General features: G+C 46.8%; 2 protein-coding genes across 2 annotated transcripts; one reads left to right on the top strand and one right to left on the bottom strand.

The window, feature by feature from the left end:
- Nucleotides 1–11916: 11916 nt before the first annotated feature.
- Nucleotides 11917–42392, top strand: DTX4 (deltex E3 ubiquitin ligase 4). The gene is made up of 9 exons (XM_033119653.1): nt 11917–12154; nt 20212–20935; nt 27035–27096; nt 27428–27589; nt 29386–29447; nt 30336–30488; nt 32718–32879; nt 40555–40644; nt 42128–42392. The coding sequence occupies exons 1-9, from the start codon at nt 11944–11946 to the stop codon at nt 42359–42361; spliced, it is 1860 nt and encodes a 619-aa protein (XP_032975544.1). The 5' UTR covers nt 11917–11943; the 3' UTR covers nt 42362–42392.
- Nucleotides 42393–46399: 4007 nt separating this feature from the next.
- Nucleotides 46400–50396, bottom strand: MPEG1 (macrophage expressed 1). The gene has a single exon (XM_033119652.1). It carries the CDS (start codon nt 50291–50293, stop codon nt 48140–48142), a length of 2154 nt encoding a protein of 717 aa, XP_032975543.1. The 5' UTR covers nt 50294–50396; the 3' UTR covers nt 46400–48139.
- Between the last annotated feature and the right edge of the window lie 6254 nt (nt 50397–56650).

The following is a 56650-nucleotide window of genomic DNA, read 5'->3' as shown; positions in this document are numbered from 1 at the left end:
GCTCCTAATTCTTCTACACAGTGTCTCAAAGTGTAAGTTGGAAATAATAATGATCTAATAATTAATGGGGTACCCCAATTCCTTTTCCCCTTGTCCTTCAAATTCTCAAAGCAGTGATTTTATGAATCATCTTGATTTGGGTTGGATTCGGAGGTTTGGTTTGAGGTCTGAAGAACACATCTAATATTTTTTAGAGTTGTACATGGACTTGGGAGAAAGGGAGGGAAAAGGATGGGAAATTCTAAAGGTGGGAGAAAGGACAATTGCTCTTTGGAACATCTAACCTCTGATAAAATCCATTGGTCTTTTATCAAACTTTCTCCAGGCTTGCTTTCTTTTTCTTTTTTTTTCTTTTTCTTTTTTTTTCAATTGGGGCAGGGGAACAGGACTTTTATTGGAGAACAGTGTGTACTTCCAGGACTTTTCCAAGTCAGGTTGTTGTCCTTTCAATCTTGTTGTGGAGGGCGCAGCTCAGCTTCAGGTCCAGTTGCTGTTGTTAGTTGCAGGGGGCACAGCCCACCATCCCTTGCGGGAGTCGGGGAGTCCAACCAGCAACCTTGTGGTTGAGAGCCCACGCTCCAACCAACTGAGCCATCTGGCCACCTGGGAGCTGAGCAGAAGCTCATTGACTTCATTCTAGTTGCGGAGGGCACAGCTCCCCGGCCCATGTGGGAATCCAACCAGCAGTCCCGTTGCCCAGAGCTCGTGCTCTAACCAACTGAGCCACCCGTCCGCCCCCCAGGCTTTCTTTCTTATTTCTTAATTGATACTCAGGAAAATGCACTCTTTTATTTTGTCATACTGTCTTATGAATTTAACACATGAAAGATTCTTGTTACCACCACTGCAACACCAACACTCCAAAGAATCTCCCGATGTTACCCCACGGGTGTCTGACCCTTTCTCTCTCCTAGTCCCTGACAACCCCTGGTCTTCTGTCTTATAGGGTCTTTTTATTCTTAGCTTTTTAGGACATCTTGATTTTCCTTCTATCTTTCAAACCGTTCCTTTCTCTTCTTCCTCTTCATAGTATCCAAATGTTCCCTTGGAGTCGCATCTTCAGTCCTTTTCACCCCTTATTCCCTGCTTGGCAATTGCAGCTTCAGATTCCCGAGTACCCCTCTCTCTGGATCACTCTAATTATTATTTTAGCCCTGATATCACTCAGGAGCACAAATATGCAATATCCCTTCAAACCCAACTTGTTGAAAACCCAGCCACGGAGACTTCCCCAGACCCGCTGCCTGGATCTGCCCCTTTCCCGGGACCTCTATTCTGTTCACAGCCCATCATCCCCACAATCTTCACACCAGAATCTTTGGGAGAATTTCGGGTCCCTCCTTCCCCCTCATAGCCCATGTCTACACTGCCAACAAGGTGGGTTGGATTTTTGGCTCTCCCCAAACACTACCCCTCCTCTCTAGTTCTTCATTTCTTTCCATTCTCTTTCATGATCAATAACGATCATGCACAAACTTATAAACACAGCACCACATTTAAGCTTTGCCACAACTTCAGGAGGTAGTTACTGTCATCATCTCAATTTTACAAACGAGAAAATAAGTCAACTACGGTGGAAGGTCACCCTGAGCAATGGAGTGGGTTTTGGCCCACAGGAGTCTCACTCCATAGCCTGAGATAGAGCCACAGAGCTCACTCAAGAGCCACCTGGAGCTTGGAAATCCATTCCAGATCACCAAGCACCTTAAACCCAATTTTGTCTCCTGGCTTCCCCCTGGGATAAAGCTTCAGAAGGTGTGAAGATCTGGAGCATTCTTTTTTCCCTTGCCATGCAAATTGCTGAAGGAGGGGGGCAAGGTCAGTGACCCCACCTGCCCCAAGGCTATTATAGCATGTTGAATTGAATTATCTTTCTGGTACTTTTGAGCTCTGAACTTCTGAAATCCAGAGAGGAGACCACAGACACAGGGGAACTATTAACCGGGTTCTTATATGAAGGGAAATGTATTAATATTTAGGTTACATAACAGAAACACTTACAGAGGTTGTAATGGGTTGAACTATGTCCCCCAAAAAGATATGTCCAAAAGTCCTAGCTGCTAATATCTGTGTGACCTTTTTGGAGAAAGAGTCTTTGCAGATGTAATTAATTTAAGGATCTCTAGATGAGATCAACCTAGACTTAGGGTGGGCCCCAAATCTAATGACTGGTGTCTTCATAAGGGAAAGAAGAGGGAGGTCTGACCCACAACAAGAAGAAGGCCTTGTGGGGGGAAAAAGAAGAGGAAGACATGAAAATCGGGGAAAAGCCTGAGATGGGCAAGCTGAGGTGGTGGGCGAAAGGGCTGAGGAGAAAGAAGACTAAGAAGCCCACCGGGTGTCTGACCCTTTCCCTCCCCTTGTCCCTGACAACCCCTGGTCTTCTGGTCTTCCCTCCAGGCTGGAACCCTTTTCAGAGCCAGTGTTCATTTAGATCCTCTTCTCCCTCCCTTCTTACGCAGCAAGAGCTAAACTTTGTCACTTGTTTGTCAGCCCCCAGATCTCTTCAGTCCCTTCAATTCCTCCACTAAACCTCTGGACTGCCCACAGTGCTCTCTGCAAGAAAAAATGTAGGCATCAGTGAGTAGGGAATATGACCCTGTCTCCACTGCATGGCACAGGCATTTGGGAGCCCAAGACTTGAGGTGTCACCAGGGCAAAGTATGTGTGAAGGGGCACAGAGCTTCCATGCCCTCTCCAGGGGCACCACTCTCCCAGGACCTCCACGTGTTCATCAACCCATCTTGCTATTTGATAGCAATTGCTCCTGATTAGCTTTGAGTGAACTAAAACATTAGAAGTTCATTTGGTTGAACCCAAACCTCCATAGCCTTTCAAAACCAAGAATAAAGGCATGTAGTCAGTCCTGTCTCCCTCCTCACCCACCTTCTCGTCCCTCTTTTCCCCTGTACCAAAACCTCAGATGCTTTTGGAGAAAGATAATTAGAGATGGAGCTGAGATCTCCCAGTCTGCAAGGGGGACCAAAGGCCATACACACTTGTGTGAATATGGCAGGGAAGGACTCAAACTTGGCCCACTTGAATTCAGGCACCCAACTCACCATGCTACTATCCCATGAGAGGAAAAGATTCTGGGCACAGGAGTTGGCAAAGGCACCAAGAACTGAGGGGTGGAGTTAAGGCAATGTGGTGGGTGGGGGTGGAGCAGATAGGGATCCCTTGACCTGAGTACTCCCCAGACACTGAATGGTACATGGGAGAGGAACTAGCACTGGTGCTCAGGTGCTAACCCAGGATCAAGAGGACAAAGGCAGGAAGGAGACTGACAATTAAGTTTTCTTTCCTCCCCTGTCCTCCCTTTCCCACTCTAGCTAGACTTATCCCGTCGTCCTGAACTTCCCTGGGCTCCTGGATGGAATCTATGACTTGCATTGTGTTCTTATAGGAGGAAAGTCACCCTAATTCAATTTATGAGGTTTAGGCAAGATTTGAGGTGGAGAAGGAAAGCTGAAGTGATCTTGCAGATGGGACCCTTTGCATGGATTCAATGCACTGTTGTGGAATTGATGTGTCCTGTGCCTACACTCCCCATCTCATAAGTACCAGAGGGGATTCTCTTGCTCAGGAACTGCTTCACGTGGAATATGTCGACTGTCCCCAAACTATTTCACTGTCCCCTTGGAATATTCTATATTAAATAAAATTAATATAGAATCTTCAAAAGAAGGGAAATCCCAGCTTTGGTTAAACACTGAAAGGCGACCAGGCACTCAGAGGTCATTTCCTGGTACAACATCGCCACCTGCTGGATGCAGCCAGTAGTGTGCCCCTTTCAAAAAAAAGGCAGCCATTATTATTAACGCGTTGCTAAACTGTATTGAAACTGACCGCTAGACCCAAGGCAGTGTCTTCTGTCTGGCATTCCCTTTCTGGGGTGGTTCAACTCAGACTCACTGACTAACAAAGAAAGGATCCAAAACACCTTGGTAGTGAAATATGAATGTTATATTTACTCAGGAGTTCAGCCAGCCAGGCCTTGGCACCATCTTGCATTTTACATGAAAAAGTGGCAGTTGCCTTTGCGGGGAAGAGGTGGGTGGACACTTTTTCCCCTACTTCATCACCTGGGTTTTGTTGTTTTCCTCCAGGAAACAGTCACCCTGTCTTCCGACAGACAAAGTGAATAAGATCGTCTTAATTCAATCATGGAGGAAAGTGACTTGAGACTCTGTTCCAGAATGTTAAGGCCCTGTCCACTTCTGTCTCTCCACTTCTGGCGTTCAGCCCTCCAGGACTCCCACCCAAGAGTTTGGTATGTTTACTAGTGCCTCCTCCCTTATCAAATCCTGAACTCTATAATTTTTATCTCATCAGCACTATAAGTCTTTAGGGAGTTCTGCCCCACTTTTCATTGACTAACTCAGGGGAGGTTGCTGAAAATTAGTGCAATCCTTAAGGATCTAAAGAACATAGGAATAATGGTGTCTATCAGATATGAATTTAAGTTATCCGCCTGGCCCCTGCGGGAACCTAGTACGTCCTGGAGAGTGACAGTTGACTACCGCGAAGTCAAACTAAGCAATAGGCCCAGTTGCAGCCACTGCACCAGAGGTGGAAGTAGCCTGCCCTGGGTAGAGGGTGGCCCCTGATTGGATGAACAGATTATTTCCTGTCACTGTCAGGAAAGGGGTAACTCAGGTGGACTAGACAATAGTATACATTTTTAGTTTTGTCCTAAGACTATATTAACACTCTCTTCTTTTGTCATGATATAGATAGAAAAAGTCTGGACTATTTGTATTTCCTGCAGACCACCACATCAATCAGGCCAGATGAGCCAGAAGTAGCCAGCACATTAGAGGTCATGGCACACACACACATTTCAGATGATGGCAGATGAACCCTATGAAGAATCCAAGGCCCATTAAATCAGGGACATGCCTGGATGTCTCATCCAAAGGAAAAGATAAATGAATGAATCTTGCATACCCACGATGAAGAAGAAAGTACACCGCCTTTTTGGTTTCTGAAGGTAGCATATTGTATGCCTGGGTATATGGCTTCAGCCCATTGTCAGGGTGACACAACAGGCTGCCAGCGTTAATTGAGGCTTAGATTAGAAAGGGTTCTACAGAATATCCTGGCTGTGGTGAAAACAGTGCTGCTACATGGACAGAGCAGTCTAGCTGACTCAATGGTATTAGAAGTATCAGATATAGGAAGAGACACTATGTGGAATTTATGACAAGCCCACATAGGAGAATCACAGTGCAGACACCTGAGGTTCTGAAGCAAAGCCATGCCATTTGCAGTGGGAACATATGCCTTCTAAATAACGACTCCTGGTGTGCTATTGCCCTGGTAAAGATGGAATACCTGCCTTGATACATCAAGTGACTGTGTATCCAGAACTGCCCATTATGCGATGAGTCCTATCAGACTTACCAAGTCATAACGTCAGGTGTGGCCAAAAACTGTCACTTGTAGTATGGAGGCGATGGCCCAGGAGTGAGTATGTATAAGCAGGACAAGTGAGTTGCATGAGCAATGTGGGGAGTGTCCCTGCAAAGGCATCCACATTCTAATTCCCAGAACCTGTGAATATGTTAGGTTACAAGGCAAATGAGGGGCATCTCTGATTGTCCATTTTAGCTCCTGAGCTCCTTATTGGCAAAATTCAAGAGGTCCCAAAGATCATCTTCAGGTTCAATAATTTGATAAAAGATTCCTAGGACGCAGAAAACTGTTATATTCATGGTTATGGTTTATTACATTGAAATGATACAGATTCAAATCAGCAAAGGAGTGGAATTTATTCCATTCCAGGCACATAAGGCTGATTCAACATTAACATTTATTGATGTAATTCATCATATCAACAGGCTAGAAAGAAGAAAAACCATATGGTCATATCAATAGATGCAGAAAAAGTACTTGACAAAATCTAACACCTATTTATAAAAACTCCAAACAAACTAGGAGGGGAACTCCCTCAAATGTACAAAGAAAATCTAAATAACAAAAAACAAAACAAAACAAAACAAACAAACAAACAAAAAACCAAAGAAAGAAAGAAAGAAAACATCTACTACAGCTAAGATCATAGTTTATAGTGAGAAACTAGATGCTTTCCTGCTGAGATCAGAAACAAGGCAAGGATGTCTGCTTTCACCACTCATATTTAATATCATACTAGAAGTCCTAAAGAATGCAATGAGATGAGAAAAGGAAGTCAAAGATATACTAATAAAGAGGAAAAAATAAAACTATCTTTGTTCACAGATGACATGACTGTCTGTGTACTATGTACAAAATCCCAAAAAATCAACAGAAAAACTCCTGAAACTAAAGTTGCAAGATACACAGTAAATATGCAAAAGTCAATTGCTTTCTTATACACCAGCAATGAATAATTGGAATTTAAAACATAATACCCTTTACTTTACCATCACCACCACCCCCCAAAAAAGGAATACTTAGGCATAAATCTAATAAAATAAGTATAAGATCTATATGAGGAAAACTCTGATGAAAGAAATCAAAGAGAAATCTAAATAAATGGAGAGATACTCCATGTAAAGTAGAGGAAGATTCAATATTGTCAAGTTGTCAGTTCTTCTCAACTAATCAATATAATGCCAATCAAAATCCCAGCAAGTTGTTTTCTGGATATTAACCAATTAATACTAAAGTTTATAAAGAAAGCCAAAAGACCTAGAATAGCCAACACAATATTGAAGGAGAATAGCAATCTAGTTAGAGGACTGTCACTACTAAACTTCAAGATGTATTATAAAGCTTCAGTAATCAAGGCAGTGTGGTATTGGTGACAGAATAAACAAGTAGATCAATGGAACAGAATAGAGAACCCAGAAATAGATCCTCATAAGTGTAGTCAACTGATCTTTGACAAAGGAACAAAGCAATACAATGGAGCAAAAATAATCTTTTCCACAAATGGTGCTAAGACAATAGGACATCCCATGCGCGCGCGCACACACACGAAAAAGTGAATCTAGACACAGACTTTACACCTTGCACAAAAATTAACTCAAAAATGGATTATAGACCTAAGTATAAAGCATAAAACTACAAAATTCCTAGAAGCCAACAAAGGAAAATCTAGGTGACCTTGGATTTGGTGACGTCTTCTTAGTTACAACACAAAATCATAATCCACGAAAGCAAACATCGTGATGTCTGACTTAAAATTTAAAGTGTCTTCTCTGCGAAGGACACTGTTAAGGGCACAAAGATCATCGCTGCATGGTGCAGAGGTAAGTGCTGGGCCAGGCTGGAGAACGTCTGGTGAGCCAGAGTACTGGGGTGCCAAGGCACTTCCTGCCACGCCTGGGCCCTGTGGCACCTGCAGCAGCCCAGATGGGGCAAGCACCCATTCCTTAGACAGAGACAGAGTGAGAGAGAAATAATGAAAAGAAAAGCCACTGATTGAGAGAAAATATTTGTGAAAGACACATCTGATAAAGGACTGTTTTTCTAAAATATACAAAGAACTTTTAAAACTCAACAATACGAAAAATAACAACCCAATTAAAAAGATGAGCCAAAGACCCTACCAGACATTTCACCAAAGACAAATAGCAAATAAGTAGGTCAAAAGATGATCAGTGTCATGTGTCATTAGAAAATTGCAACTTAAGACAGCAAAGAGATACCACTACCTGTGTTCTATGGGTTCCATGACAAAACCCACAGAATGTACAACACCAAGGGAGAACTCTAATGTAAAATATGGACTTTCATCCATAATAAGTATCAATATTGGCTCATCAATTGTAGCAAATGTACCATACAAAAATAAGAGGTACATATTTCATGATTCCATTTATGTAACATTCTTGAATTGACAAAATTATAGACATGAAGAACATATTACTGATTGCCAGAGGTTAAGGACAGGATGGTAGGGGAGGATTGGATGTGGTTATAAAAAGGCGACATGATGGATCCTTGTGGTAATAAAACTATACTGCACACATCTGTGTATGTTGTTGTATGTTGTAGAATATAAAATATATACTAGATATGTAATATATAATATGTGACACTTAATATAGAAACAATAATATAATAACATTGTATAATATATGATCAATTATATTGCTTCAATAAAGGAGCAGAATTGTATGTAACTACTCTGTATTTTCACTCTGTCAATATCAATAGTGATGTATTATAGTTTTGTAAGTATAGTTTTATAAGATGTTATCTACCATTGGGTAACATGGGGGGAGAGGGTAAGTGGTATCTCTCTGTGTTATGTCTTACAACGGAATATAAATCTACAATTATTTCAAAACAAAAATCGTAATTTAAAAAAATAGCAGTGCAGCTTCTGTCCAGCTCTTTCTCTTGGGTCACGTTCATCTGGATCCCAACTACCTCTATGCTGTGAAGAAGCCAATCAGCAACGCAGACAGGCCATGAGTAGGTGCTTGGGCTATAGCCCTAAGCTGAGTTCCCAGGTGACAGCCCTCATCCAGCATTAGACATGAGCAAACCTACAGGTGATTCCAGCCTCAGCCGTCCTTCAAGCTGCCTTGAGTTCCATATGGGGCAGAGACTAGCTGTCATCATCAAGCCCTCCCCAAATTGCCGATTTGTGTGCCAAATAAATGCTTGTTGCTGTTTTTAGCGACTAATTTTAGGGCAACTTGTAACAGAGCAATAGGTAACCGGGGGTGGGAGGAGGAGGGAATGAAGGATGACTTTTGTCTATGAATGTTCCACAGAAAAAAAAGAGGAATTTTTTAAATTGAAACTTAATGTTAAGCAATTATGGCATTTTTTGAAATATCAAATTATACCTTTGAACAATTGAGACTGGATTTATTCCAATCAGTCTTAATTATTGGAGTTTTATTATAGCTGCCATATTCCAAATTATGAATTGGGCACACCATTTGCTTAAAGATTATTCTGCCACTTATGGGTGGGAGCAGGAGGCAATTTGGGAGGTATAGTTTGGATATCAAAATGAAATGCCTGAGATTTTCAGGCATGGTACAGATTATTTAAAATTAGGATGGTTTTGGAAGATCTAAGAATTATAAATACAAATATGTTACTATTATTATTGACATGTAATTATAAATTATTAATGCCAAACGGGCTATTATGAATTATAAATTATCATAGCTTATCAAAAATATACATATCTTGGGGAGCTGACTCTGGGTGGTGAACACACAGTGTGATTTATGGATGATGTGATACAGAATTGCACAACTGAAATCTATGTAATTCTACTAACAATTGTCACCCCTATAAATTAAAAATAAATAATAATAAAAAAATAAATAAATAAATAAAATTAAAAAAAATATACATATCTTACAACTGTAATTGATTACTAATGTCAAGTCATCTAAATATTCACTTCCACTTGCAAATGAAGCAGGTTGCATACAAACCCTCTCGTGTGCTTTTAGGCATTTATTTTTGTTCTGTAAGACTCTGCCATGTTTAACATGGCAGCTATTGGAAGACCAGATGCAAAATCAGGCTGAACATAGGTTAGAGCCAGTTTATTCCTGCTTTACATTCATCTCTTAAACAGCCTGTTTAATATTTGTCAATCACCCCCTTATCTTTTCCTACCTTGGAATTTCTGGTTTAGCTGGTCCGGTGCTATTTTCTCCCTGGTACTTCCAGCATCTCATTAAATCACCACTGATAGTCTCTGGATGTACCTCTACCCACACCACAAGAAAGTGTACAGAGTTTCTGCATACTCTCAGTCTCATGATTGGAAGTAAAAATAGTTTGGTAAACATAGATTACCTTTTCTTCAATGCTACTTATGTTCTTCCAGAACACTTTAACCTCATTGTCTCCCTTCCTTTCTTTTACATCGAGACACGTTGACATTGCCACCTACCTTGCCTGTTATTGCAACACCTCCTCACCATAGAGCACGTGTTATTTTTTTCTGGGAGCCCAACTTAGTTGCAAATATCAATTTCCCTTCCGGATAAATATGTAATCTGGGGCAAACTGCATAAATTCTCTAAACCTTGTCATTAGTGAAATGGGAATAATAACGGCTCTTGGTAGGATTAGGTTAGGTATGCTTTACTTGTTTTCCTTTTGTCCTTCATGCCCTAAAACTTGAAGTTTTAATGAATGGTGTTGATTGGAATGGAGTTGGCTTGGAAGACTGGCTTTAAGGGACAGTGGAGTTTCGGAGGTCATGCTGGGGAGATTTCTGGGCAAGGGTATCACTAACAAGGACAAAACTCAGAGGTAGCCCCAGCCTGTGCTTTTGGAGGGTTGAAGAAGAGCGTGTATGCTATTTTTTCTTTTGCTTTGCAGTTAAAACTCTGTGATGAAGGAGATAAGGAATGAAAGAGGTATAGAAAATACTAATAATGATTAAAAACAGGACAGCTGTCATTCAAGGGAGCACAAGAAAGAGAGAGGGAAAACCAATCTTCCAGAAACAAAAAACGATTATATGATATTATGAAAGGGAATGATTACTTTAGAAAGATTCATAATCCCAGTCCCTAACATTAATCTATTTTCATTCTTCCATATCCTATCCTGGATCTCTATCATATAAATTCACTATTTTATGTGGTTGTAACCTCAGCAAAACAAAGTTTATGTTCTCAGGCAATGTTAGCATGTAATCCGGATGTTAATCTGCCCTTTTAGATTATTTGACACATTAACTATTGGCGACCAAAATAACCAAGTCTACCTTGTGTCTGTCCTAGTGTCTCATTACTTTGGTTACAGAAACCCTGCAGAATAAATCAATGTAGCATATGTCTTCTTGACGCTAGTGACGTCGGAGCAGGCCAAAAAAACCACATTTGCTCTCGACATAGACGATATAAGTCCATCATTCATCAAATTCCTGCATCCCTTTGGACTGGATCTCATTAGCAAAGGTTGAAGTCGAGCAGTATAATTAATAGTTGTGTGGCCATTGGCCGGCACGCCTCTCCTTGGGCCAGCAGGGGGCGTGTGAGCTCCAGGGCACCTGCCGGAGCAGTCGAGGGGTGTGGCTCTGCATGCTTGACAGACAGCTGAGGATGCGGGCGAAGATGAGGTAATAGCAGCGGGAGCAAGGAGGACTTGGGGGTGTGGGCGCCTGTGTGTGCGAACGTGAGTGTGCGAGTGCGTGTACAAACCGGAGACACTGCGTGTCTCGGGGCTCGCGCTGCGGAAACCGATAACGCTGTATTAAATTAAAAGAAAAGAAAAGAAAATTCCATTCCTGGAAAGGAAGCTGCAAAGTAAAGGCCGGGCGACAGCGGCGGTCCCGGGGCGGTGTCATGGCCGGTAGCTTTTCGTCGTCTAGGGACTGGGGAAACCCTCGCAGACGCGGGTTTGCTTTAGCGCCCCGCTGGGAAGGGGCGATTCATTCTGGAGGCGACTAGGCAGAGCCACAGAGAGGGGGAGCTCTCGCAGAGGCCGCGACAGCGTTTCGGGCGGTGAAAGGGTGGGGAGAGAGAAAGAGGAGCAAGGGGAGGGAAACACAGCGTGCCAGTCCGAGCGCGAGCGCGCGGCGAGATCCCACCCCGGCGACTGCAGAGCCCGAGGCGCAACTGGTGCGACGGCTCAGTCCTCGTCTTGCAGTCCGCGCCAGCTCGCGGCCGCCGGGGCTCCGGCCGCGCGCCCGCAGGGTGGCTTTGCAAGGCGGGGGCCTGTTTGCGGAGAGCCGGATATTTGCATGAAGCCACTCGACCCCACGGAGCAGCGGCAGCAGCGGCGGACCCCGGCAGCGGCGGCGCGCGGTGGAAGCCAGGCGGCCTCGGTTTCCGGGCCCCGGTGGATGCGCGGCTGGGGAGCGGCCCATGGGCCGGAGCTGAGGCTGCCCAGGGCGTCGGGGCGCGGGGCTGGGGGCGCGGTCGAGGCCCGGAGGCGGCGGCGCAGGAGGAAGCGGAGGAGGGCGGGCGTGCCCGGCCCGGGAGGGGGACAGCGCAACGCCGCCGCAGCCCGGGGCTCGCCATGCTCCTGGCCTCGGCCGTGGTGGTCTGGGAATGGCTGAACGAGCACGGCCGCTGGCGTCCCTACAGCCCCGCGGTGAGCCACCACATCGAGGCTGTGGTCCGTGCGGGCCCCCGCGCCGGGGGCAGCGTGGTGCTGGGCCAGGTGGACAGCCGGCTCGCGCCCTACATCATCGACCTGCAGTCCATGAACCAGTTCCGCCAGGACACGGGTGAGCCTGCCACCCCTGCCCCTCCCGTGCGCACCTCCCCTCCCCGCCCTGAGATCTCCCGTGGTGCGAACCCACCGGGGCCCACCCAGTCCGCACCTCCGTGCAGTGGTGTCACCCAGAGGTGGTCGTGGAGGGGACTCTCTCCTCCCCATCATCCTCTTAAGATACCCTCTGCAATAAACGTCCGTGCAATTAGTATCTATGTTCTAGTTATGCAAACCCAACTGCACCCTACCTCCTAACAACCCCCGTTTTACGTCCCCTTTTAAGCGCTTGGCAGCCCCAAGTCCTCCCCTGTGGAAATTCTGGGCCCACCCCGCCCTCAAGCAATCCCAGCCCGGAGCAAAGGCTTCCTGCTCCCAGAGCTCAAGCGTCGGTTGACCCTGCTTTGTCCCCCGGCACCCTTGGGCCTGCCACCTGCCACCCTCATCACCCACCTTACTGCCTCTGCCCCTCGTGTGTGGGGTGCCTTTCCACAGTGGGTTCTGGGTGCGGGAACTGGGGGGGAGAAAGAAGGGATTCCCCGGAGATTCAAGCTGTAGTCTCGAATGGGAAGGGCTGGGCTCCCGGGGAGGACAGACTGGAGTTGGGAGGATTCCAGGGCATGAAGTACCCTGGATGCTGTGGCATTGGCGAGTGCGGCTGCTTGTGCACTCCAAGTGCTGAAGCAACAGGCCAGAGCAGATGGAGAAAGGAGGGGGAGGGACCCGGCTTCTACGGAATGCCTGGCAGGGAAGCCGCTCAGCTCCCTTTGTCCGCGGAGGGGGAGGAGGCGGATTCCTAAGGAGAAACTGCCCCCGAGCTTCCTCCCGAAATCCTCGCCTATGAGGAACACTCTCGCCTTCCCGAGCGCTAAACTCCTGTCTTTTCATGAGAAGCAAATTGCCACAGCAGCTACCACAGCCCAACTTCCCAGCTGCCCAGTTTTCCCATGTCAGGGCAAGAAAGACAGCCTGCTTGGGTGGCGGGCCATTGGCGGGAGGGGCAGGGCAGAGCTGCATGTCTTTGCTTGGCCCCGTGTGTCCAGGCTTCACTTATGACTCGGGACAAGTATGTCTCCATGTAGTCTCCTCATGAGGGTGGGGGGTGGTTTCTGGAATTCTGGCTTAACTTTCCGAAGAGAGTGAGGAGGAGCCTGGAGAGGCAGGTGTGGGGAGGGGAACCGGAGAGGATGCCTGGAAGAGTCCCAGAAGCCGGGAGAACAGCTGTTGGGGCAGGGCATCTAAGCCCCCTTGGAAAGCCCCCACGTCCTGTGTGCTAATTAGGATTGTCATGGGAAGGGGGCATCTTTCCACTCTCATGGCCCCATCTTTGGTCATGACTCCAACAACCTCTTTGCCAAGGGCTTTGCACACACTGGCCCAATGAGTCAAGTTTTCTGGGGAAAGGCTTCCAGAAGTGTTATCATCTAGAGGGGCTAAACCCCAGTGGGAAAGTGAGAGGAGGAGGGAATAAGGAGGATCTGGGGAGATTGAGAAAGAGGATTAAGAGTGGCTGAGGGGGAGGGAGAGAATGAAATTGTGCAATTTGGATAGAGGTTGTGGAGGTGAGGGAGGAGGCCTCAGATTGGGGGGAGGGTATGTGTGTGGAGAAAGGGACAGCTGGGACATGGAGGTGGGACTAGAGAGACCAGCAGTTAAGACACCTGACAGGGAATTTCAGTGCTGCTCAAAATAAACAGGCAAATGTGAGCTTTTCTAGTTGCAACAAAAGCTCCACAGCATATGGAGAACCACCCTGGTGGCATAAAGGTCCCAGCCCTTGTCCCACATTTGGGAAGGGAGAAACTTTAATCAGTGTTTAGGGATATCTAAGATGGGCATGGTGCCTAGAAAAGGTCATGGCCTGAAGTCAAGTGCTGGAGAAAACTGGGTGGAAGGACGGAAGCTACCTCCCCCAGGTCTGATCCCTCTTCCCTGAGGACAGGCTGACCACTACCTGGTGGCTCGCAGTTCAGTCCATGGCTGGCCAGGCAGTGGTGAGCCTGTCCTCAGGGAAGAGTGACCGGGCTCCCCAGATTTTAGACCAGAGGCAAGGAGCTGGCCCCAGATCATTTTAAATACGGCCTCAGCGTGTGTTTCACATTTTTGTCTGTCTGAGGCTCACATTCAGATTGCTTAGGTCTCCCCCCCACTGGTTCTACTGGTCAGTTGTTTGCATACTGAGCACCTCCCTCCTCAGCGCCAGGCGCTGCACTGGGTGCTAGAGGCACTGGGCTGAATTCCCAGGAATGCTGGGTCTGTCGGGGAGCTTGTCAAAGTAGAACAGGATCTCTGGGTTTCTGGGCTTAGCGCCCCCTCCTCTCTCTTCTCCAGCAGACACAGAGTTCCTCTCAATATAGCTCATTGATGAGGCTGTGACAGAGTAGGAACTTTAAACCACTGGCTCCAAGGCAACCTCGGTCAGCACTGGCAATGTTTAATTAAATTACCCACCGTGCCCCACCACAGTTTGAAGCTGGGAACCAGAAACATCCCCATAAACAAAGGAGAGCTGGAAGTCCCCTGCCTAGAGGCGATTCCTCTCTTTTTTCTTGGCTCTTCTATGTGAGGACATTCCCTGACATGGGAGCTTTGTTTTTTCAGAAGTGGCCTGTCCTGCTGCAGAGGGGGTCCTCAGACTCTTCGCTGCCCTGGACTCCCACCTCATCCAGCCTGTCTCCAGGGAGCTGGCTAGAAGTTTGCAGACACCCTCTGCCTGCCTGTTTGCCCTGGGCCCTTGTCTCCAGATCACCTCCCAGTCTGAGCTTATTTGCATTCTGTGCTAGTCTCCTCTCAGCATTTTGAGCTAGTCAATTTGGAGGAAGGGAAGAGATGGGGAAAGATGGAGGTGACTGGTCCAAGAGCCTTGGTTGGGTCCTCTCCACCTACGGTCATTTACCTTGACTTGGCTGACCTTTTCCTCCTGTAGGACAGTGACTAGAGCTCTGTACTTCAGCATCAGTTTCCGCTGTGTCTTCCAACACACCCGGGCCCCTGCCATCTCCAGGGCCCCAGCATCAGGATGCGGGAAGACCCAGGCTGGGAGGGAGAGACATGACTCAGGCTCACATCCCAGACTCTTTGGCTTGTGATGTGACCTTGACCAAATCCCTTAACTGCTCAGGCCTCATTTTCCTCTGTAGAATGAAGAGCAGCCTTAAGATCCCTTCTGGCTCCTTTCTTCCCATCATGCAGGTTGGCAGGTGAACACTTTTGGCCCCTGCACCAGTGATGATGCCACTTAGAAGCGGCCTGGTGTAAGGGAGGGATCTTTCCAGCTCGGTTTTCTGTGCAACTTCGGCTTCTTTTGTGTATTTAATGTGGTGAGAGGGTCCGATGGAGAGAGATTAAAGGATTTGTCAGAAGCCCATTTTTAGCCAGCCCCTGCCCCCCACAGTACCCTCCATCCTCTGTGAGCACAGAAGTGGAGGAGGCAAAGGTCATGATGACCACCTGATAGTTACAGTGTGGGGAATATGCCAAGCACATTGCACACATTATCTTGTTTAATCCTCCCAGCAATCTTATGAAAGACTTATTGTTGTTTCCATTTCATAGGAAAGGAAGTGAGTTGAAAGACATTAAGTTGCTCAAAGGTTTCCAGCTAGTCAATGGCAGAACTGAGGTCCCAAATCAAGAGCCCCGTGCTCTACTCCAATATGTGGTGAGCACGTACGGGGCGCCAACTTCATGTAGGCTCTGTTCCAGGCATGTGGGGTACAGTGATAACAACACCCAAGTGTTTGTCCTCCTGGGACATTCCAGTGGGGGTGAGAGATGCTGGTAAGAGAGGCCGGGATTTCTTGGGTACAGCATATGCTCTAACACAGGGTTGCACAGATGTGGGTGAAATGCCCTGGGGACCTCAGGTCATGCCCGAAAGGTGTTGTCTCCCATCACCCAGGAGCCAAAACATCTTGGGTGCTTTGGAGTGCAGGTGTCTGGGTTGCCAGGAAAAACTGATTTTCTTTCTTTCTTTCCTCTTTAGTCTGGGAACATCTTTATCCCTATTATATTAGAGGACTTTTCCTTGGGACACTGAACCTTAGGACCAAATGGATTTCCTCAGATCTTCTAGGTCATGGTCCTGATTATAGAAAGGTCCAGGACTACCCCATTCCAGATGGAGCGGGCTCTGAAAATAACCAGATCATTAAATCCCACCATCTCTCTTTGTCCCACAACTTTGGTTCTGAGATCTGCTTCTGTCTCTAACTAACCCGCTAGGGCTGTATCGAACTCATCATTTTTCCCTCCCAAACCCAGCTCTTCCTTTTGACACCCCTCTGCCTCTTAATGGTGCCATCATTTCACCACGTGCCCGTAGTCAAAGCCTCAGGACTCTGACACATGATGTCATTCAGAATCTTATTCGGGTGCCCATGTGGCCAAACAGTGGAGACTTTAGTGTGCATGATGAGAACTCAGGGGGTCGTTCACATGCAGGTTCCCAGAGCCGGTCCCCGGACACACTGAGCCTCGGGGCTGGAGGGCACTGCTGCTTTGTACCCCAGGAGAATCTGAGGCAGATTCTGGAAGCCCTCTTGGAAAGCATTCAGCTACGCATGGTCAAGTCCTACCCATTTCCTCTCTGTAGGTTCCCTCCAATCTGTCACCTCCTTTTCATTTTCACTGCCAACACCCTCATTACTTCTCACTTAGAACTGATTAACAGAGCAGTCCTGGTCTTCTCACTTCTGTGTCACAAACATCACTGGCTCCTCATTGCCTACAAATAAAACCCATCACAGTCTGGCAGTCCAGACCATCTATGCCCTGGCTCTCACATACCTTTCCAGGTTTATCTCCTTCCATGCCTTATATTTTCCTCTACCCCTGACAAACAGAGGTCCATCCTCATGCATTTGCCACAGAGTTCTCTGACTTCCCTCCCCCACAACTATTCACAAAGTCCCTTCTTCGGAAATGTCCTCCTTTGCCATCTTCCCTATTGAAATTCTCCTTATCATTCAGGTCTTATGCTACTTGCCATCCATTTCTTGAAATGTTCTCCATCATTATTTCATTTATTTAGTTGAAATTTATTGAGCCCTTAGGACATGCCAGGCATGGGGGATACAGCCAAGAGCAAACACCCCTGGATGACCAGTCTCGTGGGGTTGGCAATCCAGTGAAGGGAGAATTAATCACACAAATAAATGTGTAAATCAAGATAAATGCTATAAGAAAAATAGGAATGGGAGTTGGACCTGGTCAGGGCAGCCAGAGGGAATCTGAAGAGTGAGTAGTGAAGAGGACGCCACAGTGTTTGGGGGGGAGAGACTAGCATTGTGAAAAGGCCCAGAGAAGCATGGCAGTGGGCAGAGACGGAAGGGGGCCAAGGTGGCAGAAAAGTGGGCAGAATATATGAGGTGTGAGGGGGCCACAGAGGTTGGTGGGTGGAGGGGATCCCCGCCATGACCTCAGGAGAAGTCATGGAAAGGATTTAAGCACAGTGAGGATGTGGTCAGAGTTTCTGCCAACATGCATTTTGTTGGCCGCCTTCTGGCGGCCGGTGCTGCCTCCTAAGTAGTCATTTGCATACCTGTCTTGTTTTAGACTGTAAACTACTTGAGGCGTGCCTGGATCTTGGCATTCCTCATACAGCTGGTGAGTACTCAGCAATATGTGGTAAATGATGAAATGCCGAAGTAGCAAGAAGTCGTCCGTCAATCACAGCTCATGACGGAGCCCTCATTGCTGCCAGTCACCACACTGGGCACTAGAATGCAGAGATACGGTGTAGCCTCCACTGAAAACCCGGGTGTGAAAAGTGCCAAGATGCTGGTGCACATCGGGCATAAATAGATGTGCACCCCAGACTTCGGGAGCGTGGGACCTGGACTGGGAGAACCTTTCAAGAAGTGGGTGGCGAATGGCATAGCACCTGAAGGACTGGGAGAATTTCAATGTAAAAATGGCCAAGATGGGCATCTCTGTAGAAGGGACGTGGCCGAGAGTGGGAGAGGAGGTCAGGGAACTCCGAGGGAAAGCATGAGGATCGAAGGGGCATCTGTTTGTCAGGAGTGAAGGAAAATACCAGCACAGAGGACGATCAACCTGGGAAGGTATGTGAGAGCCAGGGCACAGACTCCAGGAGTTCTGGGGCAATCCACAGCATTTCCGGGATTGGTAACATTATTGTAAAAAAAAAAAAAAAAATGCCTTTTAAGCACATCTGTGAGAATTGGTCAAGTACATTGTCCCTGCTACCCTGGAGAAAATATTAAATAGTGTCATTTAAGCTTTTTATACTTAACTTCTGCATCTGTAAAAGATGTTCCATAGGATTGCCAAAGAAGTTCATATGGTTTGGGATAGGTGAAGGTGCTCTCTAAATAATAAATATTGTACAAATATGAGTTATATATAAACTTTCCTCTCTCTCTCTCTCTCTCTGTCTCACACACACACACACACACACACACACACACAGCCTCCCCTGAACTAAACTTTTCTATGACTCCTCCATCCTGCTTAGACATACAATAGAAAATAAATTACAATAATAATCACCAACTTTTATGGAGTTCTTGCCATGTGACAGGTGTTATTTCAGTGCTTTATATTCATTCTTTCATTGAATCCTCAAACTCACCCTTTGAAGTAGCTACCCAGGGCCCAAACAGATGAGGAAACTGAGGCTTGATCACACAGCTGGAGGGGACACCTCCACTGTGGGACACAAAGCCTGCGCCTTTTGTTCCCCAGGGAGCTGGCTACTTAGGAAGGAAATGGAGGCGAACCAGGGGACTCTTGCCCCCCTTCCTCCTCTCATCCCCCCTCATCGGCTTCCCTCATGTCCCCAGCAGAGGTCCTGGTGCTGAATAGGGGATTGTTCTGCCTTTCCCTCCTGCCTCTGAATGTTGATGTTTTGGGTCATTAACGGGCTTGGAGATGGGGTGGGGGGTGGGTTATGACCCTGGCAAAAGCCTGAATAGCCATTGTTCCTTTTCTTCCCCCCTTGAATGGGATTCTGTCCCCGGTCTTGGTGTCTCCCTCTGGGATGGAAGAGGGGTGGGGTAAGAGGCCAGAGGAGGGGAGCCTTTTCCCACCACTTTGATGGATAGGGCTCAAGGCTCCTTGGAGCTCTCCAGGCCTCCCCACCCTGCCTCAAGCCAGGTGTCTTCAGCCTTGATGATGACACCCATGAAATGAGCCCTGGTGGGCATGGGTCTGAATGCGTGTTTGGGGTGAGTAGGGGAGAAAGAGGCGACAGCTACAGGCAGGGATAAAGAGCCATGGTGGCAGGCTTAGTTTCCCCTTCCAGTCCTGCTCGCTCATTTCCACTGTGCTATTCCTCGGCAGCAGCAACAGCAAGACTGTAAAAATTAAAACGGTCCTCTCTTCAGAAGAGTTTGAACTTCTTGGAAGAAAGACATCGGATAAACAGAAAATTATTTTTATGGCCATTACTGTTGTTGATGTAGGAGTTAATGCCGGGAAACGTGAGAGAGTGCTCTCAACCTGGTTTTCCTTCCATCGCCACTGCCTCTGCTTCCTTCCTGGAAGGGGGCAGGCTTCCCCCGCCCTCTGGGCTTCCATGGCACTGTGTCCTTTTCCTCTCTAATCCTCAGGGCAGGGGCATTTAGAGGAGCATTGAGAGAAGGGATATGATATTTACGAGCACTTCTGTGTGCCAAGGGCTTTATATGCCTTCGAACCTGGCATATACTAATGCATATGTGTTGAATAAGTGAGTGACGATTAACTTTCACAAGAACTCAGCAAAGTCACTATTATCCTGTTCCTCAGGGGAGAAAAGGGGACCAAGGGGCCTATAGTAGCTAGTAAGTGAGCGAACTTGGCTGCAGACCAAGGTGTCCGGAATCCAAACCAGGAGGTGCTCCTTCTGGTGTCTGACACTGCCTCCTACATCCTCTTCCTCTGTTTTCACCCTTGTGTGACTGCAGTCTCCTAAAAGGCACGAATGAGTCTCATTCAAAGCTGATACCTCAACAGGCCGCCTAGTGTCCGGCACACAGTAGGGCTCATTTAATGTTGGCCTAGTAATGAAACACAATTCAGTTTCACTCCTTGCTGACCCTGACCCTCTCCTCTGCCCCCCTCTGGCAGGGACCCTCCGCCCAGTTCGCCGCAATTACTACGACCCGTCCTCGGCTCCCGGGAAGGGCGTGGTGTGGGAGTGGGAGAACGACAATGGCTCGTGGACGCCCTACGACATGGAAGTGGGCATCACCATCCAGCACGCCTACGAGAAGCAGCACCCCTGGATCGACCTCACTTCCATCGGCTTTAGCTACGTCATTGACTTCAGCACCATGGGCCAGATCAACCGGCAGACCCAGCGCCAGCGCCGCGTCCGCCGGCGGCTTGATCTCATCTACCCCATGGTCACTGGCACCTTGCCAAAGGCCCAGTCCTGGCCAGCCAGCCCCGGGTCGGCCGCCTCGCCCCCGGGCCCGCCCTGCTCCTGCCCACAGTGCGTCCTGGTGATGAGCGTCAAGGCGGCAGTGGTCAGCGGGAGTGCCGGGCCCCTGCAGCCCCCAGCGGCCCGCAAGAACATGCCCCCATCTGGAGCGGTCAAGATGCCCCCCCTTCCAGGCCCTGGGGCCAAGCCAATGGACAGCACGGGCACCATTCGAGGCCCAGTAAAGACCGCCCCGTCACAGCCAATCCGGCGACAAGCCTCCAGCACAGCGGCAGGGGCCACCGCGGGCTCTCCTGCCAGCCCCCCAGGGGCCAATAGCAAGACGGGAAGGGTGGCCCTGGCGACTTTGAATCGTACCAACCTGCAGCGACTGGCCATCGCCCAGTCCCGGGTGCTGATCGCCTCCGGGTAAGGTGCCTCCGTGGCTGCCTCCAGCGTTTACTCACCTGGGGCCTCGCCCAGGGCTGATCTTGCATCAGAGCTGGAGGAGGGGCTACCAAGACCTAAGCTCCCATCCTCTTGTCGTGGCTGCAGGTGGAAGGTGGTATGGTGTGGTGGGTGAGGCAAGGTTTGGCCTTTGGAGGCCCACAGCTCTGGAGTCTGATTGAGGCTTTGCCTCTGACTAGCCCTGCGATGGGGACAAAGCCCTAGCTCCCTCCTCGGTAAATGCTGGCTGTAATACTCACCTCAGGGTTGCTGTACAGATTAAAGGAGATCATGCATACTCAGTAATAGCAGGCAACATTTACTGTGCTCCCACCGTGTTCTAGCTTGGGGGCTTTACAACCTCATTTAATCCTTACAGCAACTCTGTGAAGTAGGCATTTTGATCCCATGTCACCGATGAAGAAATTAGAAGTTCACTTGCTCGAGGGCATGTAGCTAATCCTCGGCAGAGACCAGGAGTCACACTTTAGGAAGAGTGACATCTGAGCCAGACTTTCTGACTCGGTGGTGCCACTTTTCTGTCCAACACGCCCATGGTGCCTGGCATACAGTAGGTGCCAAATAAGTGTTTGTCCCTTTCCTTTGGTCTCTCTGGAAACCGGAGGGCTGCCTCCAGATTGGAATAACAGCCCGTGTGCTGGACACTCTCCATGCATGGTCTCAGTTACTTCTGTGACAACCTGGTGATGTTGTAGATTCTGTGATTACTGCTTTTTATGATCTTGGTCTGGCCCGATCATAAAACGAGAGTGACCCAGGTGTTCACAGCCTTTGCCTGCCAGCCCCTGGTTCCTTGTGAGATTGGCCTCTCATAGCCGTCCAATCTTCCCTTTCTTCAGAGGGCTCTGGCCCTGCCTGCAGCCCCTGAGTCCCAGGAGGTAGGAGTGGTTTTAGCATTAGGTTGGACACCTGAGTGTGGAATTCAGGCTGCCCAGAAGCGGGGTCTCTGCTCATAGAGATTCAGCACTGGGGGGAGAGAGGGAAGAAGGTCCACTACAAACTGAGAGGCCCAGCCTCTACTCCTGCCTCTGCCACAAGGATAAGCCGCAGAATCTGTGTAAGGCCCTCATGTGTGAAATGGGGGTCTTCATGCTTGCCCTGACTACCCCATGGAATGTTTATGAAAACCTCCACTTAACAGTTTACAAGGTGCACTCACCAGCATTATCCTGTTCCCTTACCCTGTGATGCAAGTGTCAAGCATGACACTTAACTTGGAATTAACTCCCCAAGGAAAGCCACACAGCTCGTGTGTTACAGAATGGGTGCTGACCCTAGATTTTAGTCTCCCAGTCTACTGCTCTTTTTGCTTGAGCCCAGCTACTTTTTGTATGTAAAGGCAATTTATAAATGGTCAAAAGCTGGTCAGATGCATAGGCTGTTTATATGACTGCCTCTGAGTGAGCAGAAATATTTGGGAGAGGGGACTGTGTACTTAAATGGTGCCTCTGCTCAGTTTCTCCACATTGTCACACAGCATCCTGGGGCCTCGGGCAGACTTCAGTGTGATTGCTGACGTGGATAAGAACCCAGCCACCAGAACCTGGGCTTCAACCCAAGTTCCTTGCTGTGTAACTTGGGGCAAGTTTTGCATTCTCTGAATTCAGTTTGCTCATCTGTAAAATGGGGATAATAATGGCACCTTCCTTATATAGTTACCATGAGGATTAAATGCAATACTTGATATATAGATTTAGCACAATGCTTTGTACATAGGAAGAGTTCTGTCATAGTTAGCCACTAGTGTCGTTAGTTGTTATTATTCACAGGTATCTACTGAACGACCACTGTGTAATTATGTAACTGTTGAATTGAAGGCAAAGTTGAGCAGCCCCACCTCATTTCTGGCACCTTTGACAAATGCCAACTGACCCCACGCCATAATTGAGGGAAAGGAACCCCAGATCGCTTTAAATCCCAATGAGGGAATCGGCAGCTCTTTATCTCTCTGCTTTATTCCCTCTGCCAGCCAGTAGAATTGGAGCGAGAGAATAGGGTGGAGGGCTGGGCAGAGCTGTTTCAAAAGGGCTATAGAAACAAGTTGTTTTTTTCTCTGCTCTGTTTTCCTGACAAGCGAGGCCCCTCGCTACCCCTCTCTATCTTCCAGCCCTTTCCTTTTCACCTCTTACCACCTCCCTCACCCCCACTACCATCTTCTCCTCCAGTCTTTCTTGGCCATTTAATTAGCATGTTTATTCCTTTGTCTGGTATTGCCATCAACCTTCTGTCGTCCAATGGCCCCTTCCCCCTCCTCTCTCTGCCCGTGACCTCTTCAAGTAACTTTCCCACGGAAGAAAGGAAGACCAGGGAGGGTGGAAGAAGTGGGATGGAGAGAAGGGTTTGGGGGGAACAAAAGATCCTGTGAATTATTCAGAGACACAAGCAGGGGGCTTCTAAAGGGAACAGAGAGGGGGCTGTACAGCAGAGGGCGGGAGTCACCCCTCTGGCCCTCTCCTCCAGAATTGAGGCTCCTCTATCTCCAGCGAGGCCTCGGTTGCTGGAGAGACAAGACCATTGTTCTGCCTGAGGATTCCTGGGTTGGCTCATGACTCCAAGAAAAACACTGCTTCTGCAGAGCCATGCTCCTGCCTTTGACCCTCCTCCCCGGCACCTTGCTGGCTTTTCTCTTTCCTTCGTTTTGTGTTTGTTTGTTTGTTTTGTTTGTTTGTTTTTAATTTGAGGGAAGGAAATTAAAATGTGCACACTCCATAACTGGGATCAGCCCAAAGGAATGTGGGTAGGGAGGAGAATGTCTTCTGATTGGCCAAGTGGTTAGGCAGATAGCTTTGGCTGAACTGAGTTCCTGGAGGATGTGGACACATGCCTGCCGTAGGGTTGCTAATTTCTAGAAGGAGGGCTCAGGCATATGAAGTCGGGGCCCCAACGGGTTGTGATCTGTGTGGACTACACAGGCCAGTCAGTCTCCAAGGTTTCCATTTTACCCAGTAACAGTGGGGGAGGGGTGATCAGTCCGTGTCAGCTCCACAGTCCTAAGTACTGCCCAGCGCTCAGCGTGGTACCTGACATTTGATGTCCTCAAGAATCTGAGCAAATTGAAATATTACAGCAGGAAAAGACTATATCAAGCCCAACTTCCTCTTCCAGTTGGGAAACAAAAATGGAAATAATCACCCAAATTTGCATAGGGTTTGGCTATTTACAAAGTATTTGATCTGGATCCTAAATCCTCACAGGGACCCCCCCCCCAACAGAGATTTAGGGGGCCCTGTTTACAGTCGTGGTGACTCAGATGTGGTCAACTGCAGAGAGGCTGTGTGGCTGTCCCAAAGCCCACGTCAGTGCACAGCCGGATTGGAAGCTGGACTTCTACATTTCTGTATTTCATAAACAAATATGCCCGCTCTCCCCCAGCCCCAGTGTCACCCGGAGCCCACTGACAAGTCCTTTCGCCACGCTGTCCCTTTCCTGGCATGGCAGGGACACCCACCTCTCTCACAAAATTCGCGGGGCTCCTGGGCCCCATGTGTGCAGACCCTCCCTCTCGTCAGAGCGAGTTCTTGGGCTGCCTGGGGGGGGGGGGGTGCTCTAGGGGTTGGACTATTTCCTGGTTAAGCAAATTGGGTGTGGAAACCTGCCAGTCCAGTTTACGGGAACAAAGGTAGCTTTTGTCACCCAGATCACAGTTACTTATCAACGGGAGGGAGCGGGGGCCTTGGAGCTGGTGAGGGGGACAGACAGGCAGGTGCGGGGCTAGATGGCACGCTGCCCCCTGGTGGAGAGCCGGGGGACAGGCACAGGAGGCCGGACCTTCACTCCTTATCTTCTCCAGACCCAGCCCGATAAGGAGGCGACTCACCTGTGGGTAGGGGACCCAGCGCTTAGGCTGTCACCTGGTTCTTAGGTACTGGGGTGGGAAATCGTCATGTAGTCACCTTGGCATCTTCTAACCCCAGACCCTCACAGGTTTATAGGTAAGGAAATTGAAGCTCAAAAAAGTTAACAGACGTGAAGGCATTACTGGCAGGATTGGGATTCGAACCCGGTGTTCCTCACTCCCCGTTCCAGTACTGGGTCAGAGCCCAGGGTTCAGATGGTGCCTCTTTTCTTGGCCGACTTTCCCTTGTTTTGAATTCTCCTCCCCCATCTGGGTTTGATTTATCCTGGGGACAGTTTCCTAGGAAAAGTAGCTTTCGGTGGCCTGCTGAGACACAAACACTCCCACATCTGTTATTTCCACATCCTTCTCATAACCCTAGTGCACATGTCAGGGTCCCTGGGAAGGGACAGAGGCCCTGGAAGACTCAGCATCGCTGGGGAAGCACCCCTGGGTATGTGGAGGACAGAGAGACACTCCACTCAGCGTTGAGGTCCGTTCCGGCTCTCCCCTGTCTTAGTTGTGGGTTTATTCCTTTACCCTCTGAGCTTCATGTTCTGTGTCTAAAGCATGGAGTGGTGGAAGAATGGCACAGAGTGGCTAAAACAATGGGTTCTGGAACCAGATTTCCTGAGTTCAAATCCTTAGCTGTGTGATCTTCGGCAAGTTTGCTTCACCTCTCTGTGCCCTCAACTTCCCTGCCTATTAAAATGGGGTTAATCATAACAACACCTCTTGCACAGATTATTGGAAGGATTAGATTACATGTTGTGAGCAGTTAGAATCATGCCCGGTATGAAGGCTCTGCATGTTCAGCAATTGTAACACATGGATGAAGTCTCAGGGGCTCTCGTGTTCACCACCGTGTCCCCAACATCTAGCAGCACGTCCAACAGAAAGTTGGGCTCAATATAAAGGAACAAATAAACAAATAATAAACTAAATAAATAAACAGACCAACACACTCTTTCCCCCTCCTCCTGTTTTTCCAGCACCACCCTACCCCCGTAGCAGAACTGCTGGCCTCTCAGGCTGTCTGGCTCCTGGAGTCATCTGTGACCCAGGCCCTTGGCCTCTCCAAGCCCACATCGCCCTCTGAGCCCAGCTGTGGAAGCCTGGGTGGCAGGGAGAATGGCGCAAGACCCAGCCCTGCACGCCCCGTATTTCTCCGTGGCACCGTGGGAGGCCTCGTCTTTCCCAGGCAGTTGTGCCGTCTCCTCTCCAGCTTGGCTTGAGGTGCTTGGGAGAAGGACAGGAGAGGAGGAGGCTTTGCCTGGTATTTCTATTTCTCAGGGAAAAGGAGAAGTGACAGCTGTTAGAGCAATGGTTTCCAAATGTTGGACTGCGAACGGGCTGCCTCTGCATCCTCTCAGCAGAAGCTGTAAAAATGCAAGCTCTGGTGCCCCACAGCTGGAAATTCCCTTGCAGGCCTGGGGCTCTTTTTTGAAAGCTTCTTAGGTGACTATGTTATGTACACCCAGGTTTGAACTTGTTTCTTTTTTTTTTTTCATTCCATGAGTAAGTATTATTCATTGAATTCTTACTAGTGTCAGACTCTGAAGAAAAAGATATTTGCCCTTGTAGAGCTTCAATTCTAGAAAGGGAGATAATAAGCAACAACTTATTTTAAAAGATTATAAGTTCCTTGGGAAAAACAGTTTTTTTTAAAAAAAGAGCAGGGTAAGAGGGCTTGGGGGTCCCAGGGTGGGATGGATGAGTGGACAGCAGTATTAAATCAAATGGTCTCAGGAACCTCACTGAGAAGGTAAAATTTGAGCCAGGAGTGAAGGTGTTGTAGGAGGGAGCCAGGCAGCTATCTGGTGGAAGAGCATTTCAGGTCAGCGGGAACAGCATATGCAAAGGCTCTGAGGCAGGAGCGTGACTGGCATGTAGGAGAAACGGCTGGAGCCGAGTAAAGAGGGGAGTGAGATGAGGGGAGGACAGAGACAGGAGGACCGGGGTGGGGAGTGTCGGCAGGTCATGCCGGGCTGCGTAGGCCTTGCTGGAACTTTGCATGAACTGAGGAGCTCTTCTGAGTTTTGAGGTTCTGAGTGGAGGAGTGACATGATCTGACTTCGATTTTGAAGGTATTCCCTCTGGCTGCGGAAGGATAAGTAGTTTCTATAAGAAAGGGTGAAACCCTTCAGAGGGTGAAATTTTGGGGTCTCAACTAATGAATTTTGTCTCAACTTGTCAAAACCATAATGCATCTGCTCTTTTCACAGGGTCCCCACTGTTCCAGTGAAGAACCTAAATGGGTCTAGTCCTGTCAATCCTGCCTTGGCAGGTAAGAGAAACCCTTGTTTCAGGTAGAAATATGAAAAATAGGTAGTAAGTATTTGTAAGGGAGAGAATTCAGATGTTAAAACAAACAGGGATCTCAGGAGTTGGGTCTGAAGAGCAGGAAGAGTTTGGGGAGAACTGATTGGGGAGAACAAAGCATGCTGTTGAAGATGAGTGAATGGACCCATTTCTGGGAAAAGTAGAGGGTAAGTACAGAATCCATGAGTTGTGAGAACTCTGCTGGAGAGGAGGAGAGTGGGTTGATGGGAGCGAGGGCCCGGATAGGGGCTGGAAAGCTGACTGTCCCCTTCCGCACTCATCCTCTCCCTTTCCAGGAATCACTGGGATACTCATGAGTGCAGCCGGGCTGCCTGTGTGTCTCACCAGGCCACCAAAGCTGGTGCTCCACCCGCCCCCTGTCAGCAAGAGCGAAATAAAATCCATTCCAGGGGTTTCCAACACAAGCCGCAAGACCACCAAGAAACAGGCCAAGAAAGGTATCAGCCACCTTACCTTCTGGGGGACTGAGAGTCAAGGGCTTGCTCGGCCTCCATTCCTGCGGGTCACCCCCGAGGCTTACCCCCTGTGCCTTCATTTCTGCATCTGCTAAGCCGGCCTAACTTGCCCTTGTTCTGATGACCATACCAAAGTGAATTGTTGTGTATGGATCCGAGGGAGACACCTTGAGAAATACAAGAATGCAGTGCAAAATTATAGAAATATGAAGTGTGACGCAAACAAAATACATTAGCAAGATCGCCTTGGCACTAGAACCCAAACAGACTGGATTCAAATTTCAACTTTGTCACTCGCAAGTGTGTGATCTCAGAGAGCCTCTGTTTTCTTAATCTTTACAATGGGGTGAAAACACTCACAAGCAGGATCCAGCAGGCATGGCCTGGAAAGCATCCATGACAGTTGGCAAATATGCAGTGTCTTGTGTCCCTCTAGAGTCCCCAGACACTGTGGACACTTGAACCCTCCTTCAGAAGTTCCTTCCTACCTGTTCACAATCCCACAACTAAGGGGTCAACCTGTGCCTGCCATGGCACCAAAGGACCCTACCTCAGCCCTGTGGCTGGTCTTTCTGGTACCTGGCACTGGCAGGTAAATGTTTTGACCTTCACCCCTAAGCCCCCACCTTGCAAACGTGTGGTGAAGTTTCAGTTTGATCATATGTGTATTGCACTGAGCCCAGAGCCTGGCAAGTAGTAGGCTCGCAATTAGAAGCTTAATTCTTATAAGAGAAGCAGGACAGTGGGAAGGAAGGGCCTGCATCCAGCTTTGGGCTGTTGCGTGATCCACTTCCTCAAACCCTTGTCCTACTTTTCCAGTCTATGAAAATTCCTCTGCTGAAATGAACTCGATTGCCTTGCTCATAATCTGATAGGAAATGACAGGATTTTGCACTTTCCCACTCGTCCTGTGATTATTAATAGCACATACCATACCCTTAGCCGGCAACGTGTCAAAGGGCGATAAGTCCATTAGCTCATTTAATTGTCAAAGCAATTCTTTGACTTAAGTGCGATTGCACTTCCCCGTTTTATAGGTGAAAAACAGAAGCTTAGAGAAGTCAAGAGAGACTCCCAAGGAGGCACTGACACTTTTTTCTTTCTATGCCTCCTTGTGAGGCCGTATCATCCCATCCCCTGCTTCCAGGCTGGGCTGCCTCCTAGGAGTCCAGTCCTGGGAGGAATTCCAGGATCATTGCACCTGTCAGGACGTTTCCAAGAGTGTCAGCCTTTCCCTGCTGCTTGGCTACATCTGCTGGCAGTGACTGCACCATCAACAGCCAAAGGAGACAGTTCTGAAGCTGTGGTCATAACTTCCTGGTTTCCCATGAAAATAATATCACTTTGACGCCACATTATAGATGGAGACAGTACTTAGCACATTGTAAAATAAATGTGATAAGCCGAACAGTGCACAGAGTGCTTTCATTTCAGTTATCTCATCGCATCGTTTGGGCAGGTCCAGGCTCTCTGATTAGATGGAAGAGAAGCCCACTCAGTCTTTCTCAGCTAAAAGGTGGGTTTGTTGCAAATAGTCAGGGAAATGACTGCAAGGGGAAAAGGAAGGTGAGAGCACCTCCCCCTTCCTCACGCCACCTCTCTTGCTCTTTATCCCCTGGTCCCATTTTAAATTCTTAAATCCAATTGCAGAATGAATTCCTCCCCTTTTCTGCTGTAAACCTCGCTGATAACACTCTTCTTTGTCATACCCAGCTTGGCAAGGCTGTTTGATCCCTTGTCTCAGTCTTGGTGGCCCCCTGATCACCCTGTCCCCACAGGTAAAACCCCAGAAGAAGTGCTGAAGAAGTATCTGCAGAAAGTCCGGCACCCACCGGAGGAGGTGAGTGCAGAGGAAGCGGGCAGGGCTCCCCTTCCCCATGATCCACCAGCATTTCTCCTGTCGGAGTTCTCTGCACAGTGCAGCTAACACCTGCTTCCTAAGTCCTGACAGGTACAGAGCTGGTCAGAGTGGACGCCCACCCGGGCTCCAAGGTTGGTGGTCCTGAGCTGCCGCTTAACTTCTCCCACCTCCCCATTCAGCAAAGAGCTGATCAATTCTAAACTACCTTAACATGACAGTCTGCATTTGAGAAAAACAGCATGTGGAGCTGTGGGAATTGACTTTAAAGGGAGCTTGATGTAGATCAGTGGTTCTAGACCAGAGATAATTTTGCACAACTTTCAGGGGAGTGAGGGTGCTACTGATATCAGGGGGTAGAGGTCAGAGATGCTACTAAACACCCTGCAGTGCCCCCGCAGCAAAGAATTATCTCTCCCCAATGTCAACAGTGCCAGGTGGAGAAATCATGTTGTAGACTTATTTAAATAGCAGCCCCTCTGGTACCCTAGAATTAGAATTCCTTTACAGAAGTTCAGCTTAAATAAAAGTTTGTCAGTGGGTCTATCAACAAGCATTTGTTTCCTTCACTAGCCATTGAGGGACACTGAGGAAGGACAATGCATCATCACGGACCTCAAGGAGATTGTAATTTTGTTGGCCAGCCCACGTTAACTTGTACCGACACCAGGAATTATTTCAGGAATTTTTCTGTTGTGTAAAGCAAGACAACGCTATATTTAGATTCCCAAAGTTTATGGGAATCATAAACCCCGGTTTATGGGCTTTCCAGAAGAGAAGCAGTGACAGCTCACCTGACCTCTGATCACGCAGGAACCAATGCAGGGTGAGGGCTGATGGCTTCTCTGCTCTGTCCCCTGCTACCCCCAGGACTGCACCATCTGTATGGAGCGCCTCACGGCCCCCTCAGGCTACAAGGGCCCGCAGCCGACGGTCAAGCCTGACCTGGTGGGAAAGCTGTCCAGATGCGGCCACATCTACCACACCTACTGCCTGGTTGCCATGTACAACAACGGCAACAAGGTGAGTGCCAGCCTATGGGGCTGCGGCCACCTCCTGCGCTGGGCCCTGGAGGAGCCAGAGCATGAAGACCCTATTGGGGTTGTACCCCGGTGATCTGGAGAGTCCTAAAGGCGTCCCATGGCAGCAGGAGTGATGAGCTTGGCTGTTCTTATTAGGATCTGTCCTCCACAAAATTATAGTGTGGCAAAACCCGTCTTTACCTTCCCTGTGTGCTATGCTACCCTACTCCCCCCAGTCTATACACTGGGCATGATGGTCTGAGAGGTATAGACTTCTGTCTCTGAGGGTTCTGAGGGGAGTGAGGCCCATTGCTGGGCCCCCATCAATGAGGTACAAGGAAGTTCTTATCATAGCCATGGTGAGTGTTCATTCCTACTGATGTAGATGGGTTTCCCAATCACCCTTCTTTCTCCAGGACTAGTGATTTTTCAGTTATCATTCATCAAAACACCCTTGATATTGCCCCTTCAAAAGCATTACAGATTGTGTCCTGGGTATCGCTGGTAGTCCCTTAAGATGCCTCTGTTGGAGTTGTGCAAAGCTGTCCATTACAGACAGTGAAGCAGTCTTCCCCTGTTACAGCTGGTGTCCAGGAATCTGGGAGCGTCCTTAGATGATAACTCTCTCCTTACACTGTCCCCGATTTTTCTAAATCCTTGACGTTTCTCATGATTTTTCCTGAGCCTGTAATAACCGTCTTTCCCCATTTCCATGAAGTCAAGCCCTACTCATTTCTGCAGGCTCAGCTTGGACTGTATCAGAGTCTGAGATTTCCCTGATAGCCGCCAACCTCTTACGCATCCGAACAATGTCTGGATTTTGGGGGCTGCTCTGTACTTCTTTTGCTGTGGGAAAGAGTAGAGGCAAGACAGGCAGCTGACCCAAGATTGAACTTGGGCTTAGTAGCTGAATGATCTTGGGCAAGATTTTCAACTCTCTGAGACTTCATTTTTCCATCTGGAAAGTGCAGATAAAACAATACCTACTTTATAGGGTGTTCTTACTAGTATGATTCAAATTGATACTTCTTTTGTATTAATTGTGGCTAATACGTTGTATGAATCAATTTTATTAATTAATTTTCCTTCATCTTTATGTAGCCCTATGATTGACTTTCCCAAAGTGCTGGGGCTCTTTCTCAGTTGTCTCAGGAAGGGCATCCTCAGTCCTGAATGGATGATGCATAGCTGTCTCCCATGCTCAGTGTCCTGACTCTAAACTAAAAGGTTTCATTGGCACTTTGCATGTTAATAGGTTGTTTTGGGTTTAAAGGGATTTCTTATTATATTCATTCCCCTTTGATGACTATATTCAAGACTAATCTAGTACCTCTGCATTTATTTCCATGGTGCTTTAAAAATCTTTTTTAGAACATGATTCTTTATTCTCTTTGGCACTAATTGTTTGAAGCATTTATTTATTTATTTATTTATTTATTTATTTATTTATTTATTTATATAAAAGAGGGGAGAAAAGGGCCTAGAGAGAAACGGTGATTCACTCAAGGTCATGAAGCTGGTTAAGGCCAGAGCAGAGAGTGGGACCCTGGCTTCTTGATCCCAAGCCTTGGATTCCCATCCTTTGATCACATGGAGTAACTCTGTTGTCCTGAATATCAGCTATGCCTTTAAATGAGTAGAGCTTGAATTGAAATGTCCGTAAATAGCTCCACAGAGGATCCCTGTCTTCCCGAGGAGATGCGGGTGTCCTGGAAAGCTTTGGTCCCAGCTGTGTGACAGTGTTTTTTTACACACATTGCTCCCTGTGCACTCATGCCTTCCTTCTCCTCAGTCCCTTTCTTCTTGTGATCCTGGGGATAGGATGTACTGTCCAGGTTCTCTTCCCTCCCTTTCAGCGGACACCTCAGCAGGCCCTCTGTGAAATCAGGACCGTTTACATCAATGCATCCAGAGTCACCCATCTCCCTTCCCCCAGTAGAGCCCTGAGTTACAGTGCAAAGCCTGGTCTCCTTCTCAAGGACAGGGTCTCTCTTACTTGTCCCTCAGCATGGAGTATGGGGCTTTTTGTGGAATGTACCTTCAGTTACTTCGAAGAAAGTAGAAAGGGCCTCACTCAGGACGTGGGCAGGGGAGTGACTAAGGCTCATTACTCACTTGGACGCATTTTTTATCCACCTAGATCTTTACCTCTGGCACTTTTGAGGGTTGGGTGGGGAAGTTATTACCAAAACTGTTCCCCAAGCTCATTGTTCTGGCCTTGTCTCCTCAGGACGGGAGTTTGCAGTGTCCAACCTGTAAGACCATTTATGGGGTGAAGACAGGCACCCAGCCTCCTGGGAAGATGGAATACCACCTCATCCCACACTCCTTGCCTGGCCACCCAGACTGCAAAACCATCCGTATCATCTACAGCATCCCACCTGGCATTCAGGTGAGCCCAGCCTTGGCCAACTGTTACTGTTTTAGGTTTAAATGTTTGCAGGTAAATGTTTGTCTTAGTCTATTCAGGCTGCAGTAACAAAATACCACAAACTGAGAGGCTTTTAAAAAAAATAAATACAGAGAAGATCCAAAATGGTGGTGTAGAGTAAACACCATGCCTGCTTCCTTCCGCGAACACATTAAAATTACAACCAAATTATAGAACAATCAACCTGGAGAACCATCTGAAGTCTGGCTGAAAAGAACTTTTATAACTAAGGATATAAAGATGCCATATCGAGACTGGTAGGTGGGGCGGAGACATGAAACGAGCTGGTCCCAAACCTTTGTGTCGTGGTTGAAAATAGGGAGGGATATCTCAGCCACAGAGGTTCCCCCTGGATGAGCAAAGGACGCCAGCACCACTCCAAATTCATCAGCCCAGAGTACTGGTGCCAGGAAGAGGAGACCCCTTAACATCTGGCTGTGAAAAACAGTGGGGATTCCAACCATCCAGGTGGGATAGAAGACTTTGGGAAACCCAGATGCCCTCTTAAAGGGCCCCTGCACAGACTCACTCACTCTCAGGCACTCACCTTGGGCTCCATTGGAGGGACAGTGACTTGAGGGGCATCAGAGGAATACAGGGAGCAGACTGAGGTGTGTGGCTTTGAGGCCAGGACTGGAGGAGAGTCAGCCTTTTCCCTGTGTGGGGTCCTGCTCCCATGCAGCCGGGCAGGCAGCCACCATCTTTAATATGTTGAACCCGCCCCCTACACTTACGGCCAAATTTGAATTTGATTGGCCTGGTTAGGTACTGGGCTTTGCTGTGCTGACTCAATGTGACCCTGACCCATCCAACTCCCCCAACACTGGAGGCACTTTATCAGCGAGCACCCTGCCCTGCTCACACCACACTCTTTCTCCGAAATCAGTGTCCATGGGCCACAGAAGGGCAACGACTGGCCTTGGTGTGCTGTGAGACTTTTCCTGAGTAGCTCCAGGATCAGCACTGGTACCAAAACAGAATCTACATTAACCTGGTGAACACAGCTAGTCCCACTCTAGTGACTCCCTGAGACCCTGCCTCACCCAACTTGCATACCACATGAGTCTTTATCAGTGGCTGAACTAAGGGAGTTGGTAGGTGGCAGCAGGCCTTGGGGTGTCCCAGCTTTTTGAGGAGCTACCCCAGGCCCGGTACTGGTGGCAGCTGTCCTCAGTTCACAGAGTGTCGTCTCCCACGTGCTTCCAGGTTTAGCATAGGCAGCGCACAACTGCGGATTACTTTGTAGCTCCTACCAAGTAATCCCCAGTGAGTCACAGGCAGTGGGTGACCTAGGCTTTCATCAGAGCCCCTCCCAAGAGGCCCCAGAACCAACATACTTAGATCTTGGCTTCACACCACAGTAGAGCACTGTGCAATTAGCCCCACAAGTGGCATACACAAAGGGCAGTCTCAACAGGCACCAGAGCCTGCTGTGGCAAATCATACTCACCGGAGTTAGCCCCACACACAGCAGCCCATAAGCTATGGATGTAGCCAGTCCCACAGCTAATCAGCCTGAGGGTCAGTCCCAGCCACTGTCAGGCCAATAGCAATCAAGGCTCAACTATAACAGGAGGGCACACACAACCCACACAAGGGACACTCCTGGAGCACCCAAAGCATGTGACCAGGGAAACTGTCAGGCCACCTACTACATAAGGCCACTCGGCCAAGACTGGGAGACATAGCAGATCTACCTAATACATAGAAAGAAACACATCAAAGCAGTCAAAATGAGGAAACAAATAAATGCATCCCAAATAAAAGAACAGGATAAATTAAACAAAATGGAGGCAAGCAATTTACTGGAGACAGTGTTCAAAACAGTGGTTATAAGGGTACTCAAGGAACTCAGTGAGAACTTCAACAAAGAGATAGCAAGCATAGAAAAGGACATAGAAACCATAAAAATGAAGCTGTCAGAAGTGAAGAATACAATGAATGAAATGAAGAATGCACTAGAAGGAATCACCAGCAGAGTAGATGAAGCAGAGGATCGAGTCAGCAGTTTGGAAGACACGGTAGCAGAAAACACCCACCTTGAACAGCAAAAATAAAAAAAGAATCCAAAAAAATGAGGATAGTTTAAGAGACCTCTGGGACAACATCAAGTGTAACAATATTCACATCATAGTGATACCAGAAGGAGAAGAGAGAAAGCAAGGGATTGAGAACCTATTTAAAAAAATAATGACTGAAAACTTTTCTAACCTGATGAAGGAAATAGACATACAAGAACAGAGAGTCCCAAACAATATGAACCCAAACAGGCTCACACCGAGACACATTATAATTAAAATGGCCTAGGTTAAAGACAAAGAGAGAATCTTAAAAGCAGCAAGAGAAAGGCAACTAGTAACTTATAAGGGAGCTCCCATAAGATTATCAGTTGACTCTCAACAGAAACTTTGCAGGGCAGAAGGGATTGGCACAAAATATTCAACATGATGAAAAGCAAGGACATACAACCAAGATTACTCTACCCAGCAAAACTCTCATTTAGAATCAAAGGACAAATAAAGAGCTTCCCAGACAAGAAAAAGCTAAAGGAGTTCATCACCACCAAACCAGTATTACAAGGAATGTTAGAGGGACTTCTTAAAACAGGAGGATAAGATCAAAATTGTGAATAATAAAATGGCAATAGCTACATATCTATCAATAATTACTTTCAATGTAAATGGATTAACTGCTCCACTCAAAAGACATAGGAAGGCTTAATGGATAAGAAAACAAAACCCTTACATATGCTATATTCTCTATAAGAGAATCACTTCAGATTGAAAGACACACACACAGATGGAAACTAAAGTGATGGAAAAAAATATTTCATAAAAATGGAAACAAACAAACAAAAAGCTGAGTAGCCATACTTATACCAGATAAAATAGACTTTAAAACAAAGGCTATTACAAGAGACTAAAAAGGACCCAGTAATCCCACTTCTGGGTATTTATCCAAAGAAACCCAAAATGCTACTTCAAGGGGACAAGTGCATCCATGTGTTCATTGCAGCATTATTTACAATGGCCAAGACGTGGAGGCAGCCTGGGTATATGTTGATGGATGAATGGATAAAAAGGAGGTGGTACATATATACAATGGAATTTTGCTCGGCCATGGAAGAGAATGGGTTCTTGTCATCTGTGGTGTCATGGATGGACCTAGAGGGTATTGTACTGAGTGGAGTATGTTAGAGAAAGACAGATGAAAAGTGATTTCACTTATATGTGGAATCTAAAGAACAAAATAGACAAACAAATCAGAAACAAACTCATAGATACAGAGAAGATTTTGATGGTTGCTAGATGGGAGTGAGGTTGGGGGTGTGGGTGAAAAAAAGGGAAGGGATTAAGAAGTACAAATGGGTTGTTACAAAGTAGTCATGGGAATGTAGGGTATAGCATAAGGAATATAATCAATAATATTGTAATAACTATGTGTAGTGTCAGATGGGTACTAGGTTTATTGGGGTGACAACTGGGAAGGGGTTGGGGGCAGGGTGAAAAAGGTGAAAGGATTAAGAAGTACAAATTGTTAGTTACAAAATAGTCATGGGGATGTAAAGTAAAGCATAGGAGATCACTTCTTAAATTATAATAAATGTCTAACCACTATGCTGTACACTTGAAATTAATATAAAATATTGAATGTCAACTGTAAATTTAAAAATTTTTAAAAGGAGGGAAAGATGAAGAGGAATAAGTGGTCCAAATTTCCAGGTATAAAACAAATAAGTCATGGGGATGTAATGTACAGCATGGGGAACATAGTCAGTAATATTATGATAGCATAGTATGGTGTCAGATTATTGCTGGACTTATCATGGCAATCACTTCTTTAGGTCTATAAATGTTGAACAACTATGGTGTACCCCTGAAACTCATATAATATTGTATGTTAGCTATATTTTTAATAAAAATCTTTAAAAAAAAAAAAGAAATAGAAATTTCTCGAGGCTGGGAAGTCTAAGAACAAAGTGCCAGCAGTTTTGGTGTCTGGTGAGAGCCCTCTTCCTGGTTCATAGACGGCCATCTTCCTTCTGTGTGCTCACTTGGTGGAAGGAGAAAGGGAGCTCTCTGGGATCTCTCTTATGAGGGCACTCATCCCATTCATGAGGGCTCCACCCTCATGACCTAATCACCTACAAAAGGCCCCCACCTCCTAATACCATCATGTTGAATATTTGGTTTCCACATATTAATTTTGGGGGGACACAGACTTTCAGTCTATAACATTCTACCCCTGGTCCTCTAAAATTCATGTCCTTCTACATGCCCAATACGTTCATTCCATCCTAGTAGTTCCAAAAGTCTTAACTCATTCCAGCATCTAAGTCCAAACTCTTGTCTAAATATCACCTAAATCAGATATGAGTGAGACTCAAGGTATGATTTATCTTGAAGCAAACTACCCTCCAGCTGTGAACCTGTGAAACCAAACAAGTTATATGGTGGAGACTCACCAGACATCACATCTGCCCACACCTTGATCTTGGACTTCCCAGCCTCCAGAACTGTAAGAAATGAATTTCTGTTGCTAAAAGCCACCCAGTTTGTGGCATTTTGTTATAGCAGCCTGAGCTAAGACAATGTTATACGCCCAAAAGTCTCCTTTCCACTTTTGTCCCCCATCTACTGGGTCTCAGCCTCCCCCACTCTCCACCACTGTTCTTACTTTCTTTTGTCCCCTTCCAGGATCCTTTGTGCATAAGCAACAAAGCCTGCGTCCACTTCTCCCATTTTCACACAAAGTGTGACGTTTTAGACATATTGCTCTGCCCTCTGCATTTTTCAGTTAACAAGATAGTCTGTAGATCTTTGTATGTCCATATAGAGAAAGCTTCGTCATTCTTTCTTAGCTTGTGGAAAAGCCCATTGTATAAAGATACCGTAATTCATATTCAGCAGTTTTCATTTGATGGGCATATGGATGGTTTCCACTCTTTTGCTACAGCAAATAATGCTGGAATGAATAACTTTGTATGCATGCGAGTATATCTGTAGAATAATTTTCTAGAAGTGGAATTTCTCTGTCAGATGGTATTTACATTTGTCATTTGATAGCTATTCCTTGGCTTTGATTTTTGTGGGCATTTCTTTCCTCTTTTGAGTCTTTGAAAGACAATCCTAAGGAACAAATTGAACAATTTTCCTGAGTGCAAATACAAATGTGTCACACACTGAAGCTTTTCCTAAAAGTTCTAGGCTGTTTACCAGATTCATTTCTTTAGTTAGTATTTATAATTCAACTCTCTCTTCCCTCCTCCTTGCCTTCTTCCGTTTTGTCATTTATTTAACAAACTTTGAGTGTGGATTATGGACCAGATGCTGGAGAAACATTGATGAGCAAAATGGACACAGTCCTTGCTCCCTGGAGTCCTCATTCCAGGGGGAGAAGGAAGACAATAAAGTAAACAGATAAATAAACAAGGTACTTCCAAATAGTGATAAGTGGTGTGGAAGAAATAAAACAGGGAGATGTGATAGCCTATAAAAGAATTCAATGAAAAACACGGTTCTTTTTTGAGGGAGTTGCCAACCAGTCAGGGAAAAATCACTATACATCACTAAGCTACAGAGCCAAACAGGGTGTGCACCACTGATAAAAGCTGTGGGAGGCAGTGTGCACACCGGCAGCAAAAGGCCTGCAAAAGTCCTGGCTGGTCCTCACTTGACCTTCCTGACTTGATTTCCTTATCCCTATAGCCGGGAACCTAATATGCAGGGGTTTTGTGAGGATGGGAGATAATGCTTGTGTGTGCATATTGTGGTCCCGGGCACAGTACTTGGGTGCTCAATACCTGGTCGCCCTCATTATGGAGTACCCTACTTATCAGACTAAGGAAGAGGGCCCGCGTCTGTGTGACTGGGAGGGTCGGAAAAGACTCTCTGGTGCAGGGCAGTAGCTAGGAGAGACTTGAAATGCATGAAGACATGGAGAAGAACATTTTTAGTAGGAGGAGACGGTAGAGTTGCAGAGGATAGAAGGTGGGGGTGTTGAAGGGCCATAAGGAAGAGTCTAATTTGGGGCCTCCCCGATTAAGATCACGATTGCATTGCCCTTTCTCAGCCCATCCATGGAAACTTGGGCTCCGTGAGGAGTAGAGACCTTTAAGCTCAGCCTTCGCCGCAGAGAACAGTTCCCTGGGGGAGAAACTCTGATCTGGGCCGAGGCAGAGTCGTGACTGCTTCGCTTAGCAACGTGCCAGGAGCACACAGCCTTGCTGGGTCTGCGCCAGGCAGGCATCTGTGCTGGCCGCACAGCAGGCGAGTCCCAGGCAAGCGAGGAGGAGGCAGAGCCCTGGTGGGAACTGGCCCTGCAGTCAGGCAACCTGGCTTAGACACAGCCGTGGCCATGGGAATGTGGCAAATGTGGAGTGATTGCATGTCAGTGTGGAATTCAGAACTGTCTCATCCTGCATCTCCAAGAAGACACTGTGGCCTCTTTCAGCTCACAGCGATTGCTCCCTTCTCCGAGACCCCACTGCCGTTCTGTTTGCCAAACCAAAGATGATCTTGAACCATGCTATTAAAAAAAAATAAATAAAATCACAGAATTTTAATAACATTTTGGAACCATGATCCATAATAAGAGAAAATGAAAAACCTGTGTTTTCTTGCAGTTTTGTCGTTCATTCATATATTCACTCACTCGTTCATTTTTTCAGCCAGGGCACATTTACGGATCCTCTGTATGGGAGCTGGTGCCAGGACAAGCATGGAATTATCAATGTTATATTGGTTTCATCTAGAAAGGATTTTAAAACAGGGTTCCACAGGCTCTGACTGGGTCAGAGATGCTCAGAAACTATAGACAAACATTTGGGGAAAATATGTTACTGGACAAAAATCCCTCACTTTTCCTGAATTTCTCAAAGGGGCCTGTGAGCCCACCCTGGAGGAGGAGGTCTAATTTCTGGCTAAATTCTGCTTCAGTTTTGTTCCCATCCAGTGGCCTGAGACTGCTTAATAAGATAGGGTGATGACAATTGAAATGTTGCTAGATTTTTAGTCATGAATTTCCCAATCCGTATTGTCAAACAAGAAAACAAACAAGAACCCATGAGGACAGAGGACAAAATCCACAAGAATACTTCAGATAATTCTGATTGCATGGCTCATAGCTCAGAGGCATCTGTGTTATCCTGAGTCGTTTGGAGGTAAGACATCCAGCATGTGCCTCTGGAAATCAGGTTTGGCAAAGCCCATAACATCGTAGAAGTCATTTAACCTCTGCGGGCTGCAGTTGTCCTCTTATGTAACAGAAAACAGTCAGAATACATGATGATGACGGTGCTGATAAATATTTACTGAGCTCTTAGTATGCAGCAAGCGCCGGGCTCACTTAACATTCCTAGTAGTCTCACAAAATGAGAATTTCACATCCGCCATATCTAACAGATGGGGAACCCACACGCGGAGAGAGGACTCCACAGCAGCTCGTGTCCAAAGCCAGGCCTGAGGGCTCCAAAGTGAGCATGTTGAGTGACCACTCCGACTGTTTTGTGGGTCTGTTCTCTGTCTAGACTCTATGGCCGTTACTATTGCCATGATTATTTGAATTAGTCACAGGCTGCACCCCCTCACCAGAAATATTTTGAAAAATGCTCTTCTCTTTCTTTCCTTCTGCTCAGGGGCCGGAACATCCGAATCCTGGCAAGAGTTTCAGCGCCCGTGGCTTCCCGCGACACTGTTACCTTCCAGACAGCGAGAAAGGGAGAAAAGTAAGAGTGGAGGTGTCAGGTTATTTACTTCTATGACAGGACTCTAAGTTTTGCTCCCTATGATGCACCGGCAAAAGAGAACTGGGTCTGTCTTAACTCTAGATGCGCATAGTAACAAGGTCATAGCTGAGTCAACCATAGGTAAAGGTGTATGGGATCAGAATTTTTTCCTGTAGGGTGGTGGGGGTGGGGCTGTGGCTTTTTCCTCTCCTGGATATTACTGGCAGTAGTTCATCTATGTCAGGATCCTTCCTTTAGGATTTTGCTGCTATACAGCTGGTCCTGGGGTCAACACCAGTGGCAAGATCTAGAAACTTGATAGAAATGCAGCACCTTAGAATCTACTTCATTTTGACAAGGTCCCAGGTGATCTAACAGCACAGGAACGCTTGAGAAGCACTGTTCTGGGGCATGGAATGGTAGCTCATAGTTTTAGTGTCTGTACTATTATGATTCCCCACCTCTGGTTCATATCATGCTTATGATAGTTCAGTTTTGAACCCAGTGCATTTTTATCAGGTGCCTTCTTCATGCAGGACAGGATTCAGGCATTTGTCTTGCTCAACAAAGATATACAGAGGGTGCCCCCCAAAAGTATATGCATTTTAAGAAAGGAAAAATCTCTATTAAAATTACACGGTGATAACCACTTTGAGCACCTCTTGTAATTGCAGAAGTCAAACGTGACTTGTATTCGTCTTTTATTATTAATATATATTGAATATTACAATTTTAATATAGGGGTTTTTTTTCCTCTCTCAAAATGTGTATACATTGTTTTGGCACCCTTTGTATATATTTTTTAAATTTTAGCTGAATTAGAATATTCTGCTAGCCTTAACACCTCTCTGGGCCTCACCTGTAAAATAGGCAATAACAGTACCTGCCAGAGCTGCCTCACAGTATGGTTGTGAGGACCAGATGAGAAAATAAATATGAAATAGCCTTGAAGAGCTTGAACCACACCATTGGAGAAACATCCCTCAAGTTTAGCTGCGGGCAAACCAATACCACATTCAGGTGGTGGTGGTGGTGCCAGAGGGCACATCTTCAGAAGATCTCAGCTCAGAAGTGCCTTGAACTCCTAGGTCCTATCTTTCAAAACACAGCTGTGATGATGTATGTCACTCACATTTGTTGAATAATGTGTGCCAGGCACTACCAGGAAAGTGCTTTTCACGTGGTGCCTGCTAAATTGCTCACAACATTTAGAGGCAGATTGTACAATTGCATTAATAAATAAGAAAATTAAAGCCCAGAGAGGTGATATAACTTGTCTGAGGTCACACAGGTAGCCGGTGACAGAGCCAAGACTTACCTGCAGGTCCCTGACCCCACATCCAAATTTTCCAATCATTGCGCTGCTTAGGGTGTCGTGATACAGGAAGGGGTGGGGCTCTTGGGAGGATTCTCTACCAACCAAGGGATAGTCTTTGACCAACTCTGTATGTCGGACTTTGTTCTCCTGCCTTTTTTCTCACAGGTTCTGAAGCTGCTGCTGGTGGCCTGGGATCGCCGCCTCATTTTTGCCATTGGTACCTCCAGCACCACGGGCGAATCAGACACTGTCATCTGGAATGAGGTCCACCACAAGACAGAGTTTGGCTCTAATCTCACTGGCCATGGCTACCCAGATGCCAATTACCTGGATAATGTGCTGGCTGAACTGGCTGCCCAGGGCATTTCTGAGGACAGCACTGCCCAGGAGAAGGACTGAGCTGGAAGGGCTTTGAGGGGGAGGGTTGTGGGGAGAGTCAAGGTAGAAGTTGGTGCCCTGCCCTCCCAACTCCCTCATCTCCCCACCGGCCTGTCTCCATCCCCCATCCCTCCCAGCCACAGGGGGGAGCCAGATTGAATAGGGAATGTCATTCATAAACCTCATCCACCACATGGGATGAGGGCCATCCCGGGTCTGTTCCCATGGAGTTTTCGGTGCTGGGTAGGCAAGAACACCGCCCCCACCCCTCCCCCTAAATGGGGCCATGATCAGCACACTTAGGGTTTGGATAGTGCAAGGGCACTCCATACCCTGGCCTTGTGAAGCCTGAGGTTCATTGCCTCAGCTGGCTTCCTGCTGCTTCCACTCTGCTTCAAGAGTGGAGTTTCTGCTTTTCTCTCCGCTACTGGGGTGAGGAGCTCTCACTGTGCAAGGTTGGGGGGCAAAGGGGTGAACCGCTAAACTGCTGTGACATCAGAAATAAATGCCTTGGTGTACAGCGAGGAAGCACTTCTTGCCAAGAGGGTCAGGGATACAAAGGGTTCTGGGAGCACGCTCAGCTCTCATGATAGTCTTTGGTTTCTCTGTGCCCTCCCTCCTCCTTACACCTTTGACCTGTCCAAAGAGGCATCTGGTTCTCTCATGCAGATGGATGGGCTCTGGGATTCCTCTCTGGATGGCACCCCATGATGTTTCCAGCCACTCTCTGATTAGACCAGAGCCTGCATCCTATTTAGCATCTGAACTGTCCTCAGGGAGAGGAGCCCATAGCCTTTTTCCCAAATCATCCCAGACCAGCTCAAAGATTCCATGAGTTTCATCAAGTCACTGTGAGTAGAGCCTGTGCTGGACTCTGTGCCATCTGTGTCTGTGCATATATGTGTGTATGTGTGTGTATGTGTGCATACCACTGCGCCAGGTTGGTGGAGAGTCCCATCATATTCCCACGCTCTGTTTTGCAAGATGTCAAACCCCAGTTCTGATGGGGATCAGAGAGCCAGGCTGTGGTCTCTCCCTGAACTTCTCTCACCCTTTGACAACCCATCCCATGGTAAACTTGGACTCTGATGGAAACAGAACTGTGGGGAGATGTGTAAGGTGAAAGCTGGACTGACCCCTTTTTGTATCTCTTTCAAGATTGGATCTGAGCCAATCTCCATCCAGTCTTATTTTTCTGAGGTCTTCAATCTGTGTCCATGCAAATTTGCTAATCTGAGCCCAGAGGTGGTGCTGGGCCCCTCACTGCCTTCATCTATTACAGATTGACCTAGAACATGGAGGGGGCCTCTTTCGCTCATAGCAACAGGGTTAGGCCCACCTTATGGTCCAGTCCAACCTGCGTCTGGGTTGTGTCCCAAGACCCTGTCTATCCCCTCCCCAACATTCCTCTTGCCTTTGGCTCCCATTAAGAAATGAATTGGGGGTCAGGGAGGAGAGAAGGGGGATCAAGAAAGGAAACCCAATTCCCCCTTTGAAAGTGGGTTCTTTGAACTATGTGTTTGGGGGAAGTTCCTCTGGATACTAATTTGAATTTATATACCTCATGTTTTGGGGGTTTGACGTATATATATGCATATATATATTTCATAATATTTGGAAGGTTTTTGATGTTAGAAAAGTTGAAACAACAGAACCTTCAAAAATGGTACTTAAGTTAGAACCGGAAACCAAGCTTCCCTGAGAAGCAGCTTTATTGCTGTTTGCTGGCTGGCATGAAGCCATTCTGACATCATTGTGGCCATCAGATTTACCTGAGTGTCACCCTGTTCCTCAGGACATGCTGGTGCTGAGCCTTTCCTCGTTTTCCAACTGGCTATAGGGACGTTGATTGGCTCCAGCAGAGGGAGCTCTGATAGGCCGAATTGTGTCTGTCATGTTAGCTCCAATCTTTCCTGTCAGTTGCAGCCATTTTATGCCACCAGCAGATCCAGATGTTCGTCCTGAGTTTGCTGCTGCCTGGGGATAGTTGCCTGCCACAGTCGGGAAGGAACATCTGAACTTGATAGGAGAGACATCCCGTGGTGTTTAACGTCACACCCGGTGCCCTTCACCAGGTTACCATGTACCAGAGGTTATTAGAGAGCCTTGTTGTAGGCTGAGTACCACCTCCGCCTTCAGCACCCCTGTCAAGTATGTGCTGGGCTTGTCACCCGCAGGGATGAGGAAGTAGACTGAGGGTGAGTGGGAAGAAACCCAACTGTGCGATAGGCGGTGGGGAAGAAAGAAGATATCCTCTGACAACTGGCAATGGGGAAAAACGGATTTCTTGCGTTAGGGAGAAGAAGATGTGGGTGGGGAAGGGGACCCATAGAGTGTACAAGGCAGGCTGTACGTCGGGGCAATACTACTTTGAGAGTACGCCTTTGTACCTCCCAGCCTTTCCTCCAGAATGGCAGTTGTGTCTGTGCCCCGTTTTCCTTCCTCTCTGAGGACGCTCAGTAGGGCCCACCTCATCCTCATCTCCTTGTGGGACTTTGTGAGCAGAAGGAATCTTGAATCCTTTCTAACACTGCCAGACAAGATGGGGGGCATTCCTTTGCCCTTTCTCTTGTGCCCGGCTGGGGAGGCACAGCCCTGCCAGCAGCAGGCTGGTGTACACCCCCCCACCCAGGCTGGCACAGGATGTTTCCCCACCAGAAGCCCTGCTGATGCCCTGGCTCAGGCAGGGAATTCCATGCCTTTCCTTTCATCGTCTTAGCACCAGCAGCCCAGGTTCTCCCTTCCTGAGACTCCAGGGATGACAAATGGGATGGGAGACAAATCCTGTCAGATGCTCATCTCTTAAAGGTTAATTGTGTATATGTGGTTGTGTGTGCCTTTGTGTTTTCATCTCCTTCCCCCTACTTTTTGGTAAAACTCGGACTTCTCTGTGGTTTTAGACTTGGTCAAATGTACTTGTCCTGGTATTGCACTGTTGTGTGCATGAGGAGATTGGGGGAAGGCCCGGTGTGGTACAAGAAAGGGCCCTGTCCCCTTTCCTTGTCTGTGGTCACTGGCACTTGAATGGGGGGTGGGTCTCTGGGAGAGGGCAGGTGAATGTCCTAATGTAAATCTTTGTGACTGGTGTGTTTTGAAGTCCCTGGTGTTGCTGTGAGAGGACATCGCCACCTGGTGCTCATGAGGTGTATGTGCAGAACAATAAATGGCAAATACGTGAACAACCACAAATTGTTGTCAACCTTCTGCTTTCTGTAGATCATGGCACCTATCTTTGAGGCATTTGGGGTACCTCTATGAGTCTTTAAGCAACCACAAGCCCTTCCTCTGGATGGGGTGGTGGGGTGGGGGCAATCCCTTTTCTCTGTTTCTTTTTCCCCACATGTTTTCTACCCACACATTTGACCAAGCGACCTGGCTTGACTTCTTGTTCCTCTAAAAGACACAGCCCATGTGGCAGGGGAAATAAGTAAATGAACCTGTGGGGGAAAACCTTAAAAACTACGAAGTTTCGCTTCTTCAAGTTCCCTTCCCCTGACCACACAATAGTGTGTGTGTTTCAATAGTTTACGAGCTGTTGTTTGTTTGCTTTTTTCCAAATAAATGTTTAGTATTAATTATCCCAGTACTAACAAGAGCACAAAAATAAAATGCAATTGCAAAGCTGCCTTTGTCCCCCAAATGTGTCTCTATTTCTGTAAGCCCACAGAGTGTGGTTTTCTTGAAAGCCGGATTAGTCTTTCCACAGACCCCAGCCTGAGCTCCCCGGTCAGGAAAGCAGAGCCTGGGAACACCCCCCTCTGGGTTCTGACTGGTAAAAGCGTTTGATGAATGTACACTGCAAATGCCCTTATTCTCATTTCAGACAGAGTGTTCCTCAAGTACATATGTTAATGCATATTTATGTGCCGTTTCGTTAGTCAAAATATAAGTCTGTGAAGAAGTTTTTCATTTCAGTGGGTGGTTAGTGCATTAAAAGTCTGGGAGCCTATAGCTCTACTTGGTCTCTGACTCAGTAATCTTCAAAGAATTCATGGGAAAGTCAGTATTTGCAGAAAAGTGGTTAGCTTGGCTGAAACTCACCCACAAAACACCCAGAGGTTTAGGAGAACATTTTAATGCTTAAGGGGCGGGGTTAACTAAAGAAGTTGTAGAAATCTGTGTCCTTGGTTGGGCAGTCAGGAGAACAGGGCCAATTCTGTGATTCGTGCCTCTTCTCTGTGTCACAGTAGAAGGTGAAAGAAGCTTCTTCCCATCTTCCCACAGGTTGGGACGCTCCAAGCTCCTCAGAAGAAGGACCTTTTGTAAACCTAAGCTCTTGGTTGTGAATGTTAATGAGGAGAGGACAAATGATCCTTCACAGATCACTCACAAATGACACTCGATTTGGTGAAGAAATATATAACCTTTTTAAACGTTGTGGAGGAACATTAAAAGATTCACCCTGATAATTACAATTAGGTGAGAGTGGTATTAAAACTGGGCAGAGCCCCAACTGCCAGGGGACAATCATGCATCCTCTTAGGTGCCCCAGGGAAGTCAGCTTGGAACGGAAAGACATATGTCACAAATGGTGGTGGATGCCCTTTCATTTCATTTAAAAACATGGATTTTATCATGGCAGACCCCTTTCTGCTGGAATAAAAATCAAGGTAGGGTACATCATTGATGTCTACTCTGTTTTGTTTTTAGGGAGGATGAAAAATTTAGGTGTGGGCTTACTTTGACTTCATGGTTTTTCCCTTGTCTCCCACCCCCAGAAAAAATGAGGATTTCTTGTTGGAATGTGCTGTGTGCATGTGTGTGTGTGTGTGTGTCTCTGTGTGTGTGTGTGTATGTGTGTGTGTGTGTTTGGGGGTGTATGTGCATGTGATGGGAGTCAGAAAGACTAAGGGCCACTCATGGAAGAGGAAAGGGTTGCACTTTGGTAACAGACAGGAAACTGTAATGCTTGTTCAACCCAAATCTACACTCCTTTCTTTGCCTCATTTACGACGAGCTAAGAGGGAAAAGCCAGGTAGTTGGCTGTAGGTAAGAATTCCAATTTCCCCTGAACACCAGACTCTTTCCCAGTTCTTACCCTTTCTTCACTTACTCCTTTTCTACAAACTATCCCTTCTCCCTTGACATCCTAATAGATGCGTATAAGTTAAAATATCTTCTGAGGACTTTACGACACTAGTCCAAAGTCCAAGAGTGGTCTGGTCTAAGTAAGTCTTAAATTGTGGGGAAGTTGGAAAACATGGGCTAGGTATAAGCAATATTTGTCTGTTCAGATGATGCTGAGATGACCCAGAGAAGAGGACACAGCCCATTGACACAGAGCTCTCAAAGCTGAAAAGCTGTGGCCAAGCAGGACTTCCTGTGTCTCCTGGGGGCTCTGTCGCCTCCAGGAGCAGGAGGTAGATCCAGACAGCTTTTAAAAAGCAAAACAGTGGGAGGCTAACACTTAAAAGCATAAATTCTTATAGCCCATGAATTGGAAACCATGGCCAACCTCAGATTAAATACATCATTTCCAAATTCATATGTCAACATTCTCCCTCCTCTCTTTTTACACGTATACATTCAGGTGAAGCTAATTCATAGTGCACATCAAGAAAAGATACCCCCTTTATGTTTTAGTCCCCAGGATGACTTTTGCTTAGAAAGTCACAACTGCTCCCAAACTGTCCTTGTCACTATTAATTTCCCGGCCCAGAGACCTAAAGAAGTTACAAAGTTATACCTGCTTTTTGTAGCACTTGCCACTTCAGTCGTTAAGAAGGCAGAAGTGGAGAGAGGGAATGAAAGACATGCTTGAAGCTCAGCTCGGAAATGAAACAGTTTCCCGGGAGAGATTTAGGCTGGACTCTGCTCCTGCTCTTGGGCAGGGGTGTCTCTAGCCTCTTCAGTGCTTGAAGCGAAACTCTTCCTTTCGTCCTCGATTGCCTGGTATTCCCTCTTCTTGTACTTCCGGGCACCATAGATGACCAGGGTGATGGCAACTGCCAGGACGGTGGTGACCCCCACTGTAACCCCAGCAGCTGCTCCTCCCGAGAGACCACTGTCGTTCCCATGGATGACCTTCATGGCTCTGCGTAGCTCTAATGGCTCCCCCAGCCTCCACTGATTGGTCTGGGGGTCTTTAATCCAGGAGCTTGAAGTCTCAGTATTAGTCACTATGACAGTGTTGGTGGCAGCCTGACTCATGAGGGGAGGCCGGGTAAAAGGCGGGAGCCTGACGGGGGGCAGAGACCCTCCTGTAAAGAGCCCAGACTTGACACAGTAAGACACTAGGCACCCATCGCTGATGAGGGCTAGGTGTTGGCTGAAGCCCCCAGGACACTTTTTCAGAGCAGGTGCCCCCAAATCCTTGGATATGGCAGAATCCACCAAGGGGTTCCCGACTGCACAACTAAAGAACCCACCAAAGGGGACTGAAAACCTGTATCCCAACTCATAGTCCTGAGAGGCACATACCCTGAGGCTTTCAAAGAGTCTCAATGGAACATAGCCAGCTGGGCATGACTGTGCATTTGTCAAAGGGTTAATGCTCTTACCGCTGAAGAGGCCCCCAAAAAGCAATCCTGAGTTTTCTGGTGCTTGGCCACTGGCCGCACACCAGAAAGCCCTAAATTCAGCCTTTGCCACTCGGAACACATCTTCACACACCGTCTTGCAGAAGACGAGGAGGGTGCACTTCCGTTGACACTCCAGCCCGTTGTAACCCTCCTCGTGGATCTGAGAGAGCAGGTGGACTGGGGAGTAGCCAGAGGGGCAGGAGAACTCGCCAGTGAGTGGATTCTTCTGCTCCAACTTTTGGCAGAGTTGGACAGCCTCGTTCCCCGAGAGCTGGGTGCAGTCTTGAAAAACGCCGCCAAAGGAAAAGTTGGTCATCTTCCCTTCACAAGAGCTATCATCAGTGTTGGCCTGAAAATTGAAGTTGGGAGAATTAAGATCTGTGCACCCAGGGTAGGTGTTGAACGTGTAGTAGCGCCTCACGGCACTTTCCACCGTCTTAGACAACTTCTTCACCAAGGGCCCTGGCAAGTCAGGCAGCATGTCGGGGTTGATGAAGAAATGCAGAGGCAGGCCAGCACGATCTATGGCCACCAGGTGGTTGGTGATGCCCTGCTGCCAGGCCTGCAGGGTGATGCCTGGGTAAAAAGGAACCCCTCCAATGCTTCGCACCCTGGAGTTGGTTCGGTTTGAGAGGTAGCTCTTGGTGAAGACATCCTGTGATGTGTAGTTCTCTTCAAATCTGAAGTTCACGACATTGAGGAAAACACCTGCAGCAGATGCAGTCACAGCGCTACGGCTGATCTGACTGTTCTCTAAGAAGGAGGACCTGATGTGGTCCTCCTGAATGAGAGCAGCCCCAGCGTCCACACTGGTGATGACGTGTGTACCAAAGTTGAGGACCAGGAGCTCTGCCAAGTAGGTGGCCATCCGGGTCTGGTTGTTCTCCAGACGGTCAGAGATGTCCATGAGCAACTTCTTAAATCCCCAGTTCAGTTTTGAAATAGGGTTGATCTTGACTGTGTAGATCAGGTTTCTTACCTGAACCTGAGTGGTTACAGCCTGGTCCTTCACTTGAAGGGTCTTCATCCTCTGGAACTCAGGAGAGAACTTGCCATTGACTTTGGAAAAAAGGGAGAGCTCCGTGTTGATGGAGTAGGAGGTGCTGCTCTGGTAATTCATCCAGGATTCCAGGATTTCTGAGTTCATCTCCAGGTTGCTCTGTTTCTGGGGAATGGTTACGATTTCATCGGGGATGATGTACTGTCCATCCTCTGTGGTCCTGCAGTTGGTGTAAGTCAAGTCCATCACCCCTCCCATGTCCACATTCCGCAAATTATCCCAGCCCCCTCCAGGTAAAGCTTCCAGAACAGGCAGTTTTAAGGCATTCTTGCATTTTTGAAATCCAACCTCTTCTATCTCTGCCAAGACCTCGCCCGTTTTAGCCCATGCTGCCACTGCCCAGAACAGGATGGCACCCTTGAAGCTATTCATGGTTCAGACAGCCCGGCCACAAGCCAGCCCTAAGCTGTAGCCAGTTAGCTTGGTATAAACTGAACCGATGAGAAAGAAAGCAGTTGCTGAAACAAAGAAAAAAAAAATTCAACAGTTCTCCTAAAGCCACCAGTTCCTCTTTAGGCTAATCTGCAAAATGGGGAAATGAGAGTTGACTGGAATACTAAGGTCCATCAGGACTTCGAAAAAATTATGTTGCGCTAGATATGCAAACGCAGCCCTATATCCTTAACAGGTAACTACCCTCGCTGTCTCCTACCTACCCCAGCCCCAATCTGCAGCAGTGCTGGCTCCCCTACCCTGCAGCAGTACTGGCACTCAGGAGAAGTGCAACCACAGGCCTTTCTGCCTCCTTTCCACGAGTTTTTTGGCTTTGAAAGACAGCTTTGGTTTTGCTTTTTGTTCACCTTCTTGATGTTTCAAATTTTCCCTGACTGCTCTTTCCTGGAACTCCAATACCGGTTTCCTTATACTGCAAATGCATCGGTGAATGGAGCACCACCCTTTTTGAGACATCCTGCCTTCACCATACCCAGGCTAAAGGTAGGTCAAGGCCAGGGTCTGGGTTTTCCATTCACCTGAGGGTGAAGGTTGTTCACACAGAAGAAAGGCATGAAAATCTTGGGCCCAAGTCCTGTGGAGTTTCGTTGTCATAAGCCCTAATAGCCCCTGCTTTGGAGATGGCATTGTCTGGAGCAGAGCTGCAGGGATCTGAAGAGGATTCCACTTGGTGTATGCTGGGCACTTCAGTCTGCCATCCTCAGCGTTCAGAGTGGAGGCAAGGGGCCCCCACCTGCACTGTTGTTGCCTTTCAGATAGAAATATTTAAGCAAAGAGAAAATCCACACTATAATCTAGATTTTATTAAAAAAACAGACAGTGGTCAAGGAATATATGTATATCTGTATGCACTCTTATACACGTGTGTGTGTGGCAATAATTTGGCACCTGCTGTTTTACCTTTAATTTTTCATTCTGTGGTTAATTTAAGTGTGTGTAATCAGTACAGGTACATAAGAAGAACGTGGCTCTTCATTACTCGATTTTTTTTAAAGCAACAATTCATTTGTTGTATCACTAGAACATCATTTCATGAATTTTCTTTACTGTGCTAATGCTAGGGCGTGAGACCCCAGAATTTAGCTTAGTGCTCCCAGGCCCATTGATCTAGCACCAGGATTAACTGAAGCCCAGCTCTGTCGATTCTTTTGGGACAACTAGGGTGCCTCTTAGTACATTTAGTGGTAGCCAGGGGAGGAGTTAATGAAGCTCCCCATCGCACTCTCATGGCTCCCCAACCCTTATTCCATGAACCAGATGCAGCGCTGAGATTGTAAAAGTTATGTTTCAGTTCACAAGAACCAGTCCACTAGCACCTGCACACATCCTGAAAAGGTTGAAAGGAACTGACCTACCTCAGATTGCCACAGATGCAACTCACAGTGTTTTCAGAAATAATGAGGCCAGTTGCCTAGCTCCCCAGGCTGAGCTTCACTAGGAATTATTAACATGATGATTGTATTGTGTTCTGTAAATCCAGAAACACCATTCTGGGTCTATTCATGCCTCAGTTCTCGTGCTCTGGGAATTCACTGACACACAAGAAGGATTAATTTATGAGCCAGTGTCCAGTTTATACTTGGCTAGAAAAGCAAGTCTCTGTCCTGGTTAATTTACAAATCAGTTAGTTATATATTTATTGCTCAGTGAAATAATCTGAGGATTAGAAAAATTATAGAGTTGAATACTTTTTACTGCTTCCAATAACTCTTTGAAATAGCCACACATTTTTCTTCAAACTGTTTCAAGGCGAGTTCATCAGAATCAGAAACCTTTCATCCACTTCTTTCACTGTTTTGAAGTCATGCTGGCAATTTCCTACTCTTTGGTTTCGCTTTAATAACTCCGGGGGAGACCTCACTCTTCTGCAGTGAGAATGTAAGCAAGGCGAATATCGATAGTTCTGTATTCCAGTGTTCCTATGTCTCAAAACACCCAGTCACAGCCTTCCTCTTCATTTTTATCATAGCAAAAAATTTGAAAATAATTAAAAGAGCTAAAAAGAATGAAATTATATTGCATCCATCAGCTAGTGGACTGATTCTTGTGAACCGAAATTATTGTATGGCCATAATTATAGATTCAAACGATTTTAATAACATGAGAAAGTCTTATGCCATAATGTTAAGTGAAAAAAGCACGATGTACATTCAATGTCATTCAACTATGTACAAATGCAGAGGGTGCCAAAAAAATGTATACACATTTTAAGAAAGGAAAAAACTATTAAAATTGTAATACTCAATATACACTGATTAAAAAAAAGATGAATACAAGTCACATTTGACTTCTGCAGTTACAAGAGCTGCTCCAAGTGGTTACCATCAGCGTCCAGACACTTCTGATTACGGCGAACTACTGCTTGAGCAGTGTTGACCAAAGTGTCCACTTATATACTTTGGCACCCCCGGTATATTAAACTAGAGGACCTTACAAAAACCCATTGACAGTAATTATACCCGGTTGGTAGGTTTTATGAACTATTTAAATTTTTCCTCTTACTTTTCTGTATTTTTTGAGTTTTCAACAATGACTATGTCTTTACTTATTTGACAAACTTTTATTGAGAATCTACTTTGTACCGAACACAGGGATGAGTCCTGGGTAATTGTCACTTTTGCGCTCAGGAAAATAACCAACAAAGAGACATTAAAAATAACAGACGAAGCACGTTATTTCTGGAATTTCCATATACCTGAAATGATCCAAAGCCTATGACTCTGTGATTGCTGTGCTCAAAGAAGTTCTCTTTTCAGTTCCCGGGGAAACAATGAAGGGAGAAGTGCGAATGATGGGAATTTTGGCTCAACTTAAATTTGCATGCCACTTAAATTTGCTGCTCATAACATAATGGTCAAGAGGAAGAAAGCAGCCTGCGAGTTTGACCAGAGCATTTCATCCATTTCTTTCTTGCTTTACTCAGATCACCAGCAATCTCCTCTACTTTTTTCTTGCACGGAAATGCATATGCAACCACATAAACTCTGCAGATGGTCACACTCAAAGCCCCATGTCTAAAAACTGAACTCTGATTTTTAAAAGAAAAAGACAACTTTTCTACAAAAGACATGCATCTGTATTGCAAAAGAGCACTTTCACTTCCTCCAAAAAGAGGCAAGAAGGAAGTCCCATGTCTGCTTTCTTTCTCTCTTTGAGCACGTGAACCCTTCTAGCACAGCCAAGCCATGGTTCAGGGCTGAGGTTCAGTTCTGTGTGGGCTTGGAGCTGGTCCAGGTGTTTCCCATTTCTGCATTTCACCTGTGGTCTGAAATGGGGTGGGGGGTGTATCTGACTGCATTTGCGAGCACCATTTCCTTTCTTTTTTTTAGTAGGAGTCTGGAAAACCCGTCTGAAATCTGACAGTCAACTAATCGAATTGCTAAATGAATCAGAGAACTCTGACTCTTATGGACTCTGGTTCTAAAAAATCTGGGCGGTATCAGTTAACAAAGTGACAATATTTTCTTTTCTGAGTGGTTGATTCCTGACCTGATGCTTACAGAGTTGCTTTGTCAGCTTCTTCCCTTCAAAGACTGTTCTTCTCATCAGGACTGTTGGTGTCCTGACCAGAAAAATAAGAACACAGTGGTTTCTTGACTCTTTTTAATCTTGTGGGTAAAATCAGAAGGTCCATGTGAAATTCCCATTAAAACCTAAACTAGAATTTGGCAGCCTTAAGTCATTTCATTTCTTTTCTCTATTAATACTTTTCCCTCCCAATTTTCCTATTTTTTTTTCTCTTCATCAGCTATCCCTTTCTGCTCCTTTTCCCTCTTTGCCATATTTAGGTTTGAAGGATATAAGTCTGTGATTTCAGGTGATACTTCCACTGCACTAAAGAAGGAAATCCCGATGTGGCAAAGATTTCCTTAGTCTTTAGGCTGCCCCCACGTCCTGGCAGATTCACTGATCAGTCACAACTTTCTTTTCCACTGAGCTCTGAGGCTGCGTCAGTGTCATTCTCAGCACAGTTCTCCAGGACATTTGAATGGAAGTCTATTGCATCCATCCATTAAATAAATATTTACTGAGCATCTGTGATTTGTCAGGCATCTGTAGTAAGTGCTATTTTTGCAGTAGCCAGTGTCAAATGTAACGCTCTTTTAAGAGTCTGGTTGACCAAGTGAGCCCTCAAAGCCATCGCTCTCTCTTCATCTACTCATTTTCCACAGAAAATGAACACTTAGGACCAATCCATTTCCTCTCCCCATGTGCCTTCAGGTTGTCTAATGACATCAGCCTAGTATGAAGAGTGCTACTTGTAGTCTCCTTCCAGCTGAAACCAGCACACAACAGGAGTGGGAACACAGGATTTCTCTTATGTCCTCATTTCTCCGTCCCCATGTCTTTCCTGTCATGTAACTTCCTCTTTTCAGGATGATTTGAGCTAAAGAAATAACTGAGTGGCATTTGACCTCTCTGGGCTAACGGCTGGCAGATTTCACATTTCTATATTTGTTTCATTATTGGGTAACACAAAACCAATCTAACATTCGATCTTTCCCTCTTTTGCCATAGGAACTTAGATGGACCTTAAGCAGAGACAAAGTAAAAACCACCACCATTTTTCTTTCTACCTAAAATAATCATGATTAGGTCAAGGTGAAAAAAAATGAATTATGTGAGGTAGTTCTTCCAGAATTACATGGAACTGGGAGCTTTGGGTCATCCATTGAAATATTCCTATCGTCTCTGTTATTTTTGTGTATGTGAGATCTAAATATAAAACTAAGAGCATGGGCTGGGTTATGGGTCTATTCAGTTTCTCGAGTTTGTTCTGCTTTGCATAGTCATTCAAAATATCCCAACTCCTAGAATGATAAACATGGATGTGAAATAGAGGTTTCAGAGTTAAAATATAGGCGATATCCTGGCTCCATACTCTGTTTCCCCAAAAATAAGACCTCGCCTGAACATTAGCTCTAGTGCATCTTTTGGAGCAAAAATTAATATAAGACCCCATTTAATATAATATAATATATTATATTAATATTAAGACCCGGCTAGGTCTTATTTTCAGGGAAACATGGTATGTGACTCTGAGAAAGTTCTGGTGTCTCCCTAAGCCTCCATCTTCTCAACTGTGAAACACAAAAAATGGTATCTACCTCTATGTTATAGATGAAGTTGTTAAGTGAACTGATTGCAATCATCCAGGAAAAGCCCTATATGACCCAGTGTGATGCGGGGTCTCTGGTCCCGCTCCCCACATAAGAACGCAGGATATGGTGAGGCCAAAAAGGAACATCCACGGAGCCATAGATAGGGGAGTCATACCACTATAGTCTCGCTGGTGGCTGGGTTGGAGACACAGGAAGCAGGAGACATGCGATCCACAATCCACCATCTGCTTCTCTGCCAACCAACCAACCCTCTAGCGCAGCCACGGCAGTTGTACTAGTGGCCAATGGCTAACTGGTTACAGCTGATGGCCATCTACTACCTGAGCCAGCTCCTTTCCACGTGAAGTCAAGAACCTGCAAACTGCTGTCTGGGACTCTGTCCCCACACCCAGGAAGGAGATCAGTGCCTATCAGCTTTTCGCTTTCCTGAACTTGGTGCTGCAGTCTTCAGGTTGACTTTGGTTCAATCTTTATAGGATGGGAATGGGAGAAAAGGCATGTTAGAGTCTCCCCAGACCTTGGCTTTCCTCTGGGATCTTTTACTCAAAACTTTTAAGAATATTCCGTTCCACACAGGTCAAGGTGTGCACATTTTCCCATTAGTTTTCCTGCTGATACTTCCTATTGGTGACTTGTCTACTTGTGTGGTCTCTAATTTATGACTTGAGCTCCTTCTCCACTGGGGTTTGCTGTGGGAGGCCAGTTTGCTCTGGTTCACGCAGTTGTCCCTCCTAAACGATCTTTAATTTGTCTCTGCTGAGGCTTTATGCTCCTACTGGGCCAGTATTTATACTAATTTCTTGGTTTGGCGTCATTGTGAATTCAAACCTTGTGTCTGTGTGAACACAATGCTCGGGTTTTGATATCTCCTGGAAGATGGTAGGCATCCTGGCCATTTTCCACAAGTTAGTGGGTGGAGTTTTTTTCATCTGCAGGTGGTGGCTGAGACAGCTCCTGACTCCCAGGATAATTTCAGCCCCACCTGAGCACTGTACAGGACCAGTGGCCTGGACCACCTCCCACAGCCCTTAACGACCCTGTACAGTGCAATGTGGTCTGCATCTGCTCAGAAAACCCCTTAGCCATGGGGCTCCAGCCCCCACTCACTGCTCTCATTTTAAGTTCTCTCCTTCTGACACTCAAAGAGTTCCCT

The sequence above is a fragment of the Rhinolophus ferrumequinum genome, chromosome 11 (genome assembly GCF_004115265.2).
Source record: "Rhinolophus ferrumequinum isolate MPI-CBG mRhiFer1 chromosome 11, mRhiFer1_v1.p, whole genome shotgun sequence".
Lineage (NCBI taxonomy): Eukaryota > Metazoa > Chordata > Mammalia > Chiroptera > Rhinolophidae > Rhinolophus > Rhinolophus ferrumequinum.
Note: the sequence above shows the minus strand (reverse complement) of the source record. Positions and strands in the feature narration are given on the sequence as shown.

Coding starts and splice junctions, on each gene's coding strand:
- DTX4 (XM_033119653.1), top strand. CDS start 11,944: ATGCTCCTGGCCTCGGCCGTGGTGGTCTGGGAATGGCTGAACGAGCAC. Junction 12,155..20,211: donor CCAGTTCCGCCAGGACACGG/GTGAGCCTGCCA, acceptor CCCCTCTGGCAG/GGACCCTCCGCCCAGTTCGC. Junction 20,936..27,034: donor CGGGTGCTGATCGCCTCCGG/GTAAGGTGCCTC, acceptor CTCTTTTCACAG/GGTCCCCACTGTTCCAGTGA.
- MPEG1 (XM_033119652.1), bottom strand. CDS start 50,293: ATGAATAGCTTCAAGGGTGCCATCCTGTTCTGGGCAGTGGCAGCATGG.